This window comes from Phyllobates terribilis, unplaced genomic scaffold, assembly GCF_046119375.1.
Source record: "Phyllobates terribilis strain yellow unplaced genomic scaffold, ASM4611937v1 Scaffold_3__8_contigs__length_932513732, whole genome shotgun sequence".
Lineage (NCBI taxonomy): Eukaryota > Metazoa > Chordata > Amphibia > Anura > Dendrobatidae > Phyllobates > Phyllobates terribilis.
This window is the reverse complement of record NW_027362763.1, coordinates 123,505,313-123,577,401: the sequence shown is the minus strand read 5'-3', so window position 1 is coordinate 123,577,401 and position 72,089 is coordinate 123,505,313.

Below are 72,089 nucleotides of genomic sequence, written 5' to 3'. Positions count from 1 at the left end.
TATGGTTTGGGGTGAGCTGGACCGCAGAGTGAAGGCAAAAGGGCCAACAAGTGCTAAGCATCTCTGGGAACTCCTTCAAGATTGTTGGAAGACCATTTCCGGTGACTACTTCTTGAAGCTCATCAAGAGAATGCCAAGAGTGTGCAAAGCAGTCATCAAAGCAAAAGGTGGCTACTTTGAAGAACCTAGAATATAAGACATATTTTCAGCATATAATTCCACATGTGTTAATTCATAGTTTTGATGCCTTCAGTGTGAATGTACAATTTTCATAGTTATGAAAATACAGAAAAATCTTTAAATGAGAAGGTGTGTCCAAACTTTTGGTCTGTACTGTATAACTTTCCCAAGCACATGGCAGCCATTATGTTTTTGCATTGTCGCTTACAAATTTGCCCAGTTGTAGTTGACAATGAGTCAACCAGTGCGATATTCAATACAACATTCATCTCTGTTGCTGTTGGGAATGGAAAGATGTCCATTAAAGGGAACCTGCCACCTGAAAAAAATGCTATTAACCTGCAGATATGTGATTAATCTGCAGGTTAATAGCGTTGTGAAGTTGCCTGGCACCTGCACTTAGAACCACGCTGCAGGATGGAAAAGATCTTTATTTCCCCCAATAGCATTTTGGTTTCCGTCACGGGGAGGTGCTGGCATGGGTTCAGTCACTGCTCTGTGCATAGAGAGCGTCGGCTGTAACCCTACCCCCAGAACTGCCTGAGCTGCTGTCAGTCACTGGGGGACGCTGTTACAGGCGCCGCTCTCTATACACAGAGTGGTGGGTCTAAGTTCTGGCACCAGGCAGGTTCACAACACTATTAACCACCAGATTTACCTCCTATCTGCAGGTTAATACCATTTCTTCAGGTGACAGGGTCTCTTTGAGAAGGATCTGGAGGAGGTGCATAAGCGATGCCTGGAAGAGATAGTCACTGGTAAACATCTAGCGTACTTGGAAAAAAAAATTAATAATTGGACCATGAAAAACATGCAAAGTCACTGGCCTAACAACACAACATCAATTCCAAAGAGTGGCTCACAGTACAGAGATAATAAACACAGTGATGTCACAGTACAGGGATAATAAACACTGCGATGTCACAGTACAGAGACAATAAACAGTGATGTCACAGTACAGAGATAATAAACACAGTGATGTCACAGTACAGGGATAATAAACACAGTGATGTCACAGTATCACAGTACAGAGATAATAAACACAGTGATGTCACATTACAGAGATAATAAAGACAGTGATGTCACAGTACAGGGATAATAAAAGCAATGACTTCATACTACAGGGATAATAAACACAGTGATGTCAGAGTACAACGATAATAAACACAGTGATGTCACAGTACAATGATAATATACACAGTGATGTCACAGTACAGGGATAAAAAAAACAGTGATGTCACAGTACAGAGATAATAAACACAGTGATTTCACAGTACAGGGATTATATGCACAGTGATGTCACAGTACAGTTATAATACACACAGTGATGTCACAGTACAGGGATAATAAACACAGTGATGTAGCAATACAGGGATAATACACAGTGATGTCACAGTACAGAGATAATAAACACAGTGATGTCACAGTACAGAGATAATAAACACAGTGATGTCACAGTACAGGGATAATAAACATAGTGATGTCACAGTGCAGAAATAATAAACACAGTGATGTCACAGTACAGAGATAATAAACACAGTGATGTCACAGTACAGGGATAATAAACACAGAGATGTCACAGTACAGGGATAATAAACACAGTGATGTCACAGTACAAAGAAAATAAACAGTGATGTCACAGTACAGAGATTATAAACACAGTGATGTCACAGTACATAGAAAATAAAAACAGTGATGTCACAGTACAGAGATAATAAACACAGTGATGTCACAGTACAGAGAAAAGAAACACAGTGATGTCAGAGTACAGGGATAATAAAAACAATGATTTCATAGTACAGGGATAATAAACACAGAGATGTCACAGAAGAGAGTTAATAAACACAGTGTTGTCACAGTACAGAGATAATAAACACAGTGATGTCACAGTACAGGGATTATATACACAGTGATGTCACAGTACAGGGATAATAAACACAGCAAAGTCACAATACAGGGATAAAAAACACAGTGATGTCACAGTACAGGGAAAATAAACACTGTGATGTCACAGAACAGGGATAATAAACACAGTAATGTCACAATACAGACATATTATACACAGCGATTTCAGAGTACAGGGATAATAAACACAATGATGTCACAGTGCAGCAATAATAAACACAGTGAGGTCACAGTACAGGGATAATACACAGTAATGTCACAGTACAGAGATAATAAAAACAGTGATGTCACAGTACAGAGATAACAAACACAGTGATGTCACAGTATAGAGATAATAAACACAGTCATGTCACAGTACAGGAATAACAAACACAGTCATGTCACAGTACAAGGAGAATAAACACAGTGATGTCACAGTACAGGGATAGTAAACACAGTGATGTCACAGTACAGAGATAATAAACACAGTGATGTCACAGTACAGAGATAATAAACAGTGATGTCACAGTGCAGGGATAATAAAAACAGAGATGTCACAGTACAGAGATAAAAAACACAGTAATGTCACAGTACAGGGATAATAAACACAGCGATGTCACAGTACAGAGATAATAAACACAGTGATGTCACAGTACAGGGATAATAAACACAATGATGTCACAGTACAGAGATAATAAACACAGTGATGTCGCAGAAAAGAGATAATAAACACAGTGATGTCACAGTACAGGGATAATAAAAAAAATGACTTCATAGTACAGGGTTAATAACACACAGTGATGTCACAGTACAGAGATAATAAACACAGTGATGTCACAGTACAATGATTATATACACAGTGATGGCACAGTACAGGGATAATAAACACAGTGATGTCACAGTACAGAGATAATAAACACAGTGATGTCACAGTGCAGGGATTATATACACAGTGATGTCACAGTACAGGAAAAATACACACAGTGATGTCACAGTACAGGGATAATAAACACAGTGATGTTACAGTACAGGGATAAAAAACAGTGATGTCACAGTACAGAGATAATAAACACAGAGATGTCACAGTACAAAGATAACAAACACAGTGATGTCACAGTACAGAGATATTAAACACAGTGATGATACAGTACAGGGATAATAAAAACAATGATTTCATAGTACAGGGATAATACACACAGTGATGTCACAGTACAGGGATAATAAGCACAGTGATATCACAGCACAGGGAACATAAACACTGTGATGTCACAGTACAGGGAAAATAAACACTGTGATGTCACAGTACAGTGATAATATACACAACGATGTCACAGTACAGGGATAATAAACACAATGATGTCACAGTACAGCAATATTAAACACAGTGATGTCACAGTGCAGGGAAAATACACAGTGATGTCCCAGTACAGAGATAATAAACACAGTGATGTCACAATACAGTGATAATAAACACAGTGATGTCACAGTACAGGGTAATAAACACAGTGATGTCAAAGTACAGGGATAATAAACACAGTGATGTCACAGTACAGAGATAATAAACACAGTGATGTCACAGTACAGAGATAATAAACACAGTGATGTCACAGTGCAAGGATAATAAAAACAGAGATGTCACAGAACAGGGATAACAAACACAAAGATGTCACAGAACTGGGATAATAAACACAGTGATAACACAGTACAGGGATAATAAACAGTGATGTCACAGGACAGAGATAATAATTACAGGGATGTAACAGTACAGGGATAATAAACACAGTGATGTCACAGTACAGAGATAATAAACAGTGATGGCACAGAACAGAGATAATAAGCACAGTGATGTCACAGTACAGGGATAATAAAAACAGTGATGTCACAGTACAGAGATAATAAAAACAGTGATGTCACAGTACAGAGATAATAAACACAGTGATGTCACAGTACAGAGATAATAAACACAGTGATTTCATACTACAGGGATAACAAACACAGTGATGAAACAGTACAGGGATAAAAACACAGTGATGTCACAGCACAGGGAAAATAAACACTGTGATGTCACAGTACAGGTATAATAAACACAGTGATATCACAGTACAGTGATAATATACACAACGATATCACAGTACAGGGATAATAAACACAATGATGTCACAGTACAGCAGTAATAAACACAGTGATGCCACAGTACAGGGAAAATACACAGTGATGTCACAATACAGAGATAATAAACACAGTAATGTCACAGTACAGATAAAATAAACACAGTGATGTCACAGTACAGGGATAATACACATAGTGATGTCACAGTACAGAGATAATAAACATAGTGATGTCACAGTACAGAGATAATAAACACAGTGATGTCACAGTACAAGGATAATAAACACAGTGATGTCAAAGTACAGGGATAATAATCACAGTGATGTCACAGTACAGGGATAATAAACACAATGATGTCACAGTGCAGAGATAACAAACACAGTGATGTCACAGTACAGAGATAGTAAACACAGTGATGTCACAGTACAGAGATAAAAAACACAGTGATGTCACTGTGCAGGGATAATAAAAACAGAGATGTCACAGTACAGGGATAATAAAAACAGTGATATCACAGTAAAAGGATAATTAAACCAATGATGTCACAGTACTGAGATAATAAACACAGTGATATCACAGTACGGTGATAATAAACACAGTGATGTCACAGTACGGAGATAATATACACAGCGATGTCACAGGACAGGGACAATAAACAAAATGATGTCACAGTACAGGGATAATAAACACAGTGATGTCACAGTACAGGGATAATAAACAGTGATGTCACAGTACAGAGATAATAAACACAGTGATGTCACAGTACAGACATAATAAACACAGTGATGTCACAGTACATGGATAATACACATAGTGATGTCACAGTACAGAGATAATAAACACAGTGATGTCACAGTACAGAGATAATAAACACAGTGATGTCACAGCACAGGGATAATAAACACAGCAATGTCACAGTGCAGGGATAATAAACACAGTGATGTCACAGAACAGGGATAAAAAATGCAGTGATGTCACAGTACAGAGATAATAAACACAGTGATGTCACAGTACAGGGATAATAAACACAGTGATGCCACAGTACAGGGATAATAAAAACAGTGATGTCACAGAACAGGGATAATAAATACAGTGATGTGACAGTACAGGAATAATAAACACAGTGATGTCACAGTACAGGGATAATAAACACAATGATGTCACAGTACAGGGATAATAAACACAGTGATGTCACAGTACAGGGATAATAAACACAATGATGTCACAGTACAGAGATAATAAACACAGTGATGTCACAGTACAGAGATAATAAACACAGTGATTTCATACTACAGGGATAATAAACACAGTGATGAAACAGTACAGGGATAAAAAACACAGTGATGTCACAGCACAGGGAAAATAAACACTGTGATGTCACAGTACAGGTATAATAAACACAGTAATATCACAGTACAGTGATAATATACACAACGATATCACAGTACAGGGACAATAAACACAATGATGTCACAGTACAGCAGTAATAAACACAGTGATGCCACAGTACAGGGAAAATACACAGTGATGTCACAATACAGAGATAATAAACACAGTAATGTCACAGTACAGATAAAATAAACACAGTTATGTCACAGTACAGGGATAATACACATAGTGATGTCACAGTACAGAGATAATAAACATAGTGATGTCACAGTACAGAGATAATAAACACAGTGATGTCACAGTACAAGGATAATAAACACAGTGATGTCAAAGTACAGGGATAATAAACACAGTGATGTCACAGTACAGGGATAATAAACACAATGATGTCACAGTGCAGAGATAACAAACACAGTGATGTCACAGTACAGAGATATTAAACACAGTGATGTCACAATACAGAGATAAAAAACACAGTGATGTCACTGTGCAGGGATAATAAAAACAGAGATGTCACAGTACAGGGATAATAAAAACAGTGATATCACAGTAAAAGGATAATTAAACCAATGATGTCACAGTACTGAGATAATAAACACAGTGATATCACCGTACGGTGATAATAAACACAGTGATGTCACAGTACGGAGATAATATACACAGCGATGTCACAGGACAGGGATAATAAACAAAATGATGTCACAGTACAGGGATAATAAACACAGTGATGTCACAGTACAGGGATAATAAACAGTGATGTCACAGTACAGAGATAATAAACACAGTGATGTCACAGTACAGACATAATAAACACAGTGATGTCACAGTACATGGATAATACACATAGTGATGTCACAGTACAGAGATAATAAACACAGTGATGTCACAGTACAGAGATAATAAACACAGTGATGTCACAGCACAGGGATAATAAACACAGCAATGTCACAGTGCAGGGATAATAAACACAGTGATGTCACAGAACAGGGATAAAAAATGCAGTGATGTCACAGTACAGAGATAATAAACACAGTGATGTCACAGTACAGGGATAATAAACACAGTGATGCCACAGTACAGGGATAATAAAAACAGTGATGTCACAGAACTGGGATAATAAATGCAGTGATGTCACAGTACAGAGATAATAAACACAGTGATGTCACAGTGCAGGGATAATGAAAACAGTGATGTCACAGTACAGGGATAATAAACACAGTGATGCCACAGTACAAGGATAATAAAACCAATGATGTCACAATACTGAGATAGTAAACCCAGTGATGTCACAGTACAGGGATAATAAACACAGTGATGTCACAGTACAGGGATTATATACACAGTGATATCACAGTACAGAGATAATAAAAACAGTGATGTCACAGAACAGGGATAATAAATACAGTGATGTGACAGTACAGGAATAATAAACACAGTGATGTCACAGTATAGGGATAATAAACACAATGATGTCACAGTACAGGGATAATAAACACAGTGATGTCACAGTACAGGGATAATAAACACAATGATGTCACAGTAGAGCAATAATAAACACAGAGATGTCACAGTACAGGGATAACAAACACAGAGATGTCACAGAACTGGGATAATAAACACAGTGATGTCACAGTACAGGGATAATAAACACAGTATTGTCACAGTACAGAGATAATAAATACAGGGATGTCATAGTGCAGGGATTATATACACAGTGATGTCACAGTATAGAGATTGCAAACACAGTGATGTCACAGTACAGGGATTATATACACAGTGATATCACAGTACAGAGATAATAAACACAGTGATGTCACAGTACAATGATAACATATACAAAGATGTCACAGTACAGGGATAATAAACACAGTGATGACACAGTACAGAGATAATAAACACTGTGATGTCACAGTACAGGGATAATAAACAGTGATGTCACAGTACAGGGAAAAAAAGCACAGTGATGTCACAGTACAGAGATAATAAACAGTGATGTCACAGTACAGAGATAATAAGCACAGTGATGTCACAGTACAGAGATAATGAAAACAGTGATGGAACAGTACAGAGATAATAAGCACAGTGATGTCATAGTACAGGGATAATAAAAAAAAAAGTGATGTTACAGTACAGGGATAATAAAAACAATGATTTCATAGTACAGGGATAATAAAAACATTGATGAAACAGTACAGGGATAATAAACACAGTGATGTCACAGCACAGGGAAAATAAACACTGTGATGTCACAGTACAGGGATAATAAACACAGTGATATTACAGTACAGTTATAATATACACAACGATGTCACAGTACAGGGATAATAAACACAATGATGTCAAAGTACAGCAATAATAAACAGAGTGATGTCACAGTAAAGGGAAAATACACAGTGATGTCACAATACAGAGATATTAAACACAGTAATGTCACAGTATAGAAATAATAAACACAGTGATGTCACAGAACAGGGATAATACACATAGTGATGTCACAGTAAAGAGATAATAAACACAGTGATGTCACAGTACAGAGATAATAAACACAGTGATGTCACAGTACAGGGATAATAAGCATAGTGATGTCAAAGTACAGGGATAATAAACACAGTGATGTCACAGTACAGGGATAATAAACACAATGAAGTCACAGTACAGAGATAATAAACACAGTGATGTCACAGTACAGAGATAATGAACACAGTGATGTCACAGCACAGAGATAATAAACAGTGATGTCACAGTGCAGGGATAATAAAAACAAAGATGTCACAGAACAGGGATAATAAACACAGTGATATCACAGTACAAGGATAATTAAACCAATGATGTCACAGTACTGGGATAATAAACACAGTGATGTCACAGTACAGGGATAATAAACACAGTATTGTCACAGTACAGAGATAATAAATACAGGGATGTCATAGTGCAGGGATTATATACACAGTGATGTCACAGTATAGAGATTGCAAACACAGTGATGTCACAGTACAGGGATTATATACACAGTGATATCACAGTACAGAGATAATAAACACAGTGATGTCACAGTACAATGATAACATATACAAAGATGTCACAGTACAGGGATAATAAACACAGTGATGTCACAGTACAGAGATAATAAACACTGTGATGTCACAGTACAGGGATAATAAACAGTGATGTCACAGTACAGGGAAAAAAAGCACAGTGATGTCACAGTACAGAGATAATAAACAGTGATGTCACAGTACAGAGATAATAAGCACAGTGATGTCACAGTACAGAGATAATGAAAACAGTGATGGAACAGTACAGAGATAATAAGCACAGTGATGTCATAGTACAGGGATAATAAAAAAAAAAGTGATGTTACAGTACAGGGATAATAAAAACAATGATTTCATAGTACAGGGATAATAAAAACATTGATGAAACAGTACAGGGATAATAAACACAGTGATGTCACAGCACAGGGAAAATAAACACTGTGATGTCACAGTACAGGGATAATAAACACAGTGATATCACAGTACAGTGATAATATACACAACGATGTCACAGTACAGGGATAATAAACACAATGATGTCAAAGTACAGCAATAATAAACAGAGTGATGTCACAGTAAAGGGAAAATACACAGTGATGTCACAATACAGAGATATTAAACACAGTAATGTCACAGTATAGAAATAATAAACACAGTGATGTCACAGAACAGGGATAATACACATAGTGATGTCACAGTAAAGAGATAATAAACACAGTGATGTCACAGTACAGAGATAATAAACACAGTGATGTCACAGTACAGGGATAATAAGCATAGTGATGTCAAAGTACAGGGATAATAAACACAGTGATGTCACAGTACAGGGATAATAAACACAATGAAGTCACAGTACAGAGATAATAAACACAGTGATGTCACAGTACAGAGATAATAAACACAGTGATGTCACAGCACAGAGATAATAAACAGTGATGTCACAGTGCAGGGATAATAAAAACAGAGATGTCACAGAACAGGGATAATAAACACAGTGATATCACAGTACAAGGATAATTAAACCAATGATGTCACAGTACTGAGATAATAAACACAGTGATATCACAGTACAGAGATAATAAACACAGTGATGTCACAATACAGGGATTATATACACAGTGATGTCACAGTACTGGGATAATAAACACTGCAATGTCACAGTACAGGGATAATAAACACAGTGATGTCACAGCACAGGGAAAATAAACACTGTGATGTCACTGTACAGGGATAATAAACACAGTCGTGTCACAGTACAGAGATAATAAACACAATGATGTCACAGTACAGGGATAATAAACACAGTGATGTCACAGTATAGGGATAATACACAGTGATGTCATAGTACAGAGATAATAAACACAGTGATGTTACAGAACATGGATAATACACATAGTGATGTCACAGTACAGAGATAATAAACACAGTGATGTCACAGTACAGAGATAGCAAACACAGTGATGTCACAGTACAGGGATTATATACACAGTGATGTCACAGTACAGGGATAATAAACACAGCAATGTCACAATACAGGGATAATAAACACAATGATGTCACAGTACAGGGAAAATAAACACTGTGATGTCACAGTACAGTGATAATAAACACAGTGATGTCACAGTACAGACAAAATATACACAGCGATTTCAGAGTACAGGGATAATAAACACAATGATGTCACAGTGCAGCAATAATAAACACAGTGAGGTCACAGTACAGGGATAATACACAGTAATGTCACAGTACATAGATAATAAACACAGTGATGTCACAGTACAGAGATAATAAACACAGTGATGTCACAGTATAGAGATAATAAACAGTGAAGGCACAGTCCAGAGATAATAAGCACAGTGATGTCACAGTATAGAGATAATAAAAACAGTGATGGCACAGTACAGAGATAATAAGCACAGTGATGTCACAGTACAGGGATAATAAATACTGTTATGTTACAGTACAGGGATAATAAAAACAATGATTTCTTAGTACAGGGATAATAAACACATTGATGAAACAGTACAGGGATAATAAACACAGTGATGTCACAGCACAGGGAAAATAAACACTGTGATGTCACAGTACAGGGATAATAAACACAGTGATATCACAGTACAGTGATAATATACACAACGATGTCACAGTACAGGGATAATAAACACAATGATGTCACAGTACAGCAATAAAAAAACACAGTGATATCACAGTACAGGGAAAATACACAGTGATGTCACAATAGAGAAATAATAAACACAGTAATGTCACAGTACAGAAATAATAAACACAGCGATGTCACAGTACAGGGATAATACACATAGTGATGTCACAGTAAAGAGATAATAAAGACAGTGATGTCAGAGTACAGAGATAATAAACACAGTGATATCACAGTACAGGGATAATAAACACAGTGATGTCAAAGTACAGGGATAATAAACACAGTGATGTCACAGTACAGGGATAATAAACACAATGAAGTCACAGTACAGAGATAATAAACACAGTGATGTCACAGTACAGAGATAATAAACACAGTGAAGTCACAGTACAGAGATAATAAACACAGTGATGTCACAGTGCAGGGATAATAAAAACAGAGATGTCACAGTACAGGGATAATAAACACAGTATTGTCACAGTACAGAGATAATAAATACAGGGATGTCATAGTGCAGGGATTATATACACAGTGATGTCACAGTATAGAGATTGCAAACACAGTGATGTCACAGTACAGGGATTATATACACAGTGATATCACAGTACAGAGATAATAAACACAGTGATGTCACAGTACAATGATAACATATACAAAGATGTCACAGTACAGGGATAATAAACACAGTGATGACACAGTACAGAGATAATAAACACTGTGATGTCACAGTACAGGGATAATAAACAGTGATGTCACAGTACAGGGAAAAAAAGCACAGTGATGTCACAGTACAGAGATAATAAACAGTGATGTCACAGTACAGAGATAATAAGCACAGTGATGTCACAGTACAGAGATAATGAAAACAGTGATGGAACAGTACAGAGATAATAAGCACAGTGATGTCATAGTACAGGGATAATAAAAAAAAAAGTGATGTTACAGTACAGGGATAATAAAAACAATGATTTCATAGTACAGGGATAATAAAAACATTGATGAAACAGTACAGGGATAATAAACACAGTGATGTCACAGCACAGGGAAAATAAACACTGTGATGTCACAGTACAGGGATAATAAACACAGTGATATTACAGTACAGTTATAATATACACAACGATGTCACAGTACAGGGATAATAAACACAATGATGTCAAAGTACAGCAATAATAAACAGAGTGATGTCACAGTAAAGGGAAAATACACAGTGATGTCACAATACAGAGATATTAAACACAGTAATGTCACAGTATAGAAATAATAAACACAGTGATGTCACAGAACAGGGATAATACACATAGTGATGTCACAGTAAAGAGATAATAAACACAGTGATGTCACAGTACAGAGATAATAAACACAGTGATGTCACAGTACAGGGATAATAAGCATAGTGATGTCAAAGTACAGGGATAATAAACACAGTGATGTCACAGTACAGGGATAATAAACACAATGAAGTCACAGTACAGAGATAATAAACACAGTGATGTCACAGTACAGAGATAATGAACACAGTGATGTCACAGCACAGAGATAATAAACAGTGATGTCACAGTGCAGGGATAATAAAAACAAAGATGTCACAGAACAGGGATAATAAACACAGTGATATCACAGTACAAGGATAATTAAACCAATGATGTCACAGTACTGGGATAATAAACACAGTGATGTCACAGTACAGGGATAATAAACACAGTATTGTCACAGTACAGAGATAATAAATACAGGGATGTCATAGTGCAGGGATTATATACACAGTGATGTCACAGTATAGAGATTGCAAACACAGTGATGTCACAGTACAGGGATTATACACACAGTGATATCACAGTACAGAGATAATAAACACAGTGATGTCACAGTACAATGATAACATATACAAAGATGTCACAGTACAGGGATAATAAACACAGTGATGTCACAGTACAGAGATAATAAACACTGTGATGTCACAGTACAGGGATAATAAACAGTGATGTCACAGTACAGGGAAAAAAAGCACAGTGATGTCACAGTACAGAGATAATAAACAGTGATGTCACAGTACAGAGATAATAAGCACAGTGATGTCACAGTACAGAGATAATGAAAACAGTGATGGAACAGTACAGAGATAATAAGCACAGTGATGTCATAGTACAGGGATAATAAAAAAAAAGTGATGTTACAGTACAGGGATAATAAAAACAATGATTTCATAGTACAGGGATAATAAAAACATTGATGAAACAGTACAGGGATAATAAACACAGTGATGTCACAGCACAGGGAAAATAAACACTGTGATGTCACAGTACAGGGATAATAAACACAGTGATATCACAGTACAGTGATAATATACACAACGATGTCACAGTACAGGGATAATAAACACAATGATGTCAAAGTACAGCAATAATAAACAGAGTGATGTCACAGTAAAGGGAAAATACACAGTGATGTCACAATACAGAGATATTAAACACAGTAATGTCACAGTATAGAAATAATAAACACAGTGATGTCACAGAACAGGGATAATACACATAGTGATGTCACAGTAAAGAGATAATAAACACAGTGATGTCACAGTACAGAGATAATAAACACAGTGATGTCACAGTACAGGGATAATAAGCATAGTGATGTCAAAGTACAGGGATAATAAACACAGTGATGTCACAGTACAGGGATAATAAACACAATGAAGTCACAGTACAGAGATAATAAACACAGTGATGTCACAGTACAGAGATAATAAACACAGTGATGTCACAGCACAGAGATAATAAACAGTGATGTCACAGTGCAGGGATAATAAAAACAGAGATGTCACAGAACAGGGATAATAAACACAGTGATATCACAGTACAAGGATAATTAAACCAATGATGTCACAGTACTGAGATAATAAACACAGTGATATCACAGTACAGAGATAATAAACACAGTGATGTCACAATACAGGGATTATATACACAGTGATGTCACAGTACTGGGATAATAAACACTGCAATGTCACAGTACAGGGATAATAAACACAGTGATGTCACAGCACAGGGAAAATAAACACTGTGATGTCACTGTACAGGGATAATAAACACAGTCGTGTCACAGTACAGAGATAATAAACACAATGATGTCACAGTACAGGGATAATAAACACAGTGATGTCACAGTATAGGGATAATACACAGTGATGTCATAGTACAGAGATAATAAACACAGTGATGTTACAGAACATGGATAATACACATAGTGATGTCACAGTACAGAGATAATAAACACAGTGATGTCACAGTACAGAGATAGCAAACACAGTGATGTCACAGTACAGGGATTATATACACAGTGATGTCACAGTACAGGGATAATAAACACAGCAATGTCACAATACAGGGATAATAAACACAATGATGTCACAGTACAGGGAAAATAAACACTGTGATGTCACAGTACAGTGATAATAAACACAGTGATGTCACAGTACAGACAAAATATACACAGCGATTTCAGAGTACAGGGATAATAAACACAATGATGTCACAGTGCAGCAATAATAAGCACAGTGAGGTCACAGTACAGGGATAATACACAGTAATGTCACAGTACATAGATAATAAACACAGTGATGTCACAGTACAGAGATAATAAACACAGTGATGTCACAGTATAGAGATAATAAACAGTGAAGGCACAGTCCAGAGATAATAAGCACAGTGATGTCACAGTATAGAGATAATAAAAACAGTGATGGCACAGTACAGAGATAATAAGCACAGTGATGTCACAGTACAGGGATAATAAATACTGTTATGTTACAGTACAGGGATAATAAAAACAATGATTTCTTAGTACAGGGATAATAAACACATTGATGAAACAGTACAGGGATAATAAACACAGTGATGTCACAGCACAGGGAAAATAAACACTGTGATGTCACAGTACAGGGATAATAAACACAGTGATATCACAGTACAGTGATAATATACACAACGATGTCACAGTACAGGGATAATAAACACAATGATGTCACAGTACAGCAATAAAAAAACACAGTGATATCACAGTACAGGGAAAATACACAGTGATGTCACAATAGAGAAATAATAAACACAGTAATGTCACAGTACAGAAATAATAAACACAGCGATGTCACAGTACAGGGATAATACACATAGTGATGTCACAGTAAAGAGATAATAAAGACAGTGATGTCAGAGTACAGAGATAATAAACACAGTGATGTCACAGTACAGGGATAATAAACACAGTGATGTCAAAGTACAGGGATAATAAACACAGTGATGTCACAGTACAGGGATAATAAACACAATGAAGTCACAGTACAGAGATAATAAACACAGTGATGTCACAGTACAGAGATAATAAACACAGTGAAGTCACAGTACAGAGATAATAAACACAGTGATGTCACAGTGCAGGGATAATAAAAACAGAGATGTCACAGTACAGGGATAATAAACACAGTGATATCACAGTACAAGGATAATTAAACCAATGATGTCACAGTACTGAGAAAATAAACACAGTGATAACACTGTACAGAGATAATAAACACAGTGATGTCACAGTACAGAGAAAATAAACACAGTGATGTCACAGTACATGGATAATACACATAGTGATATCACAGTACAGAGATAATAAACACAGTGATGTCACAGTACAGAGATAATAAACACGGTGATGTCACAGTACAGGGATAATAAACACAGTATTGTCACAGTACAGGGATAATAAACACGGTGATGTCACAGTACAGAGATAATAAACACAGTGATATCACAGTACAGTGATAAAAAACACAGTGATGTCACAGTACGGAGATAATATACACAGCGATGTCACAGGACAGGGATAATAAGCACAATGATGTCACAGTACAGGGATAATAAACACAGTGATGTCACAGTACAGGGATAATAAACAGTGATGTCACAGTACAGAGATAATTAACACAGTGATGTCACAGTACAGAGATAATAAACACAGTGATGTCACAGTAAATGGATAATACACATAGTGATGTCACAGTACAGAGATAATAAACACAGTGATATCACAGTACAGAGATAATAAACACAGGGATGTCACAGTACAGTCATGGCTAGTGTTGAGCGATACCTTCCGATATCAGGAAATATCGTATCGGATTGGATCGGGCCGATACCCAAAAAGTATCGGATATCGCCGATTCCGATACCGGAAACCAATGCAAGTCAATGGGACACAAATATCGGAATGAAAATAAACCCTTTCTTTCCTTGTAGGTTAATTCTACATGAAGTAAAACAACTAAGAATAATGTAGAATGACATGAAAAGCCGGCAATTCATCAGCGGCATACACCGGTACCCGACAATTTACAACAGAAAGAATAGAGCATCACACATAGATTAGATAGATAGAAACATGTCAGTCACATATATATGAAGTACAGTGACAGTGTTGCTTACTGTACTTGTCATTTAGTGTAAAGGATTTATTAAAAAAAATATTAGTATTTTCGTGCACCGTCTCTTTAAAAAAGCCGGCCGGCAATTCAGCATCTGTACCCGACAATTTAGAACAGAAAGAATAGAGAATCACACATAGATTAGATAGATAGAAACATGTCAGTCACATATATATGAAGTACAGTGACAGTGTTGCTTACTGTACTTGTCATTTAGTGTAAAGGATTTATTTAAAAAAATAATAGTGTTTTCATGCACCGTCTCTTTAAGAAAGCCGGCCGGCAATTCAGCATCTGTACCCGACAATTTAGAACAGAAAGAATAGAGAATCACACATAGATTAGATAGATAGAAACATGTCAGTCACATATATATGAAGTACAGTGACAGTGTTGATTACTGTACTTGTCATTTAGTGTTAAAATAAAGGATTTATTTAAAAAAAAAATTGGCGTGGGGTTCCCCTTAATTTTAGGCTCTAGCGGAGGTTAAGCAGACAGCTGGGGCAAATGTTTGAAGCCTGGGAAGGGGGTAATACCCACGGAGCTTCCCAGGCTACTAATATCAGCCCCCAGCTGAATACCTAGCCTTTACTAGCTATTAAAATGGGGGAACCCCCCCAAAAAAATAACGTGGGGTCCCCCCTAATTTAATAGCTAGCACAGGCTAGGCAGACAGCTGGGGGCTGATATTAATAGCCCAGGAAGGGTGCCATGAATATTGGCCCCCTCCCAGGCTAGAAACACCAGCCGTCAGCCGCCCCAGAAATGGCGCATCCATAGGATGCGCCAATTCTGGCACTTAGCCTCGCTCTTCCACGCTGCCCTGGTGCGGTGGCAGGGGGTAATAGGGTTGGGGTTGATGTCAGCTTATAATGCCAGCTGACATCAAGCCCAGGTTAGTAATGGAGAGGCGTCTATAAGACACCCCCATTACTAACCCCATAGTCAAAGTTAAAAGAAAACACAAACACCCAGAGTAAAGTCCTTTAATTGAAATAAAGACACAATTCTTTATTGTTCTAAATTAAACCATACTTACCATCACGCCCATTCCAGCTGAAGCCAACGATCTCCTGCAATAAAAGAAAAATAATAAAGCAACCTCATCCTTACCTTTCGATGGTTCCCAGGACAGCTCCAGCTCTGCTACATCGAGATGACAGGATGGACCGCAGCAGAACGCTGCCATCCAGCCTGTCATCCCGCAGACACTGAGAAGGCAGGCATGCTTGCGCTCCTCAGTGTCTCTCTGTGACGTCATCCAGATGAGCCGAGTTCATGTCCAATGAACTCAGCTCACCTCATGCACGTCACTGACAGCGTGGGAAAGTTCTCCTGCACTCAGCGCTTCAGCGTGAGAATTCTCCCACGCTGTCAGTGACATACATGAGGTGAGGTCATGTCCAATGAACTCAGCTCACCTCATGCACGTCACTGACAGTGTGGGAAAATTCTCACGCTGAAGTGCTGAGTGCAGGAGAATTTTCCCACGCTGTCAGTGACGTACATGAGGTGAGCTGAGTTCATTGGACATGACCTCGGCTCATCTTTATGCCGTCACAGCCAGACATTGAGGAGCACAAGCATGCCTGTGCTTCTCAGTGTCTGCGGGATGACAGGATGGATGGCAGCGTTCTGCTGCGGTCCAGCCTGTCATCTCGATGTAGCAGAGCTGAAGCTGTCGTGGGAGCCATGGAAAGGTAAGGATGAGGTTGCTTTATTATTTTACTTTTATTGCAGGAGATCGTTGGCTTCAGCTGGAATGGGCGTGATGGTAAGTATGGTTTAATTTAGAACAATAAAGAATTGTGTGTTTATTTCAATTAAAGGACTTTTTTCTGGGTGTTGTGTTTTTTTAAATACTTTACTAGAAATTCATGGTGGTCATGTCTAATATTGGCGTGACCCCATGAATTTTGGGCTTAGGGCCAGCTGATAATACCAAGCTGGCCTTAACCCCTTTATTACCCAGTGAGCCACCGCACCAGGGCCCTGGATGAGTTGGGTACAGCGCCAGAAGATGGCGCTTCAATGAACGCGCCATTTTCTGGGGCGGCTGCGGACTGCAATTTGCAGCGGGGGTGGCCCAGAAAGCTTGGGTCTCCCTGCGCTGCGGATTCCAGCCCCCAGCTGCATAGTTGTATCTGGCTGGACACAAAAATAGGGCGAAGCTCCACGCATTTTTTTTTTTTAATTATTTCATGAAATTCATGAAATAATTAAGAAAAAAAGGGCTTCCCTATATTGTTGTGTCCAACCAGGTACAAATAGGCAGCTGGTGGTTGGGGGCAGCCCGTTCCTGCCTGCTGTACCTGGCTGGACACAAATATAGTGCGAAGCCCCACGTCAATTTTTTTTAAATCATTTCAGGAAATTCATGAAATAATTAAAAAAAATTGATGTGGGGCTTCGCCCTATATTTGTGTCCAGTCACGTACAGCAGGCAGGAACGGGCTGCCCCCAACCACCAGCTGCCTATTTGTACCTGGCCGGACACAACAATATAGGGAAGGCCTTTTTTTCTTAATTATTCCATGAATTTCATGAATTAAAAAAAAAAAAACGTGGAGCTTCGCCCTATTTTTGTGTCCAGCCAGGTACAACTAGGCAGCTGGGGGCTGGAATCTGCAGCGCAGGGAGGCCCAAGCTTTCTGGGCCCCACCCGCTGCAAATTGCAGTCCGCAGCCGCCCCGGAAAATGGCGCGTTCATAGAAGCGCCATCTTCTGACGCTGTACCCAACTCATCCAGGGCCCTGGTGCGGTGGCTCACTGGGTAATAAAGGGGTTAAGGCCAGCTTGGCATTATCAGCTGGCCCTAAGCCCGAAATTCATGGGGTCACGCCAATATTAGACATGACCACCATGAATTTCTAGTAAAGTATTTAAAAAAAACACAAACACCCAGAAAAAAGTCCTTTAATTGAAATAAACACACAATTCTTTATTGTTCTAAATTAAACCATACTTACCATCACGCCCATTCCAGCTGAAGCCAACGATCTCCTGCAATAAAAGAAAAATAATAAAGCAACCTCATCCTTACCTTTCCATGGCTCCCACGACGGCTCCAGCTCTGCTACATCGAGATGACAGGCTGGACCGCAGCAGAACGCTGCCATCCAGCCTATCATCCCGCAGACACTGAGAAGCGCAGGCATGCTTGCGCTCCTCAGTGTCTGGCTGTGACGGCATCCAGATGAGCCGAGGTCATGTCCAATGAACTCAGCTCACCTCATGCACGTCACTGACAGCGTGGGAAAATTCTCCTGCGCATGCGGTGAGCGTGAGAGACTCGGCTTATCGGGATGCCGTCACAGCCTGACACTGAGGAGCGCAAGCATGCCTGCGCTTCTCAGTGTCTGCGGGATGACAGGCTGGATGGCAACTTTCTGCTGCGATCCAGGCTGTCATCTCGATGAAGCAGAGCTGAAGCTGTCGTGGGAGCCATGGAAAGGTAAGGATGATGTTGCTTTATTATTTTACTTTTATTGCAGGAGATCGTTGGCTTCAGCTGGAATGGGCGTGATGGTAAGTATGGTTTAATTTAGAACAATAAAGAATTGTGTCTTTATTTCAATTAAAGGACTTTTTTCTGGGTGTTTGTGTTTTTTTTAAATACTTTACTAGAAATTCATGGCGGTCATGTCTAATATTGGCGTGACCCCATGAATTTCGGGCTTAGGGCCAGCTGATAATGCCAAGCTGGCCTTAACCCCTTTATTACCCAGTGAGCCACCGCACCAGGGCCCTGGATGAGTTGGGTACAGCGCCAGAAGATGGCGCTTCTATGAACGCGCCATTTTCCGGGGCGGCTGCGGACTGCAATTTGCAGCGGGTGGGGCCCAGAAAGCTTGGGCCTCCCTGCGCTGCGGATTCCAGCCCCCAGCTGCCTTGTTGTACCTGGCTGGACACAAAAATAGGGCGAAGCTCCACGCATTTTTTTTTTTTAATTATTTCATGAAATTCATGGAATAATTAAGAAAAAAAGGGCTTCCCTATATTGTTGTGTCCGGCTAGGTACAAATAGGCAGCTGGTGGTTGGGGGCAGCCCGTTCCTGCCTGCTGTACCTGGCTGGACACAAATATAGAGCGAAGCCCCACGTCAATTTTTTTTTAATTATTTCATGAATTTCCTGAAATAATTAAAAAAAATTGACGTGGGGCTTTGCACTATATTTGTGTCCAGCCAGGTACAGCAGGCAGGAACGGGCTGCCCCCAACCACCAGCTGCCTATTTGTACCTAGCCGGACACAACAATATAGGGAAGCCCTTTTTTTCTTAATTATTCCATGAATTTCATGAAATAATGAAAAAAAAAAAAAACGTGGAGCTTCTCCCTATTTTTGTGTCCAGCCAGGTACAACTAGGCAGCTGGGGGCTGGAATCCGCAGCGCAGGGAGGCCCAAGCTTTCTGCCCCCCTCCCCCCCCCCGCTGAAAATTGCAGTCCGCAGCCGCCCCGGAAAATGGCGCGTTCATAGAAGCTGGATGCTGTACCTGGCTGGCATACAAAAATATGGCGAAGCCCACGTCAAAAGTTTTGGGAAAAATTAATTAAAAAATAAATAATAATTTAGGGACTGCATCTTTATTAACTCCTCAAATGTCATTTAGTGTTAAAATAAAGGATTTATTTAAAAAAAAAATGGCGTGGGATCCCCCATAATTTTAGTCTCTAGCGGAGGTTAAGCAGACGGCTGGGGCAGATGTTTGAAGCCTGGGAAGGGGGTAAAACCCACGGAGCTTCCCAGGCTACTAATATCAGCCCCCAGCTGAATACCTAGCCTTTACTAGCTATTAAAATGGGGGACCCCCCCCAAAAAAATGACGTGGGGTCCCCCCTATTTTAATAGCTAGCAAAGGCTAGGCAGACAGCTGGGGCCTGATATTAATAGCCCAGGAAGGGTGCCATGAATAATGGCCCCCTCCCAGGCTAGAAACACCAGCCGTCAGCCGCCCCAGAAATGGCGCATCCGTAGGATGCGCCAATTCTGGCACTTAGCCTCGCTCTTCCACGCTGCCCTGGTGCGGTGGCAGGGGGTAATAGTGGTGGGGTTCATGTCAGCGCCAGCTGCCATGAAGCCCAGGTTAGTAATGATGGGCGTCTATAAGACACCCCCATTACTAACCTACAAAGTGTTAAAAAGAAAAAACACACTACACCCAGAAAAAAATAATTTATTTGAAATAAAACACACCATTTTATTTAATTCTTAGTTCACTAAAAATAATAGTTACCTGTCCACGTTCCTGTGCTGATCTCCCATGCACAGCTGTCACATCTGGAGATGGTGACAGCTGTGCATGGCTGCTGTAAGCTCACACTGCCGGGAACACGTCCGCTCCCGGCAGCGGGAGCCACTGACTGAGGTCACCGGAGTGCATTCAGGCAGCGCAGCTCCGGAGACCTCCTTTACGGCAGTGCTGTACCGTGGGAATTTCTCACGATACAGCAGGGCCGTAAAGCAGCTAACCGGAGCAGCGCTGCCTGAACTCCGGTGAACCCGCTTATGCAATGACGGGGCTGCTTTACGGCCCCGTCATTCTAGCGGCGGCAGCGGTTCAGAGCGGTCACATTCTATGTGGCTGCTCTGAACTGGAGATCTTCGTGGGACACTCGTGGACTACTCCGGAGGGGTAAGGATAAGGTTGTGGTTTATTATTTTATATTTTATTACAGGAGATCGATGGCTTCGGGGAATTAGGTGTCTAGGTGAGTATAGGTGTAGTTTTTTATTTTTTACTTTATTTTAGGTGGCGATCGGCGGGGACAGGTAATGTATGAACTAATTTATTGTAGGTAACCACTGGCCACCAATGACATGTATTTAACATTTATTGGGGCACAGTAGGGCAATTTAAATAGCAGGATCAGACTGATGGGAACTACTGCTCCCATCGAGCTGATCCTGCTGGCAGGAGTGGACGGGGGACAGACATAGGCCGATGGGAGTAGTAGTGTCACATCGGCCTATGTCTGCCTGCACGCACAGACACCCGCACAAACATCGCACAGACACCCCGCACACAGACACCCCGCACACAGACACCCCGCACACAGACACCCCGCACACACACTAATCATGACGGTCTGATGGTCTGTGAGGTGTGGCTGACCTGTGCGGTCGTGGGAAAGTTCATGTGAGTTCATGCAGTCAAGCATGAACTCACATGAACCCTCTGAGGGCACCGCGGCTACTTCAAATGAACAGCTGATCGGCATCACCTGATACCTCAGCTGTTCATTTGAAATAACCGGCGGGAAAGCGCAGCACAGAACGGGAAAGCCGGCGGTGAAGTCTTTTCACTGCCGGCTTCCCCGCCCGGGTCCTTCACTCCTTGGTGCTGCGCTCCCTGCCCGGTCCTAACTTACGATCGGGATGGGAGGTGGCGAGGGGAGCGGAGGATCGGGGTGGGAGGCTGCGGGGAAGCAGTATGGGGCTGTGTGATTGTTTAAAAGCCGGCGGCTTTTTACCGCGCGCCGGCTTTTAAACAATCAGGAGAATTCTCCCCCGCTGGGATGGCATTCTGATGACAGGCTGGATCGCGCTGCCATCCAGCTTGTCATCCTTCACAGACACTGCAGAGCGCAGGCATTATGGGAACTTCCGATTCCGGTATTCGATATTGTAAAAGTATCGGAATTAAGTATCGGAATTCCGATACTGCGAATATCGGCCGATACCCGATATTACAGTATCGGAATGCTCAACACTAGTCATGGCCAAAAGTTTTGAGAATGACACCAAAATTATATTTTCACATGATCTGCTGGCCTCTGGTTTTTATTAGTGTTTGTCTGATGTTTATATCACATACAGAAATATAATTGCAATCATATTATGAGTACCAATAGGTTATATTGACAGTTAGAATGAGTTAATGCAGCAAGTCAATATTTGCAGTGTTGCCCCTTCTTCTTCAAGACCTCTGCAATTCTCCCTGGCATGCTCTCAATCAACTTTTGGACAAAATCCTGACTGATAGCAGTCCATTCTTGCATAATCAATGCTTGCATTTTGCGAGAATTTGTTGGAGTTTGTTTGTCCACCCATCTCTTGATGATTGACCACAAGTTCTCAATGGGATTAAGATCTGGGGAGTTTCCAGGCCATGTACCCAAAATCTCTATGTTTTGTTCCATGAGCCATTTTGTTATCACCTTTGCTTTATGGCAAGGTGCTCCATCATGCTGGAAAAGGCATTTTTGGGTGCCAAACTGCTCTTGGACGGTTGGGAGAAGTTGCTCTTGGAGGACATTCTGGTACCATTCTTTATTCATGGCTGTGTTTTTAGGCAAGACTGTGAGTGAGCCGATTCCCTTGGCTGAGAAGCAACCCCACACATGAATGGTTTCAGGATGCTTTACAGTTGGCATGAGACAAGACTGGTGGTAGCGCTCACCTCTTCTTCTCCGAATAAGCTGTTTTCCAGATGTCCCAAACAATCGAAAAGGGGATTCATCAGAGAAAATGACTTTGCCCCAGTCCTCAGCAGTCCACTCCCTGTACCTTTTGCAGAATTTCAGTCGGTCCCTGATGTTTTTTCTGGAGAGAAGTGGCTTCTTTGCTGCCCTCCTTGAAACCAGCCCTTGCTCAAAGAGTCTCCGCCTCACAGTGCGTGCAGAAGCACTCACACCAGCCTGCTGCCATTCCTGAGCAAGCTCGGCACTGCTGGTAGTCCGATCCCGCAGCTGAAACAGTTTTAAGATACGGTCCTGGCGCTTGCCGGTCTTTCTTTTTGACAACAATGGAAGCTCTCTCCTTGAAGTTCTTGTTGATGCGATAGATTGTTGACTGAGGTGCAATCTTTGTAGCTGTGATACTCTTCCCTGTTAGGCCATTTTTGTGCAGTGTAATGATGGCTGCATGTGTTTCTTTAGAGATAACCATGGTTAACTGAAGAGAAACAATGATACCAAGAACCAGCCTCCTTTTAAAGTGTCCAGTGATGTCATTCTTACTTAATCATGACTGATTGATCGCCAGCCCTGTCCTCATCAACACCCACACCTGTGTTAATGGATCAATCACTAAAACGATGTTAGCTGCTCCTTTTAAGGCAGGACTGCAAAGATGTTGAAATGTGTTTTGGAGGTTAAAGTTCATTTTCTGGGCAAATATTGACTTTACAAGTACAGTAATTGCTGTTAAGCTGATAATTCTTTGACATTCAGGAGTATATGCAAATTGCCATTACAAAAAATGAAGCAGTAAACTTTGGAAAAATTACTATTTGTCTCATTCTCAATACTTTTGGCCATGACTGTACAGGGATAATAAACACAGCAATGTCACAGTGCAGGGATAATAAACACAGTGATGTCACAGAACAGGGATAATAAACGCAGTGATGTCACAGTACAGAGATAATAAACAAAGTGATATCACAGTGCAGGGATAATGAAAACAGTGATGTCACAGTACAGGGATAATAAACACAGTGATGCCACAGTACAAGGATAATAAAACCAATGATGTCACAATACTGAGATAGTAAACACAGTGATGTCACAGTACAGGGATAATAAACACTGTGATGTCACAGTACAGGGATTATATACACAGTGATATCACAGTACAGAGATAATAAAAACAGTGATGTCACAGAACAGGGATAATAATTACAGTGATGTGACAGTACAGGAATAATAAACAGTGATGTCACAGTACAGGGATAATAAACACAATGATGTCACAGTACAGGGATAATAAACACAGTGATGTCACAGTACAGGGATAATAAACACAATGATGTCACAGTATAGCAATAATAAACACAGAGATGTCACAGTACAGGAATAACAAACACAAAGATGTCACAGAACTGGGATCATAAACGCAGTGATGTCACAGTACAGAGATAATAAACACAGTGATGTCACAGTGCAGGGATAATGAAAACAGTGATGTCACAGTACAGGGATAATAAACACAGTGATGCCACAGTACAAGGATAATAAAACCAATGATGTCACAATACTGAGATAGTAAACCCAGTGATGTCACAGTACAGGGATAATAAACACAGTGATGTCACAGTACAGGGATTATATACACAGTGATATCACAGTACAGAGATAATAAAAACAGTGATGTCACAGAACAGGGATGATAAATACAGTGATGTCACAGTACAGGGATAATAAACACAATGATGTCACAGTACAGCAATAATAAACACAGAGATGTCACAGTACAGGGATAACAAACACAGAGATGTCACAGAACTGGGATAATAAACACAGTGATGTCACAGTACAGGGATAATAAACACAGTGATGTCACAGTACAGAGATAATAAATACAGGGATGTCACAGTGCAGGGATTATATACACAGTGATGTCAGAGTACAGAGATTGTAAACACAGTGATGTCACAGTACAGGGATAAAAAACACAGTGATATCACAGTACAGAGATAATAAACACAGTGATGTCACAGCACAATGATAACATATACAAAGATGTCACAGTACAGGGATAATAAACACAGTGATGTCACAGTACAGAGATAATAAACACTGTGATGTCACAGTACAGGGATAATAAACACAGTGATGTCACAGTACAGGGATAAAAAGCACAGTGATGTCACAGTACAGAGATAATAAACAGTGATGGCACAGTACAGATATAATAAGCACAGTGATGTCACAGTATAGAGATAATAAAAACAGTGATGGCACAGTACAGAGATAATAAGCACAGTGATGTCACATTACAGGGATAATAAATACAGTGATGTTACAGTACAGGGATAATAAAAACAATGATTTCATAGTACAGGGATAATAAACACATTGATGAAACAGTACAGGGATAATAAACACAGTGATGTCACAGCACAGGGAAAATAAACACTGTGATGTCACAGTACAGGGATAATAAACACAGTGATATCACAGTACAGTGATAATAAACACAATGATGTCACAGTACAGCAATAATAAACACAGTGATGTCACAGTACAGGGAAAATACACAGTGATGTCACAATACAGAGATAATAAACACAGTAATGTCACAGTACAGAAATAATAAACACAGCAATGTCACAGTACAGGGATAATACACATAGTGATGTCACAGTAAAGAGATAATAAAGACAGTGATGTCAGAGTACAGAGATAATAAACACAGTGATGTCACAGTACAGGGATAATAAACACAGTGATGTCAAAGTACAGGGATAATAAACACAGTGATGTCACAGTACAGGGATAATAAACACAATGAAGTCACAGTACAGAGATAATAAACACAGTGATGTCACAGTACAGAGATAATAAACACAGTGTAGTCACAGTGCAGAGATAATAAACACAGTGATGTCACAGTGCAGGGATAATAAAAACAGAGATGTCACAGTATAGGGATAATAAACACAGTGATATCACAGTACAAGGATAATTAAACCAATGATGTCACAGTACTGAGAAAATAAACACAGTAGTAACACAGTACAGAGATAATAAACACAGTGATGTCACAGTACAGAGAAAATAAACACAGTGATGTCACAGTACATGGATAATAAACATAGTGATGTCACAGTACAGAGATAATAAACACAGTGATGTCACAGTACAGAGATAATAAACACGGTGATGTCACAGTACAGGGATAATAAACACAGTATTGTCACAGTACAGGGATAATAAACGCAGTGATGTCACAGTACAGAGATCATAAACATAGTGATGTCACAGTGCAGGGATAATGAAAACAGTGATGCCACATTACAAGGATAATAAAACCAATGATGTCAAAATACTGAGATAGTAAATACAGTGATGTTACAGTACAGTGATAATAAACACAGTGATGTCACAGTACAGGGATTATATACACAGTGATGTCACAGTACGGAGATAATAAAAACTGTGATGTCAGAGAACAGGGATAATAAATACAGTGATGTGACAGTACAGGAATACTAAACACAGTGATGTCACAGTACAGGGATAATAAACATAATGATGTCACAGTACAGGGATAATAAACACAGTGATGTCACAGTACAGGGATAATAAACACAATGATGTCACATTACAACAATAATAAACACAGAGATGTGACATTACAGGGATAACAAACACAAAGATGTCACAGAACTGGGAAAATAAACATAGTGATGTCACAGTACAGGGATAATAAATACAGGGAAGTCACAGTGCATGGATTATATACACAGTGATGTCACAGTACAGAGATAGCAAACACAGTGATGTCACAGTACAGGGATAAAAAACACAGTGATATCACAGTACAGAGATAATAAACACAGTGATGTCACAGTACAATGATAATATATACAGTGATGTCATGGTACAGGGACAATAAACACAGTGATGTCACAGTACAGGGATTATATACACAGTGATCTCACAGTACTTGAATAATACACACAGTGATGTCACAGTACGGGGTTAATAAACACAGTGATGTCACAGTACTGGGATAATAAACACAGTGATGTCACAGCACAGGGAAAATAAACACTGTGTTGTCACAGTACAGGGATAATAAAAACAGTGATGTCACAGAACAGAGTTAATATACACAGCGATGTCACAGTACAGGGCTCGTAAACACAATGATTTCACAGTACAGCAATAATAACACACAGTGATGTCAGAGTACAGGGATAATAAACACAGTGATGTCACAGAACTGAGATTATAAACACAGTGATGTCACAGTGCAGGGTAAAAAACACAGGGATGTCACAGTACAGAGATAATAAATACAGGGATGTCACAGTACAGGTATTATATAGAAAGTGATGTCACTGTACAGAGTTAATAAACACAGTGATGTCACAATACAGGGACAAAAAAACACAGTGATGTCACAGTACAGGGATAATTCACAGTAATGTCACAGTACAGGGATAATAAACACAGTGATGTCAAAGTACAGGGATAATACACAGTGTTGTCACAGTACAGAGATAATAAACACAGTGATGTCACAGTACAGAGAGAATAAACACAGTGATATCACAGTAGAGGGATGATACACATAGTGATGCCACAGTACAGAGATAATAAATACAGTGATGTAACTGTACAGCGATAATAAACACAGTGATGTCACAGTACAGGGAGAACAAACACAGTGATGTCACAGTACAGGTATAATAAACACAGTGATGTCGCAGTACAGGGTTAATAAACACAATGAAGTCACAGTACAGGGATAAAAAACACAGTGATGTCACAGAACAGGGATAATAAAACCAATGATGCCACAGTAGTGGGATAATAAACACAGTGATGTCACAGTACAGAGAAAATAAACATAGTGATCTCACAGTACAGGGATTAGGTACTCAGTGATATTAAAGTACAGAGATAATAAACACAGTGATGTCAGAGTACAGGGATAATAAACACAGTGATGTCACAGTACCGGGATAATAAACACAATGATGTTAGAGTACAAGTGTTATAAGCACAGTGATGTCACATTACAGGGATAATACACACAGTAATGTCACAATACAGGGATAATAAACACAGTGATGTCACAGTAAAGGGATAACACACAGTAATGTCACAGTACAGGGATAATAAACACAGTGATGTCACAGTACAAGGATAATACACAGTGATGTCACAGTACAGAGGTAATAAACACATTGATGTCACAGTACAGAGATAATAAACACAGTGATGTCACAGTACAGGGATAATGCACATAGTGATGCCACAATACAGAGACAATAAACACAGTGATGTAACTGTACAGAGATAATAAACACAGTGATGTCACTGTACAGGGAGAATAAACACAGTGATGTCACAGTACAGGGATAATAAACACAGTGATGTCGTAGTACAGGGTTAATAAACACAATGAAGTCACAGTACAGGGATAATAAACACAGTGATGTCACAGTACAGGGATAAAAAAAACCAATGATGTCACAGTACTGGGATAATAAACACAATGATGTCACAGTACTGAGATAATAAACACAGTGCTGTCACAGTACAGGGATAATAAAAACAGATGTCACAGTACAGGGTTTATATAAACACTGATATCACAGTAGAGATAATAAACATAGTGATGTCACAGTTTAGGGATAATAAACACAGGGATTTCACAGTACAGGGATTATATACACAGCGATGTCACAGAATAGGGATAAAATGCACAATGATGTCACAGCACAGGGATATTAAACACTGTAATGTCACAGTACAGAGATAATAAACACAATGATGTCAGAGTACAGGGATTATAAACACAGTGATGTCACAGTACAGGGATAATACACTCAGGGATGTCACAATACAGGGATAATAAACCCAGTGATGTCAAAGTACAGGGAAAATAAACAGAGTGATATCACAGTACAGGGATAATAAACACAGTGATGTCACAGTATAGGGATAATAAAAACAAAGATGTCACAGTACAGGGATGTTAAACACAGTGATGTCACAGCACAGGGAAAATAATCACAGTGATGTCAAAGTACAGGAATAATAAACAGAGTGATATCACAGTACAGGGATAATAAACACAGTGATGTCACAGTACAGGGATAATAAAAACAATGATGTCACAGTACAGGGAAAATAATCACAGTGATGTCACAGTACAGGGATAATAAACACAGTGATGTCACAGTACAGGGATAATACACAGTGATGTCACAGTACAGGGGAAAAAACAGAGTGATGTCACAGTACGGCGATAATATACACAGTGATATCACAGTACAGCGATAATTAACACAGTGATGTCACCATACAGAGATAATAAACACAGTTATATGACAGTACAGGGATAATAAAAACAGTGTTGTCACAGTACTGGGATAATAAACACAGTGATGTCACAGTACAGAGAAAATAAACACAGTGATATCACAGTACATGGATAATAAACAGTGTTGTCACAGAACAGAGATAATAAACACAGTGATGTCACAGTACAGGGATAATAAACACAATGATGTCACAGTACAGGGATAATAAGCACAGTGATATCACAGTACAGAGATAATAAACACAGTGATATCACAGTACAGGGATAATAAATATAGTGTTGTCACAGTACAGGAATATATACAGTGATGTCACAGTACAGAGACAATAAACTCAGTGATGTCACAGTACAGAGAAAAAAAACACAGCAATGTCACAGTACAGGTATAATAAACACAGTGATGTCACAGTACAGGGAAAATAAACACAATAATGTCACAGTACTGGGATAATAAACACAGTGATGTCACAGTACAAGGATAATAAACACAGTGATGTCACAGTACAGAGATTTTATACATAGGGATACCAAAGTAGAGAGATAATAAAAATAGTGATGTCACAGTACAGGGATAATAAACACAGTGATGTCACAGTACAGGGATAATACACAGTGATGTCACAGTACAGAGATTATATACACAGTGATATTACATTACAGGGATAATAAACACAGTGATGTCACAGTACAGAGATAATAAACACAGTGATGTCACAGCACAGGGATAATAAACAGTGTTGTCACAGTACAGAGATAATATACACAGTGATGTCACAGTACAAGGATAATAAACACAGTGATGTCACAGTACAGGGATAATAAACACAGTGATGTCACAGTACAGGGATTATATACACAGGGATACCACAGTACAGAGATAATAAACACAGTGATGTCACAGTACAGGGATAATACACAGCAATGTAACAGTACAGAGATAATAAACACAGTGATGTCACAGTACAGCGATAATATACACAGTGATATCACATTACAGGGATAATAAACACAGTGATGTCACAGTACAGGGATTATATACACAGGGATACCACAGTACAGAGATAATAAACACAGTGTTGTCACAGTACAGGGATAAAACACAGCGATGTAACAGTACAGAGATAATAAACACAGTGATGTCACAGTACAGCGATAATATACACAGTGATGTCACAGTACAGAGATAATAAAATAGTAATGTCATAGTAGAGGGTTAATAAACAGAATGATGTCACAGTATAGTGAAAGTAAAAACAATGATGTCACAGTGTATGGATAATATACACAGTGATGTCACAGTACAGATTTGATAAAAACAGTGATGTCACAGTACAGAGATAATAAACACAGTGATGTCACAGTAGAGGGATAATAAACAGAATGATGTCACAGTACAGGGATAATACACAGTGATGTCACAGTACATGGATAATAAACAAAGTGATGTCACTGTACAGAGATAATAACCACAGTGATGTCACAATATAGGGATAATACACAGTGATATCACAGTACAGTGATAATAAACACAGTGATGTCACAGTACAGCGATAATATACACAGTGATGTCACAGTACAGGGATAATAAACACAGTGATGTCACAGTACAGAGATAATAAACACAGTCATGTCAAAGTACAGGGATAATACACAGTGATGTCACAGTACATGGATAATAAACACAGTGATGTCACAGTACAGTGAAAATAAACACAGTAATGTCGCAGTACAGAGATAATTAATAGTGTTGAGCGAGCACTAAAATGCTCGGGTGCTCAAAGCTCGGGCCGAGCTCGCCGTGATACTCGGGTGCTCGTCCTGAGCAACGAGCCCAATGTTAGTCTATGGGAGACTCGAGCATTTTTGCGGTGGCACCCCCGGCAGTCTTTTAAAAGCCTAACAAGTGCCCAAAACGATAGTGGCAGTGCTCAAATGACATGGGGACAGCATGGGGATTGACCCATGAAGCATTTCTGACCCCCAGGTCACTGCTGTCAACAACGTGGTCAGAGGTATTAAGCCACTTTTACAGGCTCACAATAAAACGTTCAAAAACGAAAGTGAAACTTTTTTCCTGTGAAATATGTTAAGGAACATCCTTTCCAGGGTAAAGACTTGTGTATAAGTTAAAATAAATGACCAAAAACAAAAATACTCCTCCACACCTTCGGCTATGTTCACAAGTAGCATTTTTTATGCGATTTTGCACTTTTGTATTGCTTTCAACTATGACAAACGCATTCACCGTGAAATGTCATTTTAACATTTTACAACCTTATCTGGCCATGTGCTGTGTGACACATGCATAAAGTGCTGAAAAGACAAGGGAACAACATGGGGAAGACCCCTGGAAGCATCTCTGACTCCCAGGTCACTGTCTAAAAGTGTGCCCATCTTAAGTGATCCTTACCGCATCAGAAGATGCAGACTTGCAACTTTCCCCATGCAAGTTCTAGTCCCAGGGCAGTGTTCAATTGTACCTCCCCCATTCCTTGCAATACAAGCTCAAGTATGCAGCCTGCCACCCACCCACCCCCAGGCTGCAATACCATACTGATTGCTTGCTTGAACTTGAAATTGGGCCTTTTAGACATGTGGAGGCGGAATCTGGTCACCACGTCATGGCTGTGTTGGCGGCCTGGAATCCATACTCTGTCCCCAGCCGCCCGGCGGCCGGGTGTCCATACTCGGTCCCCAGCCGCCTGGGGGCAGCCGGGTGTCCATAAAAGGTCCCCAGCCGCCCCTATTTCTCCTTGGAACATCCCCCCAACCCACTTTTCTTAGCCCGGCCTGCTTTAGGCAGCATTGGACCAGCCCACCAGAGAACCAGACTCCTCCGGTGGGCCCTGACTTCTCCATCGGTGGAGTTCAGAGTGCCAAGGTGGGGAGCATGATGATGATGACAGAAGTTAGCATCTGCTATGTTTTCTTTTAATGCAAGTGTAAGTGTGCAGCCTGCCACCCACCCACCCCCAGACTGCAATTCCATACTGCTAGCTTGCACTTGAAATGGGGCCTTTTAGTTTGAAGGAGGCCGAAGCTGGCCACTACCTCATGGCTGCTTCGGCAGCGAGGTATCCATACTCAGTCCCCAGCCGCCCATATTTGTCCTGGTGTGCCTTATACATAAGATTAAGCGCGTATACCAAAACATTACCTGTGCCCTCCCCAGTGCATTTAGTGGGAAGGAGAGCCTATTCCACTGTAGTGTGTGCATGCCAAACCCCTGTTCATGGTACATGCGAAGATGCCTCCCACCTTGCACCTGTCGTTGCAGACTTGCAACTATCCCCATTCAAGTCCTTGTCCCAGGGCAGTGTTCAATTGTACCTCTCGAATTCCTTGCAATGCAAGCGCAAGTATGCAGCCTGCCACCCACCCACCCACCCCCAGGCTGCAATACCATACTGCTTGCTTGCTTGCACTTTAAATTGGGCCTTTTAGGCATGTGGAGGCGGAATCTGGCCACCACGCCATGGCTGTGTCGGCGGCCTGGTATCCATACTCAGTCCCCAGCCGCCTGGTGGCCGGGTGTCCCCGCTTGCTCCCCAGCCTCCAGGGGGTGGCCGGGTGTCCATACTCGGTCCCCAGCCACCCCTATTTGTCCCGGTAACCTTTCCCACACTTTTCTTAGCCTGGCCTGCTTTAGGGCAGCATTGGCCGAGCCCACCGGACTATCAGACTCCTCCGGTGGGCCCTGGCTTCTCCATCAGGGGAGTTGAGAGTGCCAAGGTGAGGAGTATGATGAGGATGATAGAAGTTTGCATCTGCTTTGTTTTGTTGTAATGCAAGTGCATGTATGTAGTAGCGGCTAGGCCTGAGGTGGTCAGCGTTTTGGCGCATATCCTACCTCCTCCGAGGATTGCTGGATGTTTTCCTGCTACTATCCAAGTTCTATGACTCCCGTTAAAACAAAGCTTCAGGTGATAAATGATGGATGAGATAGTGGCAAAGGAGAAAGAGCAGGAGGAACAGGGACCATTCACATCAATATCAGGCCAGTCAATCAGATATGTCTTGTAGGATATGTTTCTGTAACAAAAGGAGCGGTTTGGCTACACAGTTATAGGGCATACAGTGAGTGCAATGCCTACCAAAAATTTTGAGCCACTCCAATGCCCCTTGGAAATGACATGGAGGTCAGAGGGCGTTAACTAAACATTTTTTTCCATTTATAGCAACTGGGTCTCCTGTGCACTGTTGGCCTAAGCAGTGTATGGAAGGCTTTCCAAAAATTATGAGGAACTGCAATGCCCCTTACAAGAGCCATGTGTGGCACCCCAGGGGTCTGGTCACCACAGTAATAGAGATATTACGTCGGAGAGCAAGTGGGAGGTTTCCTGGTCAGGATCCCTTAAACATGCAACATCCTCCTGCCCCAATCCGGGGAGGGGAGAATTCTGCCCTTATAAACTGGATCTGGGGCGGGGTTGAGTGAGTCAGAGAACAGTCAGAGTCAGAGTGAGAGCAAGGGAAAGTAACAGCAAGGAGCTCTGTAGGAGCTAGGAGCTAAAGACCAGGGGCTGGAAGCTGAGCAGAGCTCGCCCTGGCAGAAGACAATAGGAACCGGACACAGGAGTCCGAAGCTGTGAGGACTTATATATCCAGCAGCAGAAACCAGCCGGCAGGGGATTTCAGGTCCTCTGGCCATAGAAGCCCGGAGGCTCAGTCACAAGCAAGGGACCAGCACCGCCGTCGTGGAGCGGAGGCTAACAGAAGGCCCCAAGTCCCGAGTCATAGGGGTGAGCACTACACGGTACACTCAGGGACGAGGGCTACTTCTACCCGATTACAGCAAGGTAGCCAGGAAGAGTGCAGACAGATGGGGAGGCCTACAACTCCACCTGGCCAGGGAAACTCCTGCTTGCTCACAGACTGACTAGGCCTCTTATGCTAGCCAGTACTCCCGGGAGGGTCTACCTTATAATCATCAGTAAAGACCCTGAACTGCACTGCAAAGACTCTGAGTCATTCCTGCTACGCTCGTGCACCATCACCCCCATCATCCACACTTACTGCCCTGAGGCTATACTCCTCCCGAGGGGAGTCATCCCATTCTATGCTGCGCACACAACACCAGCCTCAGCGGTCTGCCTCGCAGCGGTGGTACTCCCTGACCGCAATCCACGGGTGGCGCAGTCGGACAATTAACCTCAAAACCTAAGAAAGACTGCCACTGGTTTGACCAGCCTGAGCAACGGGACCGGGTCACCGCCACGGAGACTACAGACCCCAGAAACCCGGCACCGGGTATCCCACACACGTGTACACACGGCCCAGGGGGTGCGTCACATGCAGTACAGCATATTACAAACATAAGTCCCATTATTGGGGAGTGGGTGTCCCATAGTATTTGCTTATGCTTTCCCAGCAAAAGCTGCCAAAAATTAGGACGGAGCAACTTGCAATGCCCCTTACAAGAGCCATGCAGTACAGCATATTACAAACATAAGTCCCATTATTGGGGAGTGGGTGTCCCATAGTATTTGCTTATGCTTTCCCAGGAAAGCTGCCAAAAATTAGGACTGAGCAACTTGCAATGCCCCTTACAAGAGCCATGCAGTACAGCATATTACAAACATAAGTCCCATTATTGGGGAGTGGGTGTCCCATAGTATTTGCTTATGCTTTCCCAGCAAAAGCTGCCAAAAATTAGGAAGGAGCAACTTGCAATGCCCCTTACAAGAGCCATGCAGTACAGCATATTACAAACATAAGTCCCATTATTGGGGAGTGGGTGTCCCATAGTATTTGCTTATGCTTTCCCAGGAAAAGCTGCCAAAAATTAGGACTGAGCAACTTGCAATGCCCCTTACAAGAGCCATGCAGTACAGCATATTACAAACATAAGTCCCATTATTGGGGAGTGGGTGTCCCATAGTATTTGCTTATGCTTTCCAAGCAAAAGCTGCCAAAAATTAGGACGGAGCAACTTGCAATGCCCCTTACAAGAGCCATGCAGTACAGCATATTACAAACATAAGTCCCATTATTGGGGAGTGGACGTCCCATAGTATTTGCTTATGCTTCACCAGCAAAAGCTGCCAAAAATTAGGACGGAGCAACTTGCAATGCCCCTTACAAGAGCCATGCAGTACAGCATATTACAAACATAAGTCCCATTATTGGGGAGTGGGTGTCCCATAGTATTTGCTTATGCTTTCCCAGCAAAAGCTGCCAAAAATTAGGACGGAGCAACTTGCAATGCCCCTTACAAGAGCCATGCAGTACAGCATATTACAAAATAAGTCCCATTATTGGGGAGTGGGTGTCCCATAGTATTTGCTTATGCTTTCCAAGCAAAAGCTGCCAAAAATTAGGACGGAGCAACTTGCAATGCCCCATACAAGAGCCATGCAGTACAGCATATTACAAACATAAGTCCCATTATTGGGGAGTGGGTGTCCCATAGTATTTGCTTATGCTTTCCCAGCAAAAGCTGCCAAAAATTAGGACGGAGCAAATTGCAATGCCCCTTACAAGAGCCATGCAGTACAGCATATTACAAACATAAGTCCCATTATTGGAGAGTGGGTGTCCCATAGTATTTGCTTATGCCTTGCAAGCAAAAGCTGCCAAAAATAAGGACGGAGGAACTTGCAATGCTGGCACCCTGGTGGTATAGTGGTGGTGGAGGCTGAGGATAAGGAGAAGAAGATTAAACAGCCGAAACGAGGAAGAATATACCCATGTGTGGGTGTGAAGCGGTGCATGTGAATACACCTCCCGAAATAACACAGTGGATTTGACTTTATATTACTCTGCTGTCATTTGGTGGTGATGAGAAGTTTGGTCGAATCCAGCCCTTGTTCATTTTGATAAGGGTCAGCTTGTCAGCATTGTCAGTTGACAGGCGAGTCCGCTTATCAGTTATAATTCCCCCAGCGGCACTAAAAACACGCTCCGATAACACGCTAGCGGCAGGGCAGACCAGGACCTCCAAGGCGAACAGAGCGAGTTCATTCCAAGTGTCCAGCTTGGATACCCAATAATTAAAAGGCACAGAGGAATCACGGAGGACGCTGGTACGATCGGCAAGGTACTCCCTCACCATCTTTTGAAACTTTCCACTCCTTGTGAGAGTACCCCGTGCCTCAGGGCCTGTAAGCTGGGCGGGTGCCAGAAAACTGTCCCAGAACGTTGACAGTGTTCCCCTGCCTCTGCTAGATTGGAGTTGCATCTCTCTCGCCTGTACGCCTTGGTTGGGCAACGAACTGTGACCTCGGCCGCTAGCGTGTTCAGATGGGAATTTTTTTAAGAGTTCTGCAGCAAGGGCCTTCTGGTATTGCCCCATTTTTGTAGACCCCTCCACCTCAGGAATAAGAGAGTGAAAGTTCTCCTTGTAGCGGGGGTCTACAAGTGTCACCAACCAGTAATGACTGTCACCCAACATTTTGACAACGCGAGGGTCACGGTTAAGGCAGCGTAACATAAAGTCAGCCATGCGTGCCAGACTGGTAACGGGCAATATTTCCGTGTCCTCACCAAGATGATGACTGACCATGCTCTCCTCCTCCTCCTCATCTTCCTCCTCCCTCCTGTCCTCAGGCCACCCACGCTGAACCGACGGTATGACACTTGTACAGGTACTACCGTCTACAACGCATGATAGCAGCTCCTGTTCTTCCTCCTCCTCCTCCTCCTCCTCCCCTCCCTCATTGTCCCCCAATGCACGTTGGGATGAGATGAGGCTGGGCTGTGTGTAATCGCCCGCTACTGCTTCTTGATCCATCTCATCATACTCTGGCTGCAATGCCTCCTCTTTAATTCTCTGCAGAGAGCGTTGCAAAAGACAGACAAGTGGGATGCTGACACTAATGATGGCGTCATCGCCACTCACCATCTTGGTGGCCTCCTCAAAGTTTGTCAGGATGGTACATATGTCAGACATCCAGGTCCACTCCTGAGGTCTTATGTGTGGAGTCTGACCTGAATATCGACGGCCTTGTTGCAGCTGGTACTCCACAACTGCTCTCTTCTGCTCACAAATCCTTTGCAACATGTGGAGGGTAGAGTTCCAACGTGTGGGGACATCACACACCAGTCGGTGTGCCGGAAGCTGCAAACGCTGCTGCAACACAGCAAGGGCGGCGGAAGCTGTAGCCGACTTACGAAAATGAGCTGACAGGCAGTGTACTTTCACGAGCAGATCTGGCAACTCGGGGTACGATTTAAGAAACCGCTGAACCACGAGGTTAAGCACATGAGCCAGGCATGGTACGTGTGTGATCTCACCTCGCCTTAGAGCCGCCATCAGGTTACAGCTATTGTCACACACGACCATGCCGGGATGTAGGTTCAGCGGTCTCAGCCACAGATCTGCCTGCTCTTTCACAGCTGTCCACAACTCACAAGCAGTGTGAGGTTTATCACCTAAGCTTATGAGTTTCAGCACAGCCTGTTGCCGCTTAGCGGAGGCAGTACTGCAATGCTTCCAGCTTGTAACTAGTGTTGAGCCACCCCCGTAGTGTTCGAGTTCGGTTCGGTTCGTCGAACACCCGTGTGTTCGCCGAACTGTTCGTCGAACTGTTCGTCGAACACCTTCGAACACCGTTAAAACCAATGGCAGGCAAACAAAAACACATAGAAACACATAGAAAACACCTTCAAAGGTGTCCAAAAGCTGACAAACTGCTCAGAAGACATAACTAACACATGGAAAAGTGACAAGTACATATAGTCATGCGAAAATAAAAGAGGTGGAGGAGTAAAAGGAGGGGGAGACACAGATATAGGCATGTCATGCCCTTCTAAAATCCAAAAAGTGAGAAGCCGACACCGCCAGTCCGCTCCTGCCCGTGCCACCTCCGTGTCGCCGGGTTTGTGCCAGAGCCGCGGTGAACCCTGATGGCCAGCCCCCCTCTCCCAATACTGGTGCCTGTCCGCTGGTGGGTCGAGCGAGCCCCCCTGTGGTGGAGGCAGCTCTAAGCTTTTTAATTTAAATTGTCTCTCTAATTTGAATGAATACACTTTAAATCCATTTACAAGGATCTATTGGAGGGCAAGTCTCATGCCAGCAGCCGCGTAATTCCAGCTCCAGTAGCGTCCACTAAAGCTGCTGCAGTTAAAAAGCTTTTATAAGGATCGAGCTCGGCTGTCCACCGCAAGGCATCCTACTGCCAGTCCCAGCCCCTATGCCTTGGGGTGCCTCCTGATGCTCTTCACTGAGTATCCCGTGGTTCCGAAGCATTTCCTTTGAAAAAATTAAGTGTCTAAACTACAGGTGGTGTAGCTTGCTTAACAGCCGGGATAATCCGCTGACTAGCAGACACTGCTACTAGGCACAAAGTATTTCCTGGGCTAGATGCAGTTAAAAATTTGTAATTAGATACTCTCGTTGGATGCTGAGAAAGCATTCCATAGAGTCTCCTGGCACGCCATATATGATTCTCTTAAAAAGCTTGGGGTAGGGGTCTAGGGGACCCTTTTATAGCCAAAATCACGGCCCTGTATCACAATACGTCACCTAGGCTGAAGATAAATGGAACTGTAGCACCCTGAGGGCTCGGTTGCTACAGAGGTATTGCACCTCACCCAGAGGTGTGATATCTCACTCTCAGGTAAGGATGGAGTGTGGATCAGGACCCGACACCTGCATGCATTACACCACATTGCCGTGGGGCAGGGCGACCAATATGCCTCTGAGATGGGCACGACAGTCCCTGTCCCTGGCTGGAGTGGGGGGGAGGGAACACTGAGGAAGGGGAACCCTGTAGTGCAGGAGCAGGGAGGAAGCAGCTCCTGGGTGCATTGAGAAGGGAGTATAAAAGGTGGGCACCATCTTAGTTCAGTGCAGAGAAGTCTGAGCAGAAGTGGCAGGGAGCAGGGGCTCTGCATGAGCTCTGCTCCGGAGGCGGGCCTAGTAACAGAGGTCCAGGCCTGGAAGAGGGAGAAGGAAGGAAGAGGAGCGGAGAAGGCTCCAGGAACGAGGAATGAAGGGATCCCAGGGGTACGGACGGGCGAGTCGCCACCGCACGCCCGAATCCACCTGCGTGGAGGGGTCAGGCCAAAGGGGGAGACCAGTCCCCGAAACTAGTGGAGGCAGGAAACGACCCTCAGCTAGAAACCGGAGGCTGTGACATTTTATGTGGCACAGCCCCTCGCTACACCCGCTAGGAAGGCACCACATAGGGTCAGGGAAACTGGCGCCAAGTTTACCAAGAGGAGGCCCGAGGCAGCCGGACAGAAGGGTTGGTAAGAAAGGCCAGACAAAGGACACACAAAGGGGGCCCTGTGAAGCGCTCCAAAGTTATCTGGGAGTTGTCTGAGCCCCTCACCTGGTGAGCACAGTACGACGTGGGCAGCCGTTACCTGCAGACGTGGTCTGGATAATAAGAACTGTGAGTAAAGGCCCTGGACTGCATCACTGACTCCGTGTCGTTACTGCTGCTGCCCTGCACCATCACCCCCATCCTCCGCATACACTGCCCTGAGGCTATACTCCTCCCGTGGGGAGTTATGCTACGCTCTGCTGCACCCACAACACCAGCCTCAGCGGTCTGCCCTGCAGCGGCGGTTCACTCTGACCGCAATCCACGGGTGGCGTAGTCGGACATTTAAACATCAAAACCACATAAATAGTTCCGCCACTGGTTTGACCACCCTAAGCCACGGAACCGGGTCGCCGCCACGAAGACTACAGCCACCAGCATCCACCAAAAAGGGTCCGGCTCCGGGTGTCCCAAGGCCCAGGGGGTGCATCAGAACATTTTCATCACCTTTCACAATCACCAATGGGACAAGGCAGGGATGTCCTCTGTCCCCTCTCTTATACATCCTAGTGACGGAGCACCTGCTCTCATCAATTCGCCATAACCCCAATATTAGGTGGATTGAGGTGGGAGGCACCGAGTACAAGTGCTCTCTATTTGCTGATGATGTCCTAGTATATATCACTCAATCACATATATCCATCCATGCTGTTATGGCTGAAATAGATCACTTTGTTACATGGTCAAATTTTAAAATCAATGCAGCGAAGTCTGAGGCCCTTGATGTCTCCCTCCCCAAATCCATATAGGATTCCATCCAGTCCAACTTTCCCTTTGCCTGGCTCTCACAGGGTATCAAATACTTAGGAATTCCTATTCATAGAGACCTCTCCCATCTATGTTATCTTAATTTTGGGCCCTTTATTGAACAACTCCATACAGACCACGGTTGGCAAGTTAGAACTGTAAGATTCACTACGTGAACCACTGGTGTTTTGTGGAAAAGCACATGTACACTGCGTTCCAAATTATTATGCAAAAAGTGTTTAGGAGTGATAAGGGAAGAATTTGTTTGTTTGTCAGTTAAACTCATTGATGGTGATGTGTGTCAGGGCTCTTTATATCACTGTAAGCAATTGCAGACACCTGTGCTAATTAGTTTGGCAGGTGTGTCCAATGAAAGGCAAGACTACTTAAGATGGTTGTCTCACATTATTAAGCAGCCTACATTTTCTGCCAAAATGGGAAAGAAAAAGGATGTATCGGCTGCTGAGAAGCAACAAATTGTGGAGTGTTTAGGTCAAGGCATAACTACAATCAACATTGTGCGATGATCAGGATGAAGTGTCTTGGCAATCAAGAAGTATGTAGCTGATTCACAGTACACACGTGTGCGTGCTGATAAGGGCAAATTGAGGACTCTTTCCTACAGGCAATTACGTCAGGTTGAAAGAGCAGCGGCAAAAAAGCCTTGTCATAGCAGCAGACAAGTTTTTGAAGCTGCTTGTGCCTCCAACGTCCCCCGAACAACAAGATGCAGGGTCCTTCAGAGGTTTGCAGCTGTGCATACGCCATCCTGTCGACCTCCTCTATCCACTTCACACAAGCAGAAACGGCTCCAGTGGGCCAAACATTACATGAAGACTGATTTCAAAACTGTTTTGTTCACGGATGAGTGCCGTGCAGCGCTCGATGGTCCAGATGGATGGAGTGGAGGATGGCTGGTTGATGGACACCCCACGCAAACACGGCTACAGCGCCAACAAGGAGGAGGTGGAGTAATGTTTTGGGCTGGAATCATGGGGAGAGAGATTGTCGGCCCCTTTAGGATCCCTGAAGGCGCTAAAGATGAACTCCATAATGTATGTGGATTTTCTCAAACAGCACTTCCTGCCATGGTTCAAGAAGAAGAACCGTGTATTTCACAGCAAGATCATTTTTCTGCATGATAATGCACCATCTCATGCTGCACATAAAACATCTGCATCTCTGGCTGATATGGGCATAAAAGGGGACAAACTTATGGTGTGACCCCCATGCTCCCCTGACCTGTACCCCATTCAGAACCTTTGGAGCATCATTAAAAGGAGTGTCTATGATGGCGGGAGGCAGTTCACATCTAAGCAACAGCTCTGGGAGGGTATTCTGTCCTCATGCAAAACAATTGAAGCAGAAACCATCCAAAACCTGACAAATTCAATGGACGAGAGAGTTCAGAAGCTCCTTTCGAACAAGGGGTCCTATGTGAAAATGTAACATCACCTAGAATAAAGTTTTGAGTTGAAAACTGTTTGATCTCAGTTTCTAACAACCTGCTAATGCTTATAATTTCAAAAATGACCATTTTTTTGGTCTTTATTAAAATGAAAAGGTTGATCGAAAAGTTTGGGGGATCTAAGAGTGTGGCAACCCAGTAGTCATGATTACTTCGAATTCTGACAATATGAGGGTCATGCTGCAGGTAGTGCAGCAAGAAGGCACTTATGTGTCTTGCGCATCTCGGAGCCCCAAAATTATTTTCCGGGCTAGATGCAGCTAAAAATTATTATTAATTTTAAATCTGGTGAAGCTTTAGTATAGATGGCCTAATAGGATCAGTGCTGCACACTGCTACAAAGCCCAAATTATTTTCCAGTCAAGATACAGATAAACATGATTAGTAATTTTAAATCTGGTGGAGCTTATTATAGATGGCCTAATAGAATCAGTGCTGCACACTGCTACAAAGCCCAAATTATTTTCCAGCCAAGATACAGATAAACATGATTAGTAATTTGAAAGCTTAAAACGGTTGGTAGGGTGATTTTAACCAATCATCAAGCTTTTACTCTCCCCAGGATGACACAGGGGTAGAAAAGTCGTTTCGGATCCATGATTTGTTCATCTTTATGAACGTGAGTCTGTCTACATTATCAGTGGAGAGCCGCGTGCGCTTATCTGTCAGCACACCACCAGCAGCGCTGAACACACGTTCAGACAGAACGCTGGCTGCGGGGCATGACAAGATCTCCAAGGCGTAAGTGGCTAGCTCCGGCCATTTATCCAGATTGGAAGCCCAAAAAGAGCAAGGGTCCAGTGACACAGTCGTGGCTTCAATGTTTACTTGGAGATACTCCTGTACCATCGTCTCTAGGCGTTGACTATGTGTCAGACTTCTTGTCTCCTGTGGCCTTGCAAAGGATGGTCTAAAAAAGTGGTGAAATGATTCCGCAAAATTGATGTTACCAGCAGATACTGTGGTTCTGTTACGGTTTGAGTGCTGAACACTTGACGGTCCCACGGTTGGCAAGTTGGAACTGTGAGATTCACTACGTGCACCACTGGTATTTTGTGGAAAAGCACATGTAAGATTCTGCAACAGTCTCTGCTGATACTCCTGCATGCGTGCATCCCTTTCTATGGCAGGAATAATTTCTGCAAATTTACTTTTGTACCGGGGATCTAACAGTGTGGCAACCCAGTAGTCAGGATTATTTCTAATTCTCACAATTCGAGGGTCATGTTGCAGGTAGTGCAGCAAGAAGGCACTCATGTGTGTTGCGCATCCAGGAGCACCAAGTCCCTGTTGTGTTGGTGGCGAGGTAACAATCATGCTTCCTTCCTCTGTCCTCTCCCCCCAACCTCGCACAACAGAAATGTGATCAAGGTCTCCCTCATCTGATGAGTCTTCCATCAGTTCGTCCTCCACTTCTTCCTGGGCTCCTGCACCTTCCTCACTAGTTTGGCTGCTACCATGCGCCCTGGTAAAACCATCTCCCCCACCCTCACATGCCTGCCGCCTTGGTGCTGCCGACCATCTGGACCTTGCAGATGTTAGCCCTTCCGCATACAACTCCTCCTCCTATACTTCCTCCACCTCCTCTTGTGCCACCACCTGACTCCGAATTCTGTTTAACATGTGCTCCAGCATGTAAATCACCGGAATAGTCATGCTGATAATGGCATCGTCAGCACTAAACATCTTCGTCGCCATTTCAAAACTGTGCAGAAGGGTGCATAGGTCCCTGATCTGAGACCACTCCTCCAGCGTGATTTGCCCCACCTCTGAATCTCGTTGGCCCAGGCTATACGTTAGAACGTATTGCACCAGGGCTTGTTGGTGCTGCCACAGTCGCTGCAACATGTGCAGAGTTGAATTCCACCGGGTAGGCACATCGCATTTTAGCCGGTGAAGTGGCAGGCCCAACGACTTCTGTAGAGATGTAAGTCGCTGAGCTGCGGGATGCGAACGGCGGAAGTGAGCACACAGCGACCGTGCCCTCTGCAGAAGGCCATCTAGTCTGGGATAGTGGGCTAAAAATTGCTGGACAACCAGGTTCAACACGTGAGCCATACAAGGCACGTGTGTGACATTGCCCCGGCGAAGGGCCGCACCCAGGTTTGCAGCATTGTCGCACACGGCCTTCCCTGGTTTCAGGTCCAGTGGAGACAACCATTCATGAAATTGGTTCTCCAGAGCTGACCACAACTCCTCAGCTGTGTGACTCACATTTCCCAGACATTTCAATGTAAAAACCGCCTGATAACGTTGAGCCCTACTGCCAGCATAGTAAGGAGGTGTGCAGGATCCCTTCTGCGCAGTTAGAAAGCTTGTGGCATGACCAGACAGGCTTTGGGTGCAGGTGGAAGACCGAGAGGAGGTTGAGGAGGCAGAAGCAGTGGAGGAACTTTGACATAAAGAGGATTGACGCACAACTCATGGGGACGGCAAGACTTGGACAGCAGCCCCTTGTCCTGCTGTCACCATAGTTACCCAGTGCCCAGTCAGCGACATGTAACGCCCCTGTCTATGCCTACTCGTCCAAGTGTCTGTGGTGAAATGCACCCTGTCACACACAGAGTTTCTCAAAGAAGCGGTGATGTTGTGTGCGACATGCTGGTGGAGCGCAGGCACACCTTTCTTTGAGAAGTAGTGCCGACTGGGCATCTGGTACTGGGGCACTGCGACGGACATAAGGTCTCGAAAATCCTCTGTGTCCACCAGGCGGAAAGGCAGCATTTCTGTAGCAAAGAGCTTGCAGATGGTGAAATTCAACCTCTTAGCTTTCTCATGGCTAGGAGGAAATGGTCTTTTACTTGTCCACATCTGAGGGACCGAGGGCTGGCTATTGTGCTTAGACGGGGTTGATAAGGGTGTCCCCGGCAAACTGCCGGTCTGTGAGGAAGATGCATGCGGACATGTTATTTTGCCTTGATCCAAAGGTGGTGCTATCGATGTCGGACAGCGCTCAACACCAGCTGGTGTTACCACCTCCAAAGAAAATGATGACCTGCCAATCACGCTGGCTGTTGGGGGTAAAGAGGTGGCAGGTCTGCGCCCCAAAACAGGTGTGACTGCTGTCCCCCCAGTCACAGAGGATGAAGAGGCCGCGGATGCACAAGATATGGCAGACGGTGGTTGGCCCGGCCGGCTAGGCCGCATTGTAGCACACTGAGCTTCCCACTGCAACTTATGCTTCATGTCCATGTGCCGGTTCATGCATGAAGTACTCAAACTATGTATTTTTTGGCCTCTACTTAGCTTTTGCTGACAAATGTTACAGATAACACGAGTTGGGTCATCTTTATCGATCTGAAAAAATGCCCAGGCTATGCAAGGCTTAGCACCCATGCGACCTGAAGAGCCACCACGACTTGTGGTGAGAGGCAGAGTTGTGTTTGAGGATGCAGTTGTTGACGTGCTTCCAGTACTACGTCTCTGTCCAGGAAGGCGCAACCTGACCTCGTCGTCACTAGCATCTTCCTCCACCTCCTCTGCTGACCTCATCTCTTGGCTGACTGTGGGTTGACAGTAAGTGGGATCTCCAACCTCATCATCATCACCCTGTGCGTTATCACACCCGTTGTCCTCAGAGCCAACCTGTTCCTGCCCTGACAAAAAACTAAAGTTGTCGCTCCAATCAGGTATTTGAGTCTTATCATCGTCTTCCTCATTGTCTCCACCAACAGGAGTTACAGTTTGGGAATGAGGGTCTACATTATGGTCAGAACCTTCTGCGTCTGGTCCTGGATCCGACTCATAAAGATTCTGGGCATCAGTGCAGATCATTTCCTCGTCTGGATTCACAGAAGCGCTGGAGTCGACCTCTGATTCCCAGGCTATAGTATGAGTAAACAGCTCTGCAGACTCAACCATCTGTTCTACCTCATACTCAGATGGGCAGCTGGAGATTTGGGAGCTGTGAGGAAGCAAGTGCGATTGGGGTGACACCTTTGAGGACTGGAGTATTTGTGATGTTGAAGTTGATGTGGAGGAGAGACCACTTAAAGGAGCACTTGATATCCATTGAAGCACCTGCTGTTTTTGTGCCTCATCTGGAATTTGTAGCGATTGGCGTGGCCGTAAGAAAGGGATCTTATCACATTGTCCGCTAAAAGAAGTAGACATTTTAGCTTGGCTGGAAGATGGTCTTTCTTCTGCAGATGTTACTGTTGCTTTAACACCTACCCCACAGACACAACCTTTTTTCCCCTTCCCAACACGCCTATTCCCCTTTCCACCAGCAGCAGGCCTTTTTCCACTCATTTTGGTGGTTAACTAATTCACAACTCTGGAGTTGTTTGCACAAAAAAACAATGGATGGGAACCGAGCACAGCTGAGTGGCCAAACTGTGGTATTAGGCCAAAACTATTGGCTGGGTTAGATGCAGAAAAAAATTATATTCAATTTGCAACCTGATGGAGGTCTGTATAGATGGATTAATAGAACAAGTCCCACACACAGCTAGAAGCCCAATATTTTTTCAGAGGTAGATGCAGAAAAAAATATATTCAGTTTGCAACCTGATGGAGGTCAGTATAGATGGATTAATAGAACAAGTCCCACACACAGCTAGAAGCCCAATATTTTTTCAGAGCTAGATGCAGAAAAAAATATATTCGGTTTGCAACCTGATGGAGGTCTGTATAGATGGATTAATAGAACAAGTCCCACACACAGCTAGAAGCCCAATATTTTTTCAGAGGTAGATGCAGAAAAAAATATATTCAGTTTGCAACCTGATGGAGGTCTGTATAGATGGATTAATAGAACAAGTCCCACACACAGCTAGAAGCCCAATATTTTTTCAGAGGTATATGCAGAAAAAAATATATTCAGTTTGCAACCTGATGGAGGTCAGTATAGATGGACTAATACAACAAGTCCCACACACAGCTAAAAGCCCAATATTTTTTCAGAGGTAGATGCAGAAAAAAAATATATTCAGTTTGCAACCTGATGGAGGTCTGTATAGATGGATTAATAGAACAAGTCCCACACACAGCTAGAAGCCCAATATTTTTTCAGAGCTAGATGCAGAAAAAAATATATTCAGTTTGCAACCTGATGGAGGTCTGTATAGATGGATTAATAGAACAAGTCCCACACACAGCTAGAAGCCCAATATTTTTTCAGAGGTAGATTCAGAAAAAAATATATTCACTTTGCAACCTGATGGAGGTCTGTATAGATGGATTAATAGAACAAGTCCCACACACAGCTAGAAGCCCAATATTTTTTCAGAGCTAGATGCAGAAAAAAATATATTCAATTTGCAACCTGATGGAGATCTGTATAGATGGATTAATAGAACAAGTCCCACACACAGCTAGAAGCCCAATATTTTTTCAGAGGTAGATGCAGAAAAAAATATATTCAGTTTGCAACCTGATGGAGGTCAGTATAGATGGACTAGTACAACAAGTCCCACACACAGCTAGAAGCCCAATATTTTTTCAGAGGTAGATGCAGAAAAAAATATATTCAGTTTGCAGCCTGATGGAGGTCAGTATAGATGGACTAATACAACAAGTCCCACACACAGCTAGAAGCCCAATATTTTTTCAGAGGTAGATGCAGAAAAAAATATATTCAGTTTGCAACCTGATGGAGGTCTGTATAGATGGATTAATAGAACAAGTCCCACACACAGCTAGAAGCCCAATATTTTTTCAGAGGTAGATGCAGAAAAAAATATATTCAGTTTGCAACCTGATGGAGGTCTGTATAGATAGATTAATAGAACAAGTCCCACACACAGCTAGAAGTCCAATATTTTTTCAGAGGTAGATGCAGAAAAAAATATATTCAGTTTGCAACCTGATGGAGGTCTGTATAGATGGATTAATAGAACAAGTCCCACACACAGCTAGAAGCCCAATATTTTTTCAGAGGTAGATGCAGAAAAAAATATATTCAGTTTGCAACCTGATGGAGGTCTGTATAGATGGATTAATAGAACAAGTCCCACACACAGCTAGAAGCCCAATATTTTTTCAGAGCTAGATGCAGAAAAATATTATATTCAATTTGCAACCTGATGGAGGTCAGTATAGATGGACTAATAGAATGATGCTATGCCCAAAAGATTTTACTTCACTACGTGCAGTAAAAAAATTGGTATTCTATACACAGGTGGTATATCTTGCAACACAGATAGGCTACTCCACTGACTAACACACTCTGCAATAGGCCAAAAAGGATTAGCTTTGCTAGATTCAGCCAAATGCTGTGAAAAAAACTTGCACAGCACTGGCACAGACCTGCCTGGCAAAAACTGATAGGAACTGATGTAACCTAGTCCTGAAAAGGACTCCAATTACAATTAGTCTTTTCTCCCACAATCTATCTATTTAAGAGCACAGACCTGCCTGATAAAAGTCGTAGGAAATGCTGTAACCTAGTCCTTAAAAGGACTGCAATCACAACTATTCCCTACTCCCAAGCTATCTGTAGATTTGTGCGAAAATTGGCTTGAAATTAACAAGGTATAGCGCACACAGCAACAGCGGTGCCGTCTAACACGCAGCTGCAGCAGTGAGAAAATGGTGGCGACGGGGAAAATGGCTTGGTCTTATAGGGCAAGGACATGTGACATACACTGCCAATGACACATGCCCTTGCTTGTGTGAAAAAAAGCACTTCGCTCCGTGTGTGCGCTGCTGATAGGCTGACAGATTGCACCTCCCCACTGCAAATGTGGGAAAGAGAAAAAAAAATGGAGATCTTCATTGTTCCTGCAGAGATCCATCCCCTGCCCCTCCCCCCACCCCGCTGTACACTCAAACTGCGTATTAACATTAATTTTCATCATTACTGAGAAAAAATCCAGTTATGATTTTGGTGCACGAACAGTTATCGAACATAACCTCGAACAGCCGAATTTTTCTCTAATTGTTCGTGTTCGCCGAACGGCTCGAACACCGCCCAAAACAGCTCGAATTTGAGATTGGCGAACAGTTCGAGTAGAACAACGCTCATCTCTACTTGTAACTGATGTGATTATATCTGAGATGGAGGCTGAACATGAGGAGGAGGATGCGCAGGAGCTGTACACTGTGGGGGCAACTCTCACTGACATAGGGCCCGCAATCCTCGGTGTGGGGAGGATGTGTTCCGTCCCAAGGTCCGACTGGGTCCCGGCTTCCACTATGTTTACCCAAAGTGCCGTCAGAGAGATGTACCGTCCCTGGCCACAAGCACTTGTCCACGTGTTCGTTGTCAGGTGGACTCTCCCAGTAAGTGCGTTGTTGAGGGCACGGCAGATGCTTTGGGACACGTGCTTGTGTAGTGCGGGGATGTCACACCGGGCAAAATAGTGTCGGCTGGGGACCGAGTACCAAGGGACGGCCACCGCCATAATATTGCGGAAGGATTCCGTCTCCACCAGCCTAAAAGGCAGCATTTCCAATGCAAGCAGTCGTGAAATGTGTGAATTTAGGACTGTGGCCTGTGGGGCGTTAGCTGCGAATTTCCGCTTTCGTTCAAAGGTCTGGGATATGGACAATTGAACGCTGCGGTGGGACGTGGACGTGGACGTTGATGCTGTTTCTTGAGAAACTGCCATAACAAGTGAAGACTGAGAGGAGGGGGCATCTTTACATGCAGTATGGACAGGGGATTGCCTTGCACACACAACAGGGGGTTCTATTGCACGCACAACAGTGGAAGAAGCAGTGGTGACACCCGCTGACACTGGTTGTGGACCCTTTGTTTCGCCCCACAAAGTCGGGTGCTTTGCTGCCATGTGCCTGATCATGCTGGTGGTGGTCAGGCTGGTAGTTTTGTCACCCCTGCTGATGCTGGCATAGCAGGTGGAACATATGGCCTTTTTGGGGTTATCAGCAGAGTCTTTAAAAAAATTCCAGACTCTGGAAGACCTACCGCTTGTACTGGCAACGTCCCTCGTGTTGGTGTTACGGGGAACGGTTGCCTGCCTTCTGTCTGCGGCCACCACACTGCTTCTTCCTGCCTGTTGGGGTACTCTGCCTCCCTCCCCCTGTGTGCTGCTGGCCTCACTCTGCATGTCCTCCTTCCACGTTAGGTCAGTTACTAGATCATCCGCCACCTCCTCCTCTTCCACTTGTGCACCACGATCCTCCTCCTCATTTCCTGGCAATTGTGTCGCGTCATCGTCCACCTCTTGTGACAGATTGCCAACGTCGACTTCCTGTGGCCGTGGCTGTTCAAATATTTGGGCATCGCAACATGGGATCTCCTCTTCCACCACTTCAAGCGTATCAGGCGAGGGGCCCAAATATGGAAATGGACCAGTGAACAGCTCTTCAGAGTGTCCAAGTGTGGGATCACTTGCTGTCTGACGACACTCGGCATGGTGGGAGGAAGGAGCATCAGGGTGAGGAGGAGTATGCGGTCGAGACTCACGCGTACTAAGAGTTGACCGTGTGGAAGACAGACCGGAGGTGGTGGTGCCCAGGTAACTGGAAGTATTATCTGCTATCCAATTAATAACCTGTTCACACTGATCAGTTCTCAATACTGGTGTTGTTCTGTGCTTCCCTAGTAATTCGGTCAAGAAGTGGGAGCGAGAAGATGTGGCTGTTGGTTGTGGCACATTTTCACCTTGGCCACGGCCCCGTCCTCTGCACGAACCATCACCAGAACGTCCACAACCACGTCCCTTGCCACGCACCTTGCCCATTGTAAATGAAGTAAAATAGCTTACACTTGCATTATCAATGGAAAAAGGGTGATAAAGAGTTGATTAGAACCGTGGAAGAGGAAAACCACAGTTATTGTTTACTGGGGTATACCACACTTGCGGCTGAACAGTGAGCGACACACTCAAACTGCTTTTTTTTAGATACCAAAGGCCCAAAACTGGATAGTACAGCGATTTGACCTGTGGAACTGCGAAACCACACTGGGATGTCGGGCCTACACAAGACTATTTTCAACAGATATATTTTTGTGTCACAACAGTCAGGAGACACTACTGTTTTTCTTTACGGAAAAAACTACCAAAACCTGAATAATAGAGATTTTTTACCGTGGGATGGCAAAACCACAGTTATTGTTTACTGGGGTATACCACACCTTTTTAAATAGAGATATTTGCGGCTGAACAGTGAGCGACACACTCAAACTGTTTTTTTTTAGATACAAATGGCCCAAAATGGATAATACAGAGGTTTGAACAGTGGAAGTGCAAAACAACACTTCTGTTTCTCTATCCTACACCAGACTATTTTCAACAGTTATATTTGTGTCTGAAAAATCAGAGACGCGCTTTTTTTTTTGTGTGGGGGGGACACACCAAAAGGTTAATAAGACGGGTATTTGTACAGTGTGAAGGAGGAAAAAAAAAGTAAAATTTAGATGAAAAAAAAAGGATTTCTCCTGGCCCCCGACACCTGGTGCTAAGTCCAGGAATTTCAGCAACAGGAGCACGCAGGAATGTAATGCAGTGTTTGCTGGTATAACCACTGTGTTTCCCATACAGCCTGCCTGCCTGGTATCTGGGATGGATATTAGTCCTAAAAAGGACTGTTTGTTTGTTCTGGCAGCCTTTACAGACCCTACACTAACTATTTCGCAGTTTATATCTCTCCCTAAATCAGCAGCGCTGTCCCTACACTCTCTAATCCGGAGCGACTGTGTCCAAGATGGCGGCGCCCCGCTTTAAATACTCGAGGTGACGCTGTGCGGCCAGCCAATCACTGTAATTCCCACAACCAACATGGCTGCAGCATTACAGTGACTGGCTGGCAATCCCTGCATGTTCATTGGCTCTGTAAAGAGCGCCAAACATGCAGGGCGGAGACCCGAGCTCCCGCCCGAGTAACCCGGAAATGCTTGGTGCTCGCCGAACATCCCGAGTAGCATGATGCTCGGGCGAGTACCGAGCAGTGTCGAGCATGTTCGCGCAACACTAATAATTAACACAGTGATATCACAGTACCGGGATAATGAACAGTGTAGTCACATTACAGAGATAATATACACAGTGATGTCACAGTACAGGGAAAATAAACACAGTGATGTCACAGTACAGGGATAATAAACACAGTGATATCACAATACAGGGATAATAAACACAGTGATGTCACAGCACAGGGAAAATAAACACAGTGATGTCAAAGTACAGGGATAATAAACACAGAGATGTCACAGTACAGGGATTATAAACATAATAAAGTCACAGTACTGGGATAATAAACACAGTGATGTCACAATACAGGGATAATAAAAACAGTGATGTCACAGTACAGGGATTAAATACATAGTGATATCACAGTACAAATATAATAAACACAGTGATGTCACAGTACAGGGATAATAAACACAGTGATGTCATAGTACAGGGATAATACACAGTGATGTCAGAATACAGGGATAATAAACACAGTGATGTCGAAGTACAAGGGTAATAAACACAGTGATATCACAGTACAGAGATAATATACAAAGTGATGTCACAGTACTGGGATAATATACACAATGATGTCACAGTACAGGGAAAATAAACAAAGTGATGTCACAGTACAGGGAAAATAAACACAATGATGTCACAGTACTGGGATAACAAACACTGTGATGTCACAGTACTGGGATTATAAATACAGTGATGTCACAGTACAGGGATTAGAAACACAGTGATATCACAGTACAGAGATAATAAACACAGTGTTGTCACAGTACATAGATAATAAACACAGTGATGTCACAGTACAGGGATAATACACAGTGTTGTCACAGTACAGGGATAAAAAACACAGTGGTGTCGCAGTACAGCGATAATATACACAGTGAAATCACAGTACAGGGATAAGACAGTGATGTCACAATACAGAGGTAATAAACACAGTGATATCACAATACAGGGATAATAAACACAGTGTTGTCACAGTACTGGGATAATATACACTGTGATGTCATAGTACAGGGAAGATAAACACAGTGATGTCACAGTACAGAGAAAATAAACACAGCGATCTCACAGTACAGGGATAATAAACAGTGTTGTCAGAGAACAGAGAAAATAAACACAGTGATGTCACAGTACAGGGACAATAAACTCAGTGATGTCACAGTACAGAGATAAAAAACAATAATATCACAGTACAGGGATAATAATCACAGTGATGTCACAGTATAGGAATAATAAACACAAATATGTCACAGTACTGGGATAGTAAACACAGTGATGTCACAGTACAGGGAAAATAAACACAATGATGTCACAGTACAGGGATAATAAACACAGTGATGTCACAGTACTAGGATAATAAACACAGTGATGTCACAGTACAGGGATTATATACACAGGGATACCACAGTACAGAGATAATAAACACAGTGATGTCACAGAACAGGGATAATTAACACAGTGATGTCACAGTACAGGGATAATACACAGTGATGTCACAGTACAGAGATAATATACACAGTGATATCACATTACAAGGATAATAAACACAGTGATGTCACAGCACAGGAATAATAAACACAGTGATGTCACAGTACAGGGATAATAAACAGTGTTGTCACACTACAGAGATAATAAACACAGTGATCTAACAGGACAGGGATAATAAACACAATGATGTCACCGTACAGGTATAATAAACACAGTGATGTCACATTACAGAGATAATAAACACAGTGATGTCAAAATACAGGGATTCTAAACAAAGTGATGTCACAGTACAGGGATAATACACAAAGTGATGTCACAATACAGGGATATTAAACACAGTTATGTCACAGCACAGGGAAAATAAACACAGTGATGTCACAATACAGGGATAATAAACACAGTGATGTCACAGTACAGGGATAATAAAAACAGTGATATCACAGTACAGGGATAATACACAGTGTTGTCACAGTACAGAGATAATATACACAGTGATATCACATTACAGGGATAATAAACACAGTGATGTCACAGTACAGAGATAATAAACACAAGTGATGTCACAGTTCAGGGATAATAAACAGAGTTGTCACATTACAGAGACAATAAACACAATGATGTAATAGTACAGGGATAATAAACACAGTGATGTCACATTACATAGATAATGAACACAGTCATGTCACAGTACTGGGATAATAAACACAGTCATGTCACAGTACAGAGATAAAAAACACAATGATGTCTCAGTACTGGGATAATAAGCACAGTAATGTCACAGTACAGGGATAATAAATATAGTGATGTCACAGTACAGGGATTATATACACAGGGATACCACAGTACAGAGATAATAAACACAGTGATGTTACCATGCAGGAAGAATATACAAAAAGATATCACAGTACTGGGATAATAAACACAGTGATGTCACAGTACAGGGAAAACAAACACAATGATGTCTCAGTACTGGGATAATAAACACAGTAATGTCACAGTACAGGGATAATAAATATAGTGATGTCACAGTACAGGGATTATATACACAGGGATACCACAGTACAGAGATAATAAACACAGTGATGTCACAGTACAGGGATAGTAAACTCAGTGATGTCACAGTACAGTGATAATACACAGTGATGTCACAGTACAGAGATAATAAACACAGTGATGTCACAGTACAACGATAATATACACAGTGATGTCACATTACAGAGATAATAAACACAGTAATTTCATAGTATAGGGATAATAAACAGAATGATGTCACAGTACAGTGAAAGTAAACACAGTGATGTCACAGTACAGGGATAATATACAGTGGTGGCCAAAAGTATTGGCACCCCTGCAATTCTGTCAGATAATACTCAGTTTCTTCCTGAAAATGATTGCAATCACAAATTATTTGGTATTATTATCTTCATTTAATTTGTCTTCAATGAAAAACACAAAAAGAATTGTCCTAAAGCCAAACTGGATATAATTCCACACCAAACCTAAAAAAGGGGGTGGACAAAAGTATTGGCACTGTTTGAAAAATCATGTGATGCTTCTCTAATTCGTGTAATTAACAGCACCTGTAACTTACCTGTGGCACCCAACAGGTGTTGGCAATAAGTAAATCACACTTGCAGCCAGTTAACATGGATTAAAGTTGACTCAACCTCTGTCCTGAGTTCTTGTGTGTACCACATTGAGCATGGAGAAAAGAAAGAAGACCAAAGAACTGTCTGAGGACTTGAGAAAACAAATTGTGAGGAAGCATGAGCAATCTCAAGGCTACAAGTCCATCTCCAAAGACCTGAATGTTCCTGTGTCTTCCGTGCGCGGTGTCATCAAGAAGTTTAAAGCCCATGGCACTGTGGCTAACCTCCCTAGATGTGGACGGAAAAGAAAAATTGACGAGAGATTTCAACGCAAGATTGTGCGGATGGTGGATAAAGAACCTCGACTAACATCCAAACAAGATCAAGCTGCCCTGCAGTCCGAGGGTACAACAGTGTCAACCCATACTATCCGTCGGCGTCTGAATGAAAAGGGACTGTATGGTAGGATACCCAGGAAGACCCCACTTTTTACCCCGAGACATAAAAAAGCCAGGCTGGAGTTTGCCAAAACTTACCTGAGAAAGCCTAAAACATTTTGGAAGAATGTTCTCTGGTCAGATGAGATAAAAGTTGCGCTTTTTGGCAAAAAGCATCAACATAGAGTGTACAGGAAAAAAAAGAGGCAATCAAAGAAAAGAATATGGTCCCTACAGTCAAACATGGCGGAGGTTCCATGATGTTTTGGGGTTGCTTTGCTGCCTCTGGCACGGAACTGCTTGACCGTGTGCATGGCATTATGAAGTCTGAATACTACCAACAAATTTTGCAGCATAATGTAGGGCCCAGTGTGAGAAAGCTGGGTCTCCCTCAGAGGTCATGTGTCTTCCAGCAGCACAATGGCCCAAAACACACTTCCAAAAGCACTATAAAATGGTTTGAGAGAAAGCACTGGAGACTTCTAAGGTGGCCAGCAATGAGTCCAGACCTGAATCCCATAGAACACCTGTAGAGAGATGTCTAAATGGCAGTTTGGAGAAGGCACCCTTCAAATATCAGGGACCTGGAGCAGTTTGCCAAAGAAGAATGGTCTACAATTCCAGCAGAGCATTGTAAGAAACTCATTGATGGTTACCGGAAGCGGTTGTTCGCAGTTATTTTGGCTAAAGGTTGTGCAACCAAGTATTAGGCTGAGGGTGCCAATACTTTTGTCTGGCCCATTTTTGGAGTTTTGTGTGAAATGATCAATGATTTGATTTTTGCTTCATTCTCTTTTGTGTTTTTTCCTTGCAAGGAAATTAAATGAAGATAATAATACCAAAGAATTTGTGATTGCAATCACTTTCAGGAAGAAACTGAGTATTATCTGACAGAATTGCGGGGGTGCCAATTCTTTTGGACACCACTGTACAAATTGATGTCACAGAACAGAGATGATAAAAACAGTGATGTCACAGTACAGAGATAATAAACACAGTGATGTCACTGTTGAGGGATAATAAAAACAGTGATGGCACAGTACAGGGATAATACACAGTGATGTCACAGTACATGGATAATAAACAAAGTGATGTCACTGTACAGAGATAATAACCACAGTGATGTCAATGTATAGGGATAATACACAGTGATGTCACAGTACAGAGATAATAAACACAGTGATGTCACAGTACAGCGATAATATACACATTCAGGTCACAGTACAGGGATGATACACACAGTGATGTCACAGTACAGAGATAATACACAGTGATGTCACAGTACATGGATAATAAACACAGTCATGTCAAAGTACAGGGATAATGCACAGTGATGTCACAGTACATGGATAATAAACACAGTGATATGACAGTACAGAGATAATAAACACAGTGATGTCACAGTACAGAAATAATAAACATAGTGATGTCACAGTACAGGGATAATAAACACAATGATGTCTCAGTTCAGGGATAATAAACACAGTGATGTCACAGTACAGGGAAAATAAACACAGTGATGTCACAGTTAGAGATAATAACCACAGTGATGTCACAGTATAGCGATAAGGCACAGTGATGTCACAGTACAGAGATAATAAACACAGTGATGTCACAGTTCAGCAATAATATACACAGTGATGTCACAGTACAGGGATAATAAACACAGTGATGTCACAGTACAGAGATAATAAACACAGTGATGTCAAAGTACAGGGATAATACACAGTGATGTCACAGTACATGGATAATAAAGACAGTGATGTCACAGTACAGCGATACTAAACACAGTGATGTCACAGTTCAGAGATAATACACAGTGATGTCACAGTACAAGGATAATAAGCACATTGATGTCACACTACAGAGATAACAAACACAGTGATGTCACACTACAGAGATAATAAACACAGTGATGTCACAGTACAGGGATTATATGCGCAGTGATGTCACAATTCAGAGATAATACACACAGTGATGTCACGGTACCGGGATCATACACAGTGATGTCACAGTACAGGGATAATAAACAAAGTGATGTCACAGTACAGGGATAATAAACACAGTGATGTCACAGTACAGAGATAATAAACACAGTGATGTCACAGAACAGAGATAATAAACACAGTGATGTAGCAGTACAGGGATAATGAACACAATGATGTCACAGTATAGAGATAATAAACAGAGTGATGTCACAGTACAGAAATAATAAACATAGTGATGTCACAGTACAGGGATAATAAACACAATGATGTCACAGTACAGGGATTATAAACACAGTGATGTCTCAGTAAAGGAATAATATACACAGTGATGTCACAGTACAGGGATCATACACAGTGATGTCAAAGTACAGGGATAATAAACACAGCGATGTCACAGTACAGGGATAATAAACACAGTCATGTCACAGTACAGGGATAAAAAAGACAGTGATGTCACAGCACAGGGAAAATAAACACACTGTTGACACAGGACAGAAATAATAAACACAGTGATGTCACAGTACAGAAATATTAAACATAGTGATGTCACAGTACAGGGATGATAAACACAATGATGTCACAGTACAGGGATCATACACAGTAATGTCACAGTACAGGGAAAATAAACACAGTGATGTCACAGTACACGGGTAATAAACAAAGTCATGTCACAGTACAGAGACAATAAACACAGTGATGTCACAGTACAGAGATAATAAACACAGTGAAGTCACAATAGAGGGATAATAAACACAGTGATAACACAGTACAGAGATAATAAACACAGTGATGCAACAGTACAGGAATAATAAACAGAATGATATCACAGTACAGGGATAATAAACACAGTGATGTCACATTACAGAGATAATAAACACAGTGATGTCACAATATAGGAAGATAAACACAGTGATGTCACAGTACAGGGATTATTAATACAGTGATGTCACAGTGCAGGGATAATAAATACAGTGATGTCACAGTACAGGGATAATAAACACAAAGATGTCACAGTACAGAGATAATAAACACAGTAATGTCACAGCACTGGGATAATAAATACATTGATGTCACAGTACAGAGAAAATAAACACAGTAATGTCACAGTACAGGGATTATATACACAGTGATGTCACATTACAGAGATAATGAACACAGTGGTGTCACAGTACAAGGATAATAAAGAGAGTATTATCACAGTACTGGAATAATACACACAGTGATGTCACAGTACAGGGACAATAAACACAGTGATGTCACAGTACAGAGATAAAAAACACAGTAATGTCACAGTACAGGGAAAATAAACACAATGAGGTCACAGTACTGGGATAATAAACACAGTGATGTCACAGTAAAGGGATAATAAACATAGTGATGTCACAGTACAGGGATTATATACACAGGGATACCACAGTACAGCGATAATATACACAGTGATGTCACAGTACAGAGATAATAAACACAGTGATGTCACAGTACAACGATAATATACACAGTGATGTCACATTACAGAGATAATAAACACAGTAATTTCATAGTATAGGGATAATAAACAGAATGATGTCACAGTACAGTGAAAGTAAACACAGTGATGTCACAGTACAGGGATAATATACAGTGGTGGCCAAAAGTATTGGCACCCCTGCAATTCTGTCAGATAATACTCAGTTTCTTCCTGAAAATGATTGCAATCACAAATTATTTGGTATTATTATCTTCATTTAATTTGTCTTCAATGAAAAAACACAAAAAGAATTGTCCTAAAGCTAAACTGGATATAATTCCACACCAAACCTAAAAAAGGGGGTGGACAAAAGTATTGGCACTGTTTGAAAAATCATGTGATGCTTCTCTAATTCGTGTAATTAACAGCACCTGTAACTTACCTGTGGCACCTAACAGGTGTTGGCAATAACTAAATCACACTTGCAGCCAGTTAACATGGATTAAAGTTGACTCAACCTCTGTCCTGAGTTCTTGTGTGTACCACATTGAGCATGGAGAAAAGAAAGAAGACCAAAGAACTGTCTGAGGACTTGAGAAAACAAATTGTGAGGAAGCATGAGCAATCTCAAGGCTACAAGTCCATCTCCAAAGACCTGAATGTTCCTGTGTCTTCCGTGCGCGGTGTCATCAAGAAGTTTAAAGCCCATGGCACTGTGGCTAACCTCCCTAGATGTGGACGGAAAAGAAAAATTGACGAGAGATTTCAACGCAAGATTGTGCGGATGGTGGATAAAGAACCTCGACTAACATCCAAACAAGATCAAGCTGCCCTGCAGTCCGAGGGTACAACAGTGTCAACCCATACTATCCGTCGGCGTCTGAATGAAAAGGGACTGTATGGTAGGATACCCAGGAAGACCCCACTTTTTACCCCGAGACATAAAAAAGCCAGGCTGGAGTTTGCCAAAACTTACCTGAGAAAGCCTAAAACATTTTGGAAGAATGTTCTCTGGTCAGATGAGATAAAAGTAGAGCTTTTTGGCAAAAAGCATCAACATAGAGTGTACAGGTAAAAAAAAGAGGCAATCAAAGAAAAGAACATGGTCCCTACAGTCAAACATGGCGGAGGTTCCATGATGTTTTGGGGTTGCTTTGCTGCCTCTGGCACGGAACTGCTTGACCGTGTGCATGGCATTATGAAGTCTGAATACTGCCAACAAATTTTGCAGCATAATGTAGGGTCCAGTGTGAGAAAGCTGGGTCTCCCTCAGAGGTCATGTGTCTTCCAGCAGCACAATGGCCCAAAACACACTTCCAAAAGCACAATAAAATGGTTTGAGAGAAAGCACTGGAGACTTCTAAGGTGGCCAGCAATGAGTCCAGACCTGAATCCCATAGAACACCTGTGGAGAGATGTCTAAATGGCAGTTTGGAGAAGGCACCCTTCAAATATCAGGGACCTGGAGCAGTTTGCCAAAGAAGAATAGTCTACAATTCCAGCAGAGCATTGTAAGAAACTCATTGATGGTTACCGGAATCGGTTGTTCGCAGTTATTTTGGCTAAAGGTTGTGCAACCAAGTATTAGGCTGAGGGTGCCAATACTTTTGTCTGGCCCATTTTTGGAGTTTTGTGTGAAATGATCAATGATTTGATTTTTGCTTCATTCTCTTTTGTGTTTTTTCCTTGCAAGGAAATTAAATGAAGATAATAATACCAAAGAATTTGTGATTGCAATCACTTTCAGGAAGAAACTGAGTATTATCTGACAGAATTGCGGGGGTGCCAATTCTTTTGGACGCCACTGTACAAATTGATGTCACAGAACAGAGATGATAAAAACAGTGATGTCACAGTACAGAGATAATAAACACAGTGATGTCACTGTTGAGGGATAATAAACACAGTGATGGCACAGTACAGGGATAATACACAGTGATGTCACAGTACATGGATAATAAACAAAGTGATGTCACTGTACAGAGATAATAACCACAGTGATGTCAATGTATAGGGATAATACACAGTGATGTCACAGTACAGAGATAATAAACACAGTGATGTCACAGTACAGCGATAATATACACATTCAGGTCACAGTACAGGGATGATACACACAGTGATGTCACAGTACAGAGATAATACACAGTGATGTCACAGTACATGGATAATAAACACAGTCATGTCAAAGTACAGGGATAATGCACAGTGATGTCACAGTACATGGATAATAAAAACAGTGATGTCACAGTACAGAGATAATAAACACAGTGATGTCACAGTACAGAAATAATAAACATAGTGATGTCACAGTACAGGGATAATAAACACAATGATGTCTCAGTTCAGGGATAATAAACACAGTGATGTCACAGTACAGGGAAAATAAACACAGTGATGTCACAGTTAGAGATAATAACCACAGTGATGTCACAGTATAGTGATAAGGCACAGTGATGTCACAGTACAGAGATAATAAACACAGTGATGTCACAGTTCAGCAATAATATACACAGTGATGTCACAGTACAGGGATAATAAACACAGTGATGTCACAGTACAGAGATAATAAACACAGTGATGTCAAAGTACAGGGATAATACACAGTGATGTCACAGTACATGGATAATAAACACAGTGATGTCACAGTACAGCGATACTAAACACAGTGATGTCACAGTTCAGAGATAATGCACAGTGATGTCACAGTACAAGGATAATAAGCACATTGATGTCACACTACAGAGATAACAAACACAGTGATGTCACACTACAGAGATAATAAACACAGTGATGTCACAGTACAGGGATTGTATGCGCAGTGATGTCACAATTCAGAGATAATACACACAGTGATGTCACGGTACCGGGATCATACACAGTGATGTCACAGTACAGGGATAATAAACAAAGTGATGTCACAGTACAGGGATAATAAACACAGTGATGTCACAGTACAGAGATAATAAACACAGTGATGTCACAGTACAGAGACAATAAACACAGTGATGTAGCAGTACAGGGATAATGAACACAATGATGTCACAGTATAGAGATAATAAACAGAGTGATGTCACAGTACAGAAATAATAAACATAGTGATGTCACAGTACAGGGATAATAAACACAATGATGTCACAGTACAGGGATTATAAACACAGTGATGTCTCAGTACAGGAATAATATACACAGTGATGTCACAGTACAGGGATCATACACAGTGATGTCAAAGTACAGGGATAATAAACACAGCGATGTCACAGTACAGGGATAATAAACACAGTCATGTCACAGTACAGGGATAAAAAAGACAGTGATGTCACAGCACAGGGAAAATAAACACACTGTTGACACAGGACAGAAATAATAAACACAGTGATGTCACAGTACAGAAATATTAAACATAGTGATGTCACAGTACAGGGATGATAAACACAATGATGTCACAGTACAGGGATCATACACAGTAATGTCACAGTACAGGGAAAATAAACACAGTGATGTCACAGTACACGGGTAATAAACAAAGTCATGTCACAGTACAGAGATAATAAACACAGTGATGTCACAGTACAGAGATAATAAACACAGTGAAGTCACAATAGAGGGATAATAAACACAGTGATAACACAGTACAGAGATAATAAACACAGTGATGTAACAGTACAGGAATAATAAACAGAATGATATCACAGTACAGGGATAATAAACACAGTGATGTCACATTACAGAGATAATAAACACAGTGATGTCACAATACAGGAAGATAAACACAGTGATGTCACAGTACAGGGATTATTAATACAGTGATGTCACAGTGCAGGGATAATAAATACAGTGATGTCACAGTACAGGGATAATAAACGCAAAGATGTCGCAATACAGAGATAATAAACACAGTAATGTCACAGCACTGGGATAATAAAAACATTGATGTCACAGTACAGAGAAAATAAACACAGTGATGTCACAGTACAGGGATTACATACACCGTGTTGTCACATTACAGAGATAATGAACACAGTGATGTCACAGTACAGGGATAATAAAGAGAGTATTGTCACAGTACTGGAATAATGCACACAGTGAAGTCACAGTACAGGGACAATAAACACAGTGATGTCACAGTACAGAGATAAAAAACACAGTAATGTCACAGTACAGGGATAATAAACACAGTGATGTTACAATGCAGGAAGAATATACACAAAGATGTCACAGTACTGGGATAATAAACATAGTGATGTCACAGTACAGGGAAAATAAACACAATGATGTCACAGTACTGGGATAATAAACACAGTGATGTCACAGTACAGGGATAATAAACATAGTGATGTCATAGTACAGGGATAATAAACATAGTGATGTCACAGTACAGGGATTATATACACAGGGATACCACAGTACAGCGATAATATACACAGTGATGTCACAGTACAGAGATAATAAACACAGTGATGTCACAGTACAGCGATAATATACACAGTGATGTCACATTACAGAGATAATAAACACAGTCATTTCATAGTATAGGGATAATAAACAGAATGATGTCACAGTACAGTGAAAGTAAACACAGTGATGTCACAGTACAGGGATAATAAACACAGTGATGTTACAATGCAGGAAGAATATACACAAAGATGTCACAGTACTGGGATAATAAACATAGTGATGTCACAGTACAGGGAAAATAAACACAATGATGTCACAGTACTGGGATAATAAACACAGTGATGTCACAGTACAGGGATAATAAACACAGTGATTTCACAGTACAGGGATTATATACACAGGGATACCACAGTACAGCGATAATATACACAGTGATGTCACAGTACAGAGATAATAAACACAGTGATGTCACAGTACAGCGATAATATACACAGTGATGTCACATTACAGAGATAATAAACACAGTAATTTCATAGCATAGGGATAATAAACAGAATGATGTCACAGTACAGTGAAAGTAAACACAGTGATGTCACAGTACAGGGATAATATACAGTGGTGGCCAAAAGTATTGGCACCCCTGCAATTCTGTCAGATAATACTCAGTTTCTTCCTGAAAATGATTGCAATCACAAATTATTTGGTATTATTATCTTCATTTAATTTGTCTTCAATGAAAAAACACAAAAAGAATTGTCCTAAAGCCAAACAGGATATAATTCCAAACCAAACCTAAAAAAGGGGGTGGACAAAAGTATTGGCACTGTTTGAAAAATCATGTGATGCTTCTCTAATTCGTGTAATTAACAGCACCTGTAACTTACCTGTGGCACCTAACAGGTGTTGGCAATAACTAAATCACACTTGCAGCCACTTAACATGGATTAAAGTTGACTCAACCTCTGTCCTGAGTTCTTGTGTGTACCACATTGAGCATGGAGAAAAGAAAGAAGACCAAAGAACTGTCTGAGGACTTGAGAAAACAAATTGTGAGGAAGCATGAGCAATCTCAAGGCTACAAGTCCATCTCCAAAGACCTGAATTTTCCTGTGTCTTCTGTGCGCAGTGTCATCAAGAAGTTTAAAGCCCATGGCACTGTGGCTAACCTCCCTAGATGTGGACGGAAAAGAAAAATTGACGAGAGATTTCAACGCAAGATTGTGCGGATGGTGGATAAAGAACCTCGACTAACATCCAAACAAGTTCAAGCTGCCCTGCAGTCCGAGGGTACAACAGTGTCAACCCGTACTATCCGTCGGCGTCTGAATGAAAAGGGACTGTATGGTAGCATACCCAGGAAGACCCCACTTTTTACCCCGAGACATAAAAAAGCCAGGCTGGAGTTTGCCAAAACTTACCTGAGAAAGCCTAAAACATTTTGGAAGAATGTTCTCTGGTCAGATGAGATAAAAGTAGAGCTTTTTGGCAAAAAGCATCAACATAGAGTGTACAGGAAAAAAAAGAGGCAAAGAAAAGAACATGGTCCCTACAGTCAAACATGGCGGAGGTTCCATGATGTTTTGGGGTTGCTTTGCTGCCTCTGGCACGGAACTGCTTGACCGTGTGCATGGCATTATGAAGTCTGAAGACTACCAACAAATTTTGCAGCATAATGTAGGGCCCAGTGTGAGAAAGCTGGGTCTCCCTCAGAGGTCATGTGTCTTCCAGCAGCACAAAGACCCAAAACACACTTCCAAAAGCACTATAAAATGGTTTGAGAGAAAGCACTGGAGACTTCTAAGGTGGCCAGCAATGAATCCAGACCTGAATCCCATAGAACACCTGTGGAGAGATGTCTAAATGGCAGTTTGGAGAAGGCACCCTTCAAATATCAGGGACCTGGAGCAGTTTGCCAAAGAAGAATGGTCTACAATTCCAGCAGAGCATTGTAAGAAACTCATTGATGGTTACCGGAAGCGGTTGTTCGCAGTTATTTTGGCTAAAGGTTGTGCAACCAAGTATTAGGCTGAGGGTGCCAATACTTTTGTCTGGCCCATTTTTGGAGTTTTTTGTGAAATGATCAATGATTTGATTTTTGCTTCATTCTCTTTTGTGTTTTTTCCTTGCAAGCAAATTAAATGAAGATAATAATACCAAAGAATTTGTGATTGCAATCATTTTCAGGAAGAAACTGAGTATTATCTGACAGAATTGCGGGGGTGCCAATTCTTTTGGACACCACTGTACACAGTGATGTCACAGAACAGAGATGATAAAAACAGTGATGTCACAGTACAGAGATAATAAACACAGTGATGTCACTGTTGAGGGATATTAAACACAGTGATGCCACAGTACAGGGATAATACACAGTGATGTCACAGTACATGGATAATAAACAAAGTGATGTCACTGTACAGAGATAATAACCACAGTGATGTCACTGTATAGGGATAATACACAGTGATGTCACAGCACAGAGATAATAAACACAGTGATGTCACAGTACAGCGATAATATACACATTTAGGTCACAGTACAGGGATGATACACACAGTGATGTCACAGTACAGAGATAATACACAGTGATGTCATAGTACATGGATAATAAACACAGTCATGTCAGAGTACAGGGATAATGCACAGTGATGTCACAGTACATGGATAAAAAACACAGTGATGTCACATTACAGCGATAATAAACACAGTGATGTCACAGTACAGAGATAATAAACACAGCGATGTCACAGTACAGGGATAATAAACAGTGTTGTCACAGTACAGAGATAATAAACACAGTGATGTAACAGTACAGGTACATTAAACTCAGTGATGTCACAGTACAGAGATAAAAAACACAGTAATGTCACAGTACAGGGATAATAAACACAGTGATGTCACAGTACAGGAATAATAAACACAAAGATGTCACAGTACTGGGATAATAAACACAGTGATGTCACAGTACAGGGATTTTCTACACTGGGATACCACAGTACAGAGATAATAAACACAGTGATGTCACAGTACAGGGATAATAAACAGTGCTGTCAAAGTACAGAGATAATAAACACAGTGATGTAACAGAACAGGAATAATAAACACAATGATGTCACAGTACAAGGATAATAAACACAGTGATGTCACATTACAGAGATAATAAACACAGTGATGTCAGAGTACAGGGATTATAAACAAAGTGATGTAACAGTACAGGGATAATACACACAGTGATGTCACAATACATGGAAAATAAAAACAGTGATGTCACAGCACAGGGAAAATAAAAACAGTGATGTCAAAGTATAGGGATAATAAACACAGTGATATCACAGTACATGGATAATAAACACAGTGGTATCACAGTACAGAAATAATATACACAGTGATATCACATTACAGGGATAATAAACACAGTGATGTCACAGTACAGAGATAATAAACACAGTGTAGTCACAGTACAGGGATAACAAACAGTGTTGTCACAGTACAGAGATAAACACAGTGATGTAGCAGTACAGGGAAAATAAACACAATGATGTCACAGTACAGGGATAATAAACACAGTAATGTCACAGTACAGAGATAAAGAACACAGTAATGTCACAGTACAGGGATAAAAAAACACAGTGATCTTACAATACAGGAAGAATGTACACAAATATGTCACAGTACAGGGATAATAAACATAATGATGTCAGAGTACTGGGATAATAAACACAGTGATATCACAGTAAAGGGATAATGAATACAGTGTTGTCACAGTACTGGAATAATATACACAGTGATGTCACAGTACAGGGACAATAAACACAGTGATGTAACAGAACAGGCATAATAAATACAGTGATGTCACTGTACAGGTATCATACACAGTGATGTCACAGTACAGGGATAAGAAACACAGTGATGTCACAGTACAGGGATAATAAACACAGTCATGTCACAGTACAGAGATAATAAACACAATGATGTCACAGTACAGGGATAATAAACACAGTCATGTCACAGAACAAGGATTATATACACAGGGATACCAGAGTACAGAGATAATAAACACAGTGATGTCACAGTACAGGGATAATGAACACCGTGATGTCACAGTACAGGGATAATACACAGTGATGTCACAGTACAGAGATAATAAACACAGTGATAGTTACATAGTTACATAGTTACATAGTTTATAAGGCCGAAAAAAGACAAGCGTCCATCCAGTTCAGCCTATTTCTTGTGCACTGCAGCTATTCCGCAGCGTTGATCCAGGGGAAGGCAAAAAAACAAACAAACATGCGGTATAGGCCAATTTACATCATTGAGGAAAAATTCACTTCCCGACACCAATCTGGCAGTCAGATTTAATCCCTGTATTAATTAACTAAGCATAAGATGTAATTTTATTGTTCTCAAGAAAGGCGTCCAGGCCTCTCTTTAACTCTTTAAGTGAGTTGGACATCACCACTTCCTCTCCCAGAGAGTTCCAGAGTCTCACGGCTCTGACCGTAAAAAATCCCCTTCTATGCTGGTGCAGGAACCTCCTTTCCTCCAGACGCATAGTGTGCCCCCTCGTCTTTGTCACCATCCTTGGTATAAACAGGTCATGGGAGAGATCTCTGTACTGCCCCCTGATGTATTTATACATGTTTAGGAGGTCTAACCTAAGCCTTCTCTTTTCCAATGTAAATAGGCCTAATTTTGACAACCTCTCTGGGTATTCTAGTCCCTCCATTCCCTTTATTACCTTAGTCGCCCTCCTTTGTACCCTCTCTAGCTCCAATATGTCTTTCCTGAGCACCGGAGCCCAGAACTGTGCACAATATTCTAAGTGCGGCCTTACCAGCGCTTTATACAGAGGAAGAACAATGTTCTCATCATATGCCCCTATTCCTCTTCTGATGCATGCCATGACTCTATTTGCCTTCGCAGCTGCTGCCTGACACTGGGCACTCCAATTTAATTTGCTATTAACCAAGACGCCCAGGTCCTTCTCCATGTCAGATTTCCCCAACGGTTTCCCATTTAATATGTATGGGTGACTGCTGTTTTTCTTTCCCATGTGCATGACCTTACATTTATCGGCATTGAACCCCATTTGCCATTTTTTGGCCCAACTCCCCAATTTATCTAAATCCTCCTGTAGATGTGCCCTATCCTCATCTGTATTAACTACTTTACAAAGTTTAGTATCATCTGCAAATATTGCTATTTTACTATGCAACCCTTCCACTAGATCATTAATAAATATATTAAATAATATAGGGCCCAAGACAGACCCTTGAGGCACCCCGCTAGTAACCCTGACACACCCTGAGCTTACTCCATTGATAACCACCCTCTGCTTTCTATCACTCAGCCAGCTATTTACCCACTTGCACACATTATCCCCCAGACCAAGCATTCTCATTTTATATACCAACATTTTGTGTGGCACGGTATCAAACGCTTTGGAGAAGTCAAGGTATACAACATCCACTGACTCTCCCCGGTCCAGCTGTGAGCTCACCTCCTCGTAGAAGGCGATCAGGTTTGTTTGGCAGGAGCGATCCCTCATGAATCCATGTTGATATGGAGTTAGACAGTTATTATCATTAAGATATTTTACAATAGCATCTCTAAGAAATCCTTCAAACAATTTACCCACAACAGACGTTAAGCTGACTGGTCTATTGTTCCCAGGGTCACTTTTAGACCCCTTTTTGAATATTGGTACCACATTTGCTTGGCGCCAGTCTAGTGGGACAGTCCCTGTCCATAAAGAGTGCTTTAATATAAGATACATTGGCCTGTCTATCACATTACTTAATTCTTTTAGTACCCGGGGGTGTATGTCATCTGGGCATGGTGACTTGTCTATTTTGATATTATTTAGGCGTTTCTGAACTTCCTCCTGGGTTAGGTGGGTGATATTTAGCGGAGGGTTTACTTTATCACTCTGCATTTCCTCCGATAAATTGTTTTCTTTTGTGAAAACAGTGGAGAAGAAGCTATTGAGTAGGTTTGCTTTACCCTCATCGCCCTCTATGATTTTACCCAGGTTATTTTTCAATGGGCCAACTCCATCAGTTTTAATCCTTTTACTGTTTATATAGTTAAAGAACAGTTTGGGATTCATTTTACTTTCCTTGGCAATTCATCTCTCTGTCTCCTCTTTTGCTATTCTTATTTGTTTCTTACAGATTTTGTTTTTTTCCCTATAAGATATTAGCGCTTCCTCGCTGCCTTCTTGTTTAAGTTTACCGAAAGCCCTTTTTTTGTTTTTCATTGCCCTCTTGACTTCCTTATTTAGCCACATTGGCTTCCTCCTATTCCTAGCCCTTTTATTCCCATAAGGTATGTACCTTCTACAGTGACTATGTAGGACTGTTTTGAAAATTTCCCATTTTCTATCCGTGCTCCTATTACTAAAGATACTATCCCAGTCTATAAGGTGAAGGGCATCTCTTAACTGATCAAACTTTGCCCTCCTGAAGTTCAGTGTTTTTGTGACTCCCTTGCTGGGCACCTACTGAAGCACATGTGGAATTGTATAATGTTGTGGTCACTATTTCCCAGGTGCCCCCCGACCTGCACCTCAGTTATTCTGTCTGGCCTGTTAGTTAGTATTAAGTCTAAAAGGGCCGTCCCTCTAGTTGGTTCCTGCACAAGTTGTGACAAATAATTGTCTTTGATAATTGACAGAAACCTGTTTCCTTTCTGAGATCTACAGCTTTCGGTTTCCCAGTCTATATCGGGGTAGTTGAAGTCCCCCATAATAATCACCTCGTTATTTTTTGCTACTTCGCCTATTTGTCTCATTAATAGACTTTCCGTGGCTTCTGCTATATTTGGTGGTTTATAACAGACTCCTATGATAATTTTATTATTGTTTTTTGCCCCATGTATCTCCACCCATAAGGACTCGACCTCCTCATTTCCCTCCCATACATCCTCCCGTATTGTAGGCTTTAGACACGTCTTTACATATAGACAGACTCCACCCCCTTTCCGATTTCTTCGATCCCTTCTAAACAGACTGTAACCCTGTAAGTTAACTGCCCAGTCATAGCTTTCATCTAACCATGTCTCGGTTATTCCCACTATGTCATAGTTACCTGTAGATATTTCTGCTTCCAGTTCATCCATCTTGTTTGTCAGGCTCCTGCATTTGCTAGCACGCAGTTTATACAATTTTGTTTTGTTCCAATCTTCTCCCTGTGGATTGTATTAGAAATTTTCTTACCTCCCTTCCAAGTATCTTGTCTTGGACCTTCTTTGTCGCACTTCATAATTTTAATTAGTATGTTCTCTGGTTGCATGTTCGTGTCCAGCGTTTTTCTTGCCATCCTCCCTTCTTCTAGTTTAATGATGTCACAGTACAGCATTAATATACACAGTGAAGTCACAGTACAGAGATAATAAACACAGTAATGTTATAGTAGAGGGATAGTAAACAGATTGACGTCACTGTGCAGTGAAAGTAAACATAGTGATGTCACAGTACACGGATAATATACACAGTGATGTCACAGTACAGAGATGATAAAAACAATGATGTCACAGTACAGAGATAATAAACACAGTGATGTCACAGTAGAGGGATAATAAACACAGTGATGTCACAGTACAGGGATAATACACAGTGATATCACAGTACATGGATAATAAACAAAGTGAAGTCACTGTAAAGGGAGAATAACCACAGTGATGTCACAGTATAGGGATTATACACAGTGATGTCACAGTACAGAGATAATAATCACAGTGATGTCACAGTACAGCGATAATATACACAGTAATGTCACAGTACAGGGATAACAAACACAGTGATGTCACAGTACAGAGATAATAAACACAGTGATGTCACAGTACAGGGATAATAAACACATTGATGTCACAGTACAGAGATAATAAACACAGTCATGTCAAAGTACAGGGATTATACACAGTGATGTCATAGTACAGCGATAATAAACACAGTGATGTCACAGTACAGAAATAATACACAGTGATGTCACAGTACATGGATAATAAACACAGTGATGTCACAGTACAGGGATCATACACAGTGATGTCACAGTACAGGCATCATAAACACAGTGATGTCACAGTACAGAGATAATAAACACAGTGATGTCACAGTACAGGGATAATAAACAAAGTGATGTCACAGTACAGAGATAATAATAAGAGTGATGTAGCAGTACAGGGATAATAAACACAATGATGTCACAGTACAGGGATCATTTACAGTGATGTCACAGCACAGAGAAAATAAACACAGTGATGTCACAGTACAGAGATAATAAACACAGTGATGTCACAGAACAGAAATAATAAACAAAGTGATGTGACAGTACAGGGATAATAAACACAATGATGTCA